The sequence below is a fragment of the Thamnophis elegans genome, chromosome 4, assembly GCF_009769535.1.
Source record: "Thamnophis elegans isolate rThaEle1 chromosome 4, rThaEle1.pri, whole genome shotgun sequence".
NCBI lineage: Eukaryota > Metazoa > Chordata > Lepidosauria > Squamata > Colubridae > Thamnophis > Thamnophis elegans.
In genome coordinates this window covers 4,523,821-4,584,768 of record NC_045544.1, presented here as the reverse complement: position 1 = coordinate 4,584,768, position 60,948 = coordinate 4,523,821, and the positions used below count along the sequence as shown (strand labels likewise).

Genomic DNA, 60,948 nt, shown 5'->3' with positions numbered 1-60,948 from the left:
TAATAATATAATATAATATAATATAATATAATATAATAATATAATATAATATAATATAATATAATATAATAATATAATATAATATAATATAATATAATATAATATAATATAATATAATATAATAATATAATATAATATAATATAATATAATATAATATAATATAATATAATATAATATAATATAATATAATATAATATAATATAATATAATATAATAAATATAATATAATATAATATAATATAATATAATATAATATAATATAATATAATATAATATAATAATATAATATAATATAATAATATAATATAATATAATATAATATAATATAATATAATATAATATAATATAATATAATATAATAATATAATATAATATAATATAATATAATATAATTAATATATATAAATAATAAAATATATAATAATATATAATAATAAAATAAAATGAAATAAAGCAATCCTGTATGTAGTTCCGGGCTTTTTAGCTAGGAGCAACTGCTCTTAATTTATATAATGCTGTATAATGTAACAGCGGGGAAATGGTAGCTGTGAAAGCTGCAAAAAAAGAATGGCAAACTGCCACGTGCAGCGCCTCACTTGGATGTGTCTGGAGTCTTGGAAGCTTGACTACCCTACGTTCTCCTACAAATGGACCTTGAGCTTGTTTGGAGGTTCTAGCAGGGGAGCGCAGCTATCGTATACCCTTGACCGAAGATCGGTACACTCCTTCTATCTGGGATGGTCGTCACTTCCACCGAGCGCGCAGCTTCGGGAGGGACGCACATGGAGCGGTGAGGGAGGAAGGGGACACCCGCCTAGCCAGCCAGATCAGCCGAATCAACCCTGGCGATCAATGGGGTGACAGATGTCGCAGCCAGATCGCCCTCACATCCGAAGGAGAAAGGAGACCTCATAAGTATATGAAGAAGAAAACAAGGTTACCTTCGAGGTTACGGTGGCACTAATTTTGCGCATTTAAAAAGAAAATATGTAGTTATCCTTGCATTGGTAGATAGAGACGGAACGGACGGCGATGTCTGTACCCTGCAGAATCCGTCTCCGCCGTCCTTAAACGCGTCCCCATGAAGCTTTGAGAAAAATGCAAAATAGCCGTCTTAAGCAACTCCTCCTGGCGGCTCGTCCCCGCCCTCCTCCCAATCTGCTGGGGCGGGGGAGGGAGCCGCGCTCGGGATAAATCGGAGCTGCGGCGGCGACTCCCGAACGTTGCGCAGAAGCGAGCAGGGGACGCGGATCGCGCTTCTCCCGTTCTACGCTCGGTCGGGAGCAGAAGGCTTGCGAAGGGGACCGCGAGGGGCTCGCCTGCTCGGAGAGGTACCTGATCCTGCACCGAGCACTAGGAGTAGAAGGGTGGGTGGACGGTGGCTTGCTTGCTTGCTTACAGAGTTGCTTGATTTGACCGTGGGAAAAGTTTTGTTTGAGTGAAGGTAATTCTTTTTTTGGGGGGGGGGGGCGGTGAGATGGAGCCGCAAATACGGAGGTTAAGCCGGGGGGGGGGGCTTCATCCCCTTTGGGCGTCCCAACACGCCGGAGGGTTTCTGAATTTAGGCTTTGCAACCTGAAGTGGTCATGGGACAGATTGCAGGGTGGGTTAAAAGAGAAGGGGGTACAGACACTAGAACAAGGGGGTCTCCAACCTTGGCAGCTTTAAGCCTGGCTGACTTCAACTCCCAGCTGGTTGGGGGATTCTGGGAGTTGAGGTCCTCCAGGATTAAAGTTGCCAAGGTTGGAGACCCCCTGTACTATAGAGTGCCTTCACAAACAGGAGTTTTTAAAAACTTTTTTCTTAAGAGTCCTTCCTTCCATTTTCCTCCTGTCCTCCTTCCTTCCTCCTTTCCTGCCTTTTCCTTCCTTTCCTTCCTCCCTCCCTTTTCTTCCTTCCTTCCTTCCTTCCTCCTGTCCTTCTTCCTTCCTCCTTTCCTGCCTTTTCCTTCCTTTCCTTCCTCCCTCCCTTTCCTTCCTTCCTTCCTTCCATTTTCCTCCTGTCCTCCTTCCTTCCTCCTTTCCTGCCTTTTCCTTCCTTTCCTTCCTCCCTTCCTTCCTCCCTTCCATTTTCCTCCTGTCCACCTTCCTTCCTCCTTTCCTGCCTTTTCCTTCCTTTCCTTCCTCCCTCCCTTTCCTTCCTTCCTTCCTTCCTTCCTTCCTTCCTTCCATTTTCCTCCTGTCCTCCTTCCTTCCTCCTTTCCTGCCTTTTCCTTCCTTTCCTTCCTCCCTCCCTTTCCTTCCTTCCTTCCTTCCATTTTCCTCCTGTCCTCCTTCCTTCCTCCTTTCCTGCCTTTTCCTTCCTTTCCTTCCTCCCTTCCTTCCTCCCTTCCATTTTCCTCCTGTCCACCTTCCTTCCTCCTTTCCTGCCTTTTCCTTCCTTTCCTTCCTCCCTCCCTTTCCTTCCTTCCTTCCTTCCTTCCTTCCTTCCTTCCTTCCTTCCATTTTCCTCCTGTCCTCCTTCCTTCCTCCTTTCCTGCCTTTTCCTTCCTTTCATTCCTCCCTCCCTTTCCTTCCTTCCTTCCTTCCATTTTCCTCCTGTCCTCCTTCCTTCCTCCTTTCCTGCCTTTTCCTTCCTTTCCTTCCTCCCTCCCTTTCCTTCCTTCCTTCCTTCCTTCCTTCCATTTTCCTGCTGATTTCTCCCCATCCTTCCCACGTCTCTCTTAAGAAATTCCCTGGGCACCGAATCGAGTCAAACTTGGAAGTGACATTTCGTTTCTGAAAGAGAAGAGCGCTAACCAGGCTGGGTTTTTTTAAAAATGAAAACCCAGCACTGTGCAATGGTTTTATCAAGCCAGCACTGCCTGTGCATCGGTTTTATCAAGCAGACACCGCCTATGTTTTATCTATTTTTTTTAAAAAAATGAAGTGAGCGATGTCCTTTCTTTGCAAGGCTCCGCTTAAGCATTCCATTTAGAATGGAATTTGCCCTTTTTCTCTCTCTCTGGCTGCCCTCATCGTTTCAGATGAAGTTCGTAAAAGCCTCTGAGATGCGTCAAGACTTTTTGTGCGCACATTTTTTGCTCCTGGCTCCTCTCTTCCCGTAAAGAATACAGTATTTAAGATCTTATCTGGAGCGTGGTAGATATCGCACTGGCTATGCTCAGCCCCTGCAGTCAAATGACTGGTAGATGCCACACACCCAAAGTCATCTTCGGTTATTCCCCACGAAACAGTTAATAGAGTTTCAAACAGGGCAATACGTTGGCTTTTCTACCTATCTGCATATTTCTACAGCAGGACAGCCAATCCTAAAAATAAATGCTACATCGTGAGTTCGTTCTCTCCGTTGCCATCCATGAAGATGACAGAGAAAATCAAATATTAGCAGGCCAAGGGAGTGACTTCCAGATCTCCTTTTCAAATCTTCCTTTCTGCTTATGAATCGTCGGGCATCTGATCTTTATCTATTTTTTAAAAACAGCTTCAGTAGCCACCCCTTCCACTCATATGGGAATGGAAGTAGTTTCTCACAGAGCCCTGGCACTAACGCTAACCTTAAAATAACCACCTCCCTCTCAAGAGAAAATAGTACTTTCAAAAACAAGACATTTTTTAAGTGACCAGATCTTAAGAGGCTCCCCAGATCTTCTGTGGCTCCTCTGGAGCTTAAGTGGTGCCAGACCAGTGATTACTATCCTAAAGCTTCTGCTGCTTTGCCACCTCGTTGGCATAAGTATCACAATTGTAATACTCGGTCACTGTTCTACCACTCTTACTATATTGCTCGATCGATTCAAAGCCTCTCATCTTACATAGGAAACTCTGGGCAGCTGATACAATTGAAAACCAAAAAGGAATAAAGAGTTATAACTCAATAATTTAAAAAAAACATTGGGGGGAGGGGGGGAGTTAAAGCAATTCAAAATGTAATTTGCCAGAGGGGATAATCTGTACAATATCTAACAATACAACTAGCTAACAGGTGCCATAAAAACACTGGACTCCCCTTCCCCCCCACCAGGTCTGAAGACGAAACCATGCCTTAAGGGTCTTTCAAAAGGCCAATAAGGTGGAGGCCCGCAGCAGAACAGGTTCTCCTCCTGGATCCGATCAGATGACATTCCTTAGTAAATGGGAGCTGTACTATGCCTTTCCTTCGGACCCCGATAGGAAAGATAGATGTAATTGAGAAGAGATGGTTTCTCAGATAACCTGGCCCTTATGCTAGGGGAATTACCGGCTTCTTGAATTGAGTCTGGAGGGAAACTGGAAACCAGTGCAACTCGTAGGTCAAAGGTGTTATCTGGCACCGATCAAGGAGTACACACAACTATTCCCTTCTACTGCATTTTGCACCAGATTGTCGGGGAGAAATTGGGCGAGCCAGGGGCAAGAGTCAAGCGGATAATGAGTCTGAGAAGATGAATGTTAGATGTGGACAACAAGATCCTCACGTGAAGAGCTCGATTAGCTATTTTATTGCTCATGCCTTTTAACACAGGAATATTCCCAGATTAGTCATTTGCGTCTGGGCCAGACTAGATATGGTGCATTCAAGAGAGGGGAAGAGGGGGGGGGTCAGACTTTGCCCTCTTGTACTTACATAAAGGATTCCAGGCTAATTCCCTGCTTGACTCCTCCCCTGGCTTGCTAGTCTCTCTCTGACACAGTTGTAGCTTGCAAATGTTCTTCCAGACCAGCCCTGTTAACGGCATGTTACAGTAATCCATTATGGAGAGGACCAAGGCATGAGTGACCGAGAATAGAATAGCAATAGCAGTTGGACTTATATACCGCTTCATAGGGCTTTCAGCCCTCTCTAAGCGGTTTACAGAGTCAGCATATCGCCCCCAACAACAATCCGGGTCCTCATTTCACCCACCTCGGAAGGATGGAAAGCTGAGTCAACCGTGAGCCGGTGAGATTAGAACCGCTGAACTGCAGATAACAGTCAGCTGAAGTGGCCTGCAGTACTGCACTCTAACCACTGCGCCACCTCGGCTCCTAAAGAGGAATGGAGAGAGTACAGAGCTCTGCAGGACCCCACAGAGTAGGGAGCGAGGGTCCTCTCATTCTGATCGACACTGGCTGAGAAGAGAACCTCCCTGGTGGAGGAGGAGACCATCATTTCAGTGATACTGAAGGCCACCAAGAAGTCAAGAAGACCCAGGGTGAATGCAGCATTTCCGTTCTGCTCTCCATAGAGGTTTTCCAAAAGTACAACTAATGTCTTTTCAGTCTCTGAACAGGAAAGGTTGGATACAGGATGAAAATTGTCCAGTATGGAGGAGGAAGGAAGGAAGTAGAGAAGGAAGGGAGGGAGAAAAGAAAAGAGAGAGAAAACAAGGTGGTGTCATAGCAGGTGCGAAGGATGGTAAACAAAGCATTTCAAACCATACCTTATAACCTTTCAAATGGAATAATAACATTGTGGGAATTAGTGCCGATCACCTCCCATAGACCAATTCTATCACACAGGTTAGGTCTCCTCCGGATTCCATCTGCCAGCCAATGTCGGCTGGCGACTCCCCGGGGGAGAGCCTTCTCTGTTGCAGCTCCAGCCCTCTGGAACGAGCTCCCCGTGGAGATCCGGACCCTTACTACCCTCCCGGCCTTCCGCAAAGCCACCAAGTCCTGGCTGCTCCAGCAGGCCGGGGGGCCCTCGATATATCCAGCCCCCCGGAGATTGTGATTGTTGTATATTTTAATATTGTTAGTGTATTATTCCCCCCTCCCTTGTTTTATTGTAAGCCGCCCGGAGTCCTTCGGGAGTGGGCGGCATACAAATCAATAAAACTATGAACTATGAACTAACTAGTTGTTTAGCAGAGTGATGCCATTTGGGGAAAAAACTATCCTTGTGTTTAGTTGTTCTGGTGTGCAGTGCCCTATAGCATTTTTTAAAGGGTAGAAGTTGAAAAAAATTATCTGAACTGCCCTGTATGGTGTCAAGTCACCGATTTTCCTGTACTGGGAGCCATTGCTGGGAGCATAAACAACAACAAAAAGATTATATTAAATAGTATCAGTATATCTGTTAATAAAACTGTATTTAACTGTGTCTTCTGAAATATCTTGATCTGCTCAATTAGTTTTACTCTGCCATGCCTTTCCTGTGTTCATGCAACAGAATCCCCTGAGTCCCCTCAGGGAAAAGGGCGGCCTATAAATCCTAATAAAATACTGAAAATAGAATGATCCCATCATTAATTTTTGTTCTTTGTTTTGTTCCCCCCTCAGGCCCCCACCCCAGGAGATTCGGAAACGATGGCTGATAAACCTAAATTGTATTATTTTAATGGACGAGGCCGAATGGAACAGATCCGCTGGTTGTTAGCAGCTGCTGGCGTAGAGGTCTGTGCTTCCTTATTTATAGACCCAGAAGGCTGTCGGAATATTTTTTTCCATTTTTTCTCTCTCCAAAAGGATCATCTTTTGGAATTTGAAAAATCAAACTATTTTCAAGGAAGGATCTACAGGTAGTTCTCAACTTAACAAGCATAATTTTGGTTGCTAAGTGATACACAGTTCACATGATGAAGTGAGTCATCATGTGACCGGACCTAATTTTGTGACCATTTATGACCATTTTTACCACGGTCATCCTTAAGTGAACCCTGCTTAATGATATATTGTTAAGTGAGTCTGGCTTCTCCAATTGATGTGGTTTGGCAGAAACTGCCTGGAAAGGTCACGAATTCCAAGCACACAACTCCAAGACACTGCAACGTTTGTCAATGTGGGGTAGTTGCCAAGGGCCTGAATTGTGATAGCAATAGCAGTTCGACTTATATGCCGCTTCATAGGGCTTTCAGCCCTCTCTAAGCGGTTTACAGAGTCAGCATATTGCCCCCAACAACAATCCGGGTCCTCATTTTACCCACCTCGGAAGGATGGAAGGCTGAGTCAACCTTGAGCCGGTGAGATTTGAACAGCCGAACTGCAGAACTGCAGTCAGCTGAAGTAGCCTGCAGTGCTGCATTTAACCACTGCGCCACCTTGGAACATGTGACAACGAGAGTAGCACAACAGGCATAATTTTGAGGATGGCCCCTTTTTCTGAGGCCATCATAATTTTAAATTATCATTAAATTAGCAGTGGTAGAGCCAAGGGCTGCCTGTATATTATGCATTGTGAATGTTTTTTCTGGCCCTATAATATCCTGTTCTTTTCTTCAGGAAGCTTAAACACAATAGAACTGACTCCTAATAACCCTGCAAGTATTTTTTTCCCCCCTCTTTGCAGTGGGAATGGCTTGGATTTTGGAAAATATAACGCTTGTTAAGAATCCAAACAGTCATGTTGTAGATTTCCGACATAACCAGCTCTTGCTTCCTCAGAATCCTCAATTCCAAGTTAGAGATGGGTGATTTACAGAATACCCTGAAGTGAGGACAGGCAACATTGAGAAGCAAAGTGCAATGCTTAAAGCAGGGGTCCACAACCTCCGGGCTGCGGCCCACTCCTGGGTCTTGAGCTGTTCAGAATTGGGCCACAGAAGTGACAGGCGAGCACACACACATCCTCACTTGCAGGAGCAGCATACTTGTACGTACCCCCTTTGTGCGCAAATGAAACTGCGCGCACACACGCATTTTCCTGCTGCTTGCAGGGAATCATCCCCTCTTTCCCTCCTTCCCGCCGGTTCCACCACAAAACCGCAGTAGACAGCGCGTGTGACTAAAGCGCGGTGACAAAACCGCACCATCAAAACCGCGCGACAACAGCGCGCCGACAGAAGCGCGCTGTAACATAACCCTAAACCTAACCCTAAACCTAACCCTAAACCTAACCCTAAACCTTACCTTAAGTTAAATCGCGCTTCTGTCAGCGCGCTGTTATCGGCGCGCTTTTGACATAGCGGTTTTAGCGCCGCGGTGTTGTCGGCGCACTTTTGACGTTCGCGGTTATGTCGTGCCACGCTTCCCACCTACCCACCTAGTCATTTCAAGAGTGAATTGTTTCCTGCAAAAGCCCCCTCCCCATTCGCTCCTCTTTTGTTTCCTATGAGAGGGGCCGATCACCTCCAAGGTGTGGCTTTGCCCCCAAGTTGACCCTGCTTTCTTAGTTGTTCTTGTCCTCTGGAAGTTCTGCGCATGCGCACACTGGGAACAGGCTCCAGCTGTTCCTCTGCCTCACTGCTGTCTAACTCCTTCTCTGCCTCCGATGCAGGGCACTTGTCTGAGCTTTCCTCAGCCCCCAGGAGTGGCCCGTGTTCCTCCCCAACCTTCTCACTGTCCGACTCTGCTGCCAGTTCTGCTGGCCGTTGGCGGGCCACTACAAGTAGAGATCAATGTAGGACACAACTGAGCCCAAAATTTATGTAGTTAAGCAAGACAGTTGTTCAGTGAGTTTTGCCCCATTTTATGACCTTTCTTAACACAGTTGTTAAGGGAACCACTGGAGTGATTAAGTTAGGTTCACCGACAAATGCACGCTCGACAAAAGCACGCCGACAAAATCGCGGCGAGAAAACCGCGAGGTCAAAATCGCGCCCACAGAAGCGCGCCGACAAATGTGCACCGACGAAAGCGCACCATCAAAAAACAACATAATAACCCTAACCCTAAACCTAACCCTAACCCTTACCTTAACCCTAATCGCATTTTTGTGGGCGCGGTTTTGTCGCCGCTCTTTTGTGGGAGCGCTTTCGACGTCGCGGGTTTCTCGCTGCGGTTTTGTCGGCGCGCTTTTGTCGGGCGCGCATTTGACGGGTCACGATTAAGTTAGTAGCATGATTGTTAAGTGAGTCTGGGTTCTTCAATAAATATATTGCTTGTCAGAAGGTTGCAAAAGATGATCACATGACTCAATACCCTGCAAATATCATAAACATTAGTCAGTTGCCAGGCGTCTGAATTTTAATCACATGACCATGGGAATGCTGCAATGGTCGGTAAGTGTAAAAAAACAGTCATAGGTCACTTTTTAAAATGCTGTTGTAACTTCAAATGGTCACTGAGTGAATTGTTGTAAGTCGAGGCCTGCCTGTACATCAGGATTTTCCTTTATGAGCTCTGCAAAAGACTTGAGGGCGGAGTGAAATGCGCCATGATGTGTGCAGTCTTTTTTCTATTGTTCAGTAATGCGTTTAATAGGGGCAATTTTGAGGATCATGTAAGAGGCTGAAAAGTAGGATAAGCATTTTGAACCCCACAGTACGTGATTTACAAGATTAATAACGCACAATTGCATCGTTTTGTCTTGTAATGCGCGCACTTTACTACTGTAGCTTTTTTTCTAGCTATTTGTGTGGATCTGACTTGCATAACCCAAAAAACTGCATATCAAAACTCTTGGTTGTATTGCAGAGGAAAGAGCCAAATTTCAAGGCACTTGAATGACTCTGAAGTTTTGCCTTTTTAAAATTCTATCAGCTGGCAAGTATAATTCAGATAACAGTTGGCTTGCAAAAACCTGGCTTACTAAAAGTTACTTTTTTCAAATGCACAATATTCAGTATAAATATACAAGCCTCCCTAAAAGATAATTCAGTTCTGTTCTGAGGTACTCGATGTTCAGTTGTGGTTATTTACAGGCAAAAGTTCGGCAATTCTTCTCAGTGGATTGCGCTCAATCGTGAACAGAGTTCTAGAATTCTGAAAACAATTCCCTCTGCATCTTTTCTTTCTGTCTTTCAGTTTGAAGAGGAATTTTTAGAGACCCGAGAACAATATGAGAAGCTCCTTCAAGGTTATTTGTGATGAAACTGCAAATATTTGGGTGTACCGATAGCACTGAATCTCTGCTTGGATGGAAACAAACAGACGTTGTAATTCTTGAGTGATGGAGAAGAGCTTGTTCCTGAAGAACAATGCATAATAAAAATGGTTACATTTTTACTCAAACATAATCCATCATGACCCAATGCAAAGTTGGGAAGCCGAAGCCTTCTAAGCCAGGAATTGTCCAACTTTTTTAGACCACAAAACCTGTTAGTTAAAAATCCCCACCAATGTCCCCTATTAAGGGGACCTTCCAGATGTTAAATTACAGCTCCCAGCCAGACCAGTGGTGAAGAGTGCTGGGAGCTGTAACTCAACATCTGGAAGGGCATAGGATCTCTGCCCTTGAACATGTAAATTATCCTTCATTTGTTGGATCAGTTTCACCGTGGCACGACAAAACTGCGAAGCCCTTATCCACGGAGACATAAGCGCGTTGCTAAAGCTGCGACGTCATCATCGCACGTCATCACCGCCGCGACAACAGCGCGGCAACAGAAGGGCGCTTTAAAACGGCGCCGTGGCAGAAAGCCGATTTCAATTAAGGTAAGGGTTAGGATTAGGTTTAGGGGTTTGTTTTAGGTTTAGGGTTAGGTTTAGGGTTAGGTTTAGGGTTAGGTTTGGGAATGCACGGATTTGCCCTCTGCGATTATGTCATCGTGGTATGGTCGCGTTTTTCCTTAGCGCTTCGAATGGCGCGAATTAGTTTTTGCGCTTATGTCTCCGCGGATAAGGGCTTCGCAGATTTGTGGTGGAACCCAGTTTCACAATATCAAATCTATGTTTCTTAGATTTATGAAGGTACCATCTGAAGCCCCCATCAACAGATGTTAAGAACCTGCAAGATTTTATATTTAGAATAACTACAACTCTTATTTGCTGATCTATGTTCTTGCAGGAACTGAATGTGCTGTTGGCCTGGCTTTGGAATACAATTCTGGCTCAATGGCTTGGCTTGACTTATTCATTTTTTAAAAAAAATACACCATTTATAATAGAATTAAGTCTTCGTTTTAATTGTCTTTCGTGCCTGTGTGTCTATATATTGTGTATTTCTTTGTCTCTTAAATATCTCTGGTTTTAATTCTGGTTTTATGTTTTATTGAATTGAATTGAATAATAAAATTCAATTCAATTCAATAATTCAATATTGTAATCCAGGGAGACAGTTGTAATACAGATGGAACATTATGCTGTATTCTTCCTAGCCTTGAATGCTACACTCACGGCCTTATTTGGGCAGCTGTAACTGAATATGACTATGTGTTTATTTTTCAAAACAACTGTTCGTACTTCTGGTTGGATGACCAGTACGGCACAGAACACATCTGTTTGTATTATTGAGCTAAGGTTATTCTAATAACAAATTGAATGAGGCTCTAAGAGAACATTTCCACATTTTTACATTGCAAACAGAATATAGAGGTGCATTTTTGTCCTGTAACTTTTTAAATAGGGCTCTTGTTTCTCTTGGCACATTCCTTAAATCAGCTGTGTTAAAATCCCTAATATAACCAGCTGTAAGGTAGCAATAGCACTTAGACTTATATACCATTTCACAGTGCTTTTACAGTCCTCTCTAAGTGGTTTACAGAGTCAGCATATTGCTGACACTCTGATGATTTTGTCTAAATAGAAATCTGGGAAGTGGAGGGAGGGATTCATGCAGTGCGTTGAATAATGATATTATTAGTTGTATGAAATCTGTTGTGGTCTTGTAAATCATGTTTTATGTCTTAGCATATTGGGATGAAACTATCCTTATTGCTTCATTGAGCATCACGAGGTCTTGATATATTGTGCAGATCTAATAACAGAATAGCAAAACCCAGATCAGTTGAATGAACAATTTCTTTATATCAGTGTTCTAGCAATAATCCGGAACAAACCCCAAATGACCTTGGCTTCTCCTGGCTTCTGTTGTAAAGTAAACATGTGCTTTGCAGGCAGAGTATTTGACATTTGCTGTGTTTTCCTTCTTTCCAAAGATGGCTTCTTCATGTTTCAGCAAACACCCATGGTGGAAATTGACGGGATGAAGCTGGTACAGACACGGGCCATCCTCCGTTACATTGCTACGAAATACAACCTGTATGGGACGAACCTGAAGGACAGAGCATTGTAATGTCCCCACTGTATTTTTAGCTAACTGGAAATCCCAGTCGGAGCCCTGTCTATTGTCCTTGCCTTTGATTCAGTCACATAAGAGGATCCCTCTCACTGCAATAAATTGTGGCCCACTCCTCAAAATACTACATGGGCTAGTCTACCATATTAAACCATAAGGCTTGTTTAGCAGCACATGCTAGTTTTGCTTGCAAGCCCATCAGTGGTGGGTTTCAAAAATTGTTCGAACCTACTCTGTGGGTGTGGCCTCCTTTGTGGGAGTGGCTTGCCGCCCATGTGAACGGATGGGAGTGGCTTGCCGCCCATGTGACCGGATATGAAGATGCCGGCGACACTTGTCAGAACCACCTTAAATTACCTCACACCTAGCACTGGCATGCATAAGAATAGGATGTAAACTTCTTTTTTAAAAGGCATCTTTGGGTTGCGTTAAAACAACTTCAACACGCACAATGTTTTCTGATTGCACCACAAACGCAGTAGTCATCCTTACCTTTCACAGAGGCACTGAGTTTTATAAATATGAGCATGACAGTGTAGAATAATCATATCCCAGGGACCAACGGTGGGTTCAAAAAAGTTTGGAAGCTCTTCTGTAGGTGTGGCCTGCTTTCCGGGTCCACTGGTGGAACCTCTTCTAACTGGTTCGGTAGATTTGATGAACTGGTTCTACCGAATAGGTGCGAACTGGTAGGAACCCACCTCTGAAGCCCATGCAGCTAACAGAACACCTGTGGTTTTGCCAGATAGGCTCCATTATGTTTGTTTATGTGGTCCCCCCCCCCCTCCCGCAATTTCTTCTGGGAAGCTGAAGTGGAAGCACAGCTTGTAGGACAGTTGTTGGTGGATCCATTGGGCAGAGCCATGCATGCAGAGCTATTGCTGTTACTAAACAAACTTTGTGGCTTAACGCAACATACAGGTGCAGCTTCTCATGTTGGCCTGCAAGCTGGGAGTAACTCAACCACTGGGCTAGGATTATGCTTCAGAATTCTTCTTTGCTTACGCCAAAGGAAAATTTACCAAGGCTGGTCCTTGAAAGGCAACTTTCCTTGTGTGTGTCTTTAGTTATTTGAATTACAGAAACTGAAGTGGTATGAACTTCTTCCAGGGCTATGCATAGCTACTATAGCCATCTATAGTATTACTATTGCCGGCTCACCGACAAAAGGGTGACCGACAAAAACGCGCCCGATGAAACCGCGGTGACAAAACCACGAGTTCTAAACCGCGCTGACGAATGAGCGCTGAAGCGCGCCGACAGAAGCGCGCTCTAAACATAACCCTAACCCTAAACCTAACCCTGACCCTAACCCTTACCTTAACTTAAATTGCGCTTCTGTCGGTGCGCTGTTGTCGGCGCGTTGATGACGTCACGGTTTTAGCGCTGTGGTTTTGTCGGCGCACTTTTGTCGTGCGCGCATTTGTCTGGTCACGCTCTTGCCACTGGTCACCTGGAATCCAAGGAAGGATAAACTTCTAGCAGCTGCAAACCAAGTTTTTAACTCTGGTTAAAATTACATTTCCTGGAAGATTTGCTCATGTGTAGCTAACATTTGGGGACATTCAAATTTTAGAATTTTTCTGCAGTTATTGCGTGTTCTTTTTTTTCAGCGTGATGCCCAATTGGTGGTCTTGCTTAGAGGGCATTCTGGAAAAAAAAAGGACTCAAGAATTGGAAGTCATCCACACTTGATAGAGTTGTAAGACAAGCGCTAAAACTGATGGAGGATATTCTGTCTTCCTAGGATTGACATGTACGTGGAAGGAACGACGGACCTGAGTCTCTTTATTTTGTCCTTCCCTTTCTTGACACCGCAGGATCAAGAGCGCCAACTGGTTACCATTAAAGATAAAGCAACAAAAAGATATTTTCCAGTTTATGAAAAGGTAAGTGTTACTAAAGAAATGTTTTTAGTTCAATGATCACCCACCATAGCTTCCAGGTGTTTTACAGTTGCACTGCAACTCCAACAGTCTCTTGCCTGGGTGGAAGTGTTGGAAGGAATGAAAACATCTGGAAAGCAATAGCAGTTAGACTTATATACCACTTCATAGGGCTTTCAGCCCTCTCTAAGCGGTTTTACAGAGTCAGCATATTGCCCCCACAATTTGGGTCCTCATTTTACCCACCTCGGAAGGATGGAAGGCTGAGTCAACCTTGAGCCGGTGAGATTTGAACCGCCGAACTTCAGCTAGCAGTCAGCTGAAGTGGCCTGCAGTACTGCACTCTAACCACTGCACCACCTCGGCTCCACCTCGGTCAGGTCCCTCACCTCTGTTTTACAGCAGGGATGTGTAGTGGTGGATATTTTTTTTCTGTCTGAAGCCTAGATGTCTTGAGAGATGTGCTGAGTCCTACACTCAGAAAATATGTATATCCCAGAATAGAATAGAATAGAATAGAATAGAATAGAATAGAATAGTTGGAAGAGACCTTGGAGGTCTTTTAGTCCAACCCCCTACTTAGGCAAGAAACTCTATACAATTTCAGAAAAAAGGTTATCCAATCTCTTCTTAAAAACTTCCAGTGTTGGAGCATTCAAAACTTCTGTAGGCAAGTTGTTCCGCCGATTAATTGTTCTGTCATGAAATTTCTCCTTAGTTCTAGGTTGCTTCTATCCTTGATTAGTTTCCACCCATTGCTTCTTGTCCTATCCTCAGGTACTTGGGGGAATTAGCTTGACTCCCTCTTCTTTGTGGCAGCCCCTGAGATATTAGAATACTGCTATCATGTCACTCCTAGTCCTTCTTTTCATTAAACTAGACATTCCAGCAACTGTTCTTTATATGTTTTTGTCTCCAATCCCATAATCATTTTGTTGCTCTTTTCTGCACTCTTTCTAGAGTCTCAACATCTTTTTTATGCTGTGGTGACCAAAACTGGTTGTGGTATTTCAAGTGTGGCCTTACCAAGGCAGTATAAAGTGTCATTAACCCTTCACGTGATCTTGATTCTATCCCTCTGTTTATGTAGCCTAGAACTGTGTTGGCTTTTTTGGCAGCTGCTGCACACGGCTGGCTCCTATTTAAATGGTTGTCCACTAGGACTCCAAGATCCCTCTCACAGTTACTACTGTTGAGCAAGGTACCACCTATATTGTACCTGTGCATTTCGTTTTTGTTGCCTAAATGTAGAATCTTACTCTTTTCACCTTTGAATTTCATTTTGTTAGATAGGGCCCAGTGTTCAAGTCTGTCAATATCCTTCTGTATCTTAAGCCCGTCCTCTGGAATGTTGGCTATTTCTGCTAGCTTGGTATTGTCTGCAAATTTGATGAGTTCCCCATCTATCCCCTTGCCCAAATCATTGATGAAGATGTTGAAGAGTACTGGGCCTAAAACAGAGCCTTGGGGTCCCCCACTGCATACTTCCCTCCATGTAGATGCAGTTCCATTGAGGACTACAGTTACAACTCCATCTGTCTAAGCCACATTCTTATCAGGTAGTAGGTTATGGTCTACTTTATCAAATGCCTTACTGAAGTCCAAGTAAATTATATCCACAGCATTCCTCTGGTCCACTAATTTTATCACTTTGTCAAAGAATGCAATAAGATTAGTCTGGAATTATCTGTTTTTGACAAACCCATGTTGGCTTTTGGCTATTACTTTGTTTGCTTCTAGGTGTTCGCTGCTTCATTAAACTGTGGAAGGATATATACTGTAATTCTTAAGTGCTGTTGCTATAATGGCAAGGGAAGCCCGAGGTGGCGCAGTGGTTAGAGTGCAGTACTGCAGGCCACTTCAGCTGACTGCAGTTCTGCAGTTTGGCTGTTCAAATCTCACTGGCTCAAGGTTGACTCAGCCTTCCACCCTCATCTCATTTCTGGGTGAAATGAGGACCCAGACTGTGGGGGCAATATGCTGACTCTGTAAACCGCTTAGAGAGGGCTGAAAGCCCTATGAAGTGGTATATAAGTCTAACTCCTATTGCTACAAGAGCCGAGGTGGCGCAGTGGATAAATGCAGCACTGCAGGCTACTTCAGCTGACTGCAGTTCTGCAGTTTGGCTGTTCAAATCTCACCGGCTCAAGGGTGACTCAGCCTTCCATCCTTCCGAGGTGGGTGAAATGAGGACCCAGACTGTGGGGGCAATATGCTGATTCTGTAAACCGCTTCGAGAGGGCTGAAAGCCCTATGAAGCGGTATATAAGTCTAACTCCTATTGCTATTGCTATAAATATGGCTATAGTGCTCCTTCTGAGTAATATATGGCAGTGAAACCATCATTTCAACATTTGTTTTGCACACTAAACAAGGGTCATTCATTTCTTAATTAACTCATAGAAGATCTCTCCACCAGGACCTTGGAGACCACTGAATGGCTGCTGTTAGATTTGGTCTAATCCTCTTGTCCTTACAGGTGCTGAAGGATCATGGACAAGATTTCCTTGTTGGCAATCGGTTTAGCTTGGCAGACATTCACCTCTTTGAAACTATTTTAATGGTAGAGGAAAAAGTCCCCACTATCCTGAATGAATTTCCTCAATTGCAGGTATGGGAAAATAACTGAAGTATTTATTTACTACTATATCTTAGTATTCCTTTAAATTTAAAGCCTATGTCATGAGCTTGGAGAAGGATTTTACCGAATGGATTAAACGTGGTCAGTTTTACGTGTGTCTATTGTGACTTGTGTCATAATTGTAGCATTTTGATTGTTTAATGCCCAGTTGATGAAAGTGTTTTCAATCTCTCCACTAGGCTTTTAAAACAAGGATTAGTCACATTCCCACAATTAAGAAGTTCCTGGAACCAGGAAGCCAGAGGAAACCTATCCCTGATGGTAAATACGTGGAGACAGTGAGAAATGTCCTCCAGATGTATCACCAGCTGAAGCCCAATCCTTGATATTCCATCAAGTTGTTCTGATGTTTTCAGTTACAGAATTTTGTAATACGCCCAAGACCAAAGCCATGCTTTCACATTGGAGACACAAAGTTTGCAAGAGTATCGCACAACCCTTGCAAGATGGATTATAGACTGTGAAAATAGCTTCTTTTGTAGATGATAGTTGTAGTAAAGAAAGACGATCAAGATTGTAAAGGGGTTTGATATAAGCATTTTGACTGATCAAGATCAACGTTCACTAAGAGAATCATATTTTTAAGAAGGGGTGTTTTAATTCTAGATTATATGTAATCTCTGTTTGGGGTGTGTGTGTGTGTAACTCAATAGCCTTCCTGAAATTATACGATTGAGATTTAGTGAACAATCTCCAAAATAGGAACTCAGAAGTTTTGTTAGAAAACGAAATGTGGGTGCGTCATTTTCCTATCAAGTAAACCAAGGATGAAAGCCTTTTGAAGAAACTCCGTCCCACCATTCAGCATAATGTTAAAACATAGTTACCCAGGCAACTGCAGCCTTCATCACCACCACCAAGATTTTTATGTTTTTTGTTAAAATGTGATCTATCAAAAGTTGCCTGCTTTTAAAGGGTATTGTGAATCATTGCATTGTATGAAGAACCATAATATTCTTACTAGTCCGATAAAATAAAGCTTAACAAGAAACAGGGAAAATAAACCATTTTCTATCTAACATTGTATTTTATTATCAAAGGTTTCGATAATGGTCGTTCCAACTTTCTTCTTTTCCCTTTCTCCTGCCTTTTTGTTGTCCCAAACTATAGCGTGTTCCTTGATTCTGATTCAAAGTGGTTTGCAAATTTAGCCATTGTGGCATATGCAACGAACCGTGATTTAGCGCAGTGTTAAATACACCATGGCATAAAAAGTGCTTGAATACATTTAGGATTGAAACATATATATCCAGATTTCCATAGTATTTTATCAATGTCTTAAAAGGTATACATGTCAATATTTTAACACATTTACATTTAAATTGTGGTATTCATTATCATGATAATAGTCATGGTGACTATTATCATATTGGCTTGTTGCGGCCGTGCTTTGGAATTTTATTCTATTCCTAAACAGCTGTTTTTCTTGTACAGAAAAATATTTTTTGCCTGATTGCTCGTTTCTGATTTTATCATAGTCTCTTGATCTTGTAATCTTTTTATGAGTGACAATTATAGATAAAACATAGTGTAGTTTTTAGGACCATTTATTCATTAAACTCCCTGAATGCAATTTACAGTTTTATAATTCAAGAATACCTACATCAGGCGAGTATTTTAGAATCTTAAGCATAATGCATAGGATTTCCAAGAGTATCATGATTCGTAGGTTAAAATGTAGGATTCCTTTCACACAATTAACTAATGTAACAAATGAAGAAAATAGCTTTCAGTTAAAAAAAAAAGGAAGGGTAAATTTAAGGAAGCAGTATAACCCTTCATCTAAAGCAAAAAAGGGCCTCTTAAGAGAGCCAGCATATCCCGTCTTCTAAGGCCTTTAGCATTTTTCTTCTGGACTCTGCCAGCTCTCTTACTGATTAATATTCGGGTTAAAAAATATGTCTATCATAACTAGTGACACATCTAACATAACTCTCATGCACATCTGTGTCAGTGGTGGGTTTCAAAAATTGTTGGAACCTACTCTGTGGGTGTGGCCTCCTTTGTGGGAATGGCTTGCCACCCATGTGACTGAATGGGAGTGGCTTGCCGCCCATGTGACCAGATATGAAATTATGAATTAGTACTTAGGTCGGTCAAAGTAGCTATTCAGAAACTCTGGCATTGAAGTATGCAAGTCTTAAAGCTGTCAAGTTAACAAGATCCTTGCCAATGGTGGGTTTCAAAAAAATTTGGAACCCGTTCTGTAGGTGTCGCCTGCTTTCCGGGTCCAGGTTCCCGGTGGAACCTCTTCTAACCGGTTTGGTAGATTTGACGAACCGGTTCTACCGAATAGGTGCGAACTGGTAGGAACCCACCTCTGATCTGTGTGCATACACTCCCACTACATTTCTTTAAAAAATCTTGTCTTTTTTTTAAAAAAATAAAGTCATGTCTTGTGAAGTTACATGCCAATAATACACTTCGGCACTTAGGAAAGGAATAAAATGCTTAATAAAACTTAAGGTCTCTCTTTGGGGGGGGTGCGGTGGGGGTGTGTGCCTTTTGGCGAGTGTCAACGCCTGCTGACTGAATTAATCCCTGCAGTTTTCGTGCCAAAATTATGGAAGTTAGCCTTCAGAGGGCTAAGAGTAAGAGGGAGTGGCTGGCCCAAGGTCACCCAGTTGGCTTCATACCTAAGGCAGCACTAGAACTCTTCTGATTTCTAGACTGGCGCCTTAAAACACCGCACTATAATATTCTGTTGCCATCTAATGGTTAAAAGATGGCATTTCATGATTGAATTAGCCATAGCAATAGCAGTTAAGACTTGTATACCGCTTCATAGGTCTTTCAGCCCTCTCTAAGCGGTTTACAGAGTCAGCATATCGCCCCCAACAACAATCCGGGTCCTCATTTCACCCACCTCGGAAGGATGGAAGGCTGAGTCAACCCTGAGCCGGTGAGATTTGAACAGCCAAACTGCAGAACTGCAGTCAGCTGAAGTAGCCTGCAGTGCTGCATTTAACCACTGCGCCACCTCGGCTCTATTAAGAACACTAACATCGAATATTTTCAGCAAAAGTATTTCATGCAGTGCAGTCATGTGATGTGGTGCTTTATAACCATGTTAACTTAAGTCGCGGTAGTTCTAGTCCCAGCTGCTGTTAACCAAGGATTACCTGTTAAAAAAAAGCCAAGCAAATAAATTTATTTATTTATTTATTTATTTATTAGACTTATATACTGCTTCATAGGGCATTCAGCCCTCTCTAAGCGGTTTACAGATTTTTAGCAAATTGAGTCAGCAAATTGCCCCCACAGTCTGGGTCCTCATTTCACCCACCTCGGAAGGATGGAAGGCTGAGTCAACCTTGAGCCGGTGAGATTAGAACCGCTGAACTGCAGATAACAGTCAGCTGAAGTGGCCTGCAGTACTGCACCCTAACCACTGCGCCACCTCGGCTCCAAATACACTGGAATAGCCTTGCTTATAATACCTTCAATACTGACTGGCTCCCATTTCCATTCAGGAACATTACAGCCAATTGTCCAGAGAATTTGCAGTAGAAAAACGATCCGAGCCACAAACAAGGTCATTTATCCTATAGTCCATAGAAGCGTATTAAACCACTCCCTTAAAACATTTCTCAGAATGTTGAGTTTTTCTGGTGCATCAAAATATATGATTTCCTAATGTCTAATTAGTTCTTCTATTGACTACCTGTGGCCAGGATGAAAATCAACAAACTCAGTTCCTGCTCTCTGTCTCCATTCCCCACCCCCTCTAGTTTATATAGAGGAAATATAGAGACATCCTTTTCAGACATTTGTAATTAATAATTCGTAATTTAATGGGTTTATATGCCGGGGGACTCAGGGTGGCTTACAAATACGAATGCAAATAAAATAACATACAGGGGGCGAATACAAACAATAACAAACAGTTTAAAAACCCAACATACATCCGGTTTAATTGGGGGGTTGAACCTGATTTGAATCAGCAACCCCAGGCCTGCCGGAACAGCCAGATTTTGGTGGCTTTTTGGAAGGCCGCAAGGGTGGGAAGGGTCCGGATCTCTGCTGGTAACTCGTTCCACAGAGCCGGAGCAGCTACAAAAAAGGCTCTCCCCCGAGTGGTCGCCAGTCGGCATTGTCCGGCCGACGGCACCCGGAGGAGCCTAACCTGTAAGTTCTTATTGGACGTTGGGAGGTGTGTAGCAGGAGATGGTCTCTCAGATATCCTGGTCCAGTGCCATGTAGGGCTTTAAAGGTAATCACCAGCACTTTATAACATGTCCGGAGACTAATAGGGAGCCAGTGCAGCTTGCGGAGGATAGGTGTAACACGGGTGTACCGAGGTACACCTGATATCGCTCGCGCGGCTGCATTCTGGACTAACTGCAGTCTCCGAACACTCTTCAAGGGCAGCCCCATGTAGAGTGCATTTCTCAGAACTTAGCCAAGATACCTATACTGTGTTACAATCGCTTTAACTTTGTGATTTCATGATTGCAGACTTGGGAAAATGTGACAAAATATTCACCCTATTTTAGGCCTTAGAGCAAGAATTTGTGAAATTCCTTCCATTAAGAAGATTTTGCAGCCAGCAATCCAAAGGAAGATCCAGATGGAAAGTTTATAGCAAAAATGAAACACTGAAGTTTCCCCCCCAAACATTGAATGTGTACAAAAAGAAAATTAAACCCAATGCTGGTTTGAGAGTATGTGCTAAGAAATGTATCATTTCATAACAAACTAACAGCCATAAAGAAATACATATTGGTTTACTTATTTATTTAAACAATACTATCTTATTCCACCATCAAGACAACAAACAATAGTCATTTAATTTCCATTTTTGCTTTAATGTGAACATGTACTGATTTTAAAAAATAGAAAAACCAAGATGCACCTAAAGTATAAAAAAGTATCATGCAAGTAAATAGAAATAATTATACAAATATCAGTTATAGTTTCAAAACAAGATGTTAACAGAGTGCTGATAGAAAAGGAATTCATACTATTTAGATGTCACTCAAAAGCATAAAATATTGCATAGTTTTGTATAAAAGCCCATTGTAATTTATATGCAGAAACTGTTATATTGGTTTTTTTATTTTAAGGAAAAGTTATTACATGTTATTTGCTTTAAAAAAATTGGGATGTAGAAAGTAACCATATTATCACAAAATTGTAAACCACGATTTTTGTCTTAGTATAATAATCAATGGTGCTCTTGACTCATAAATGTGAAGAACTTAAGTGTAGATTTTTTGCTATAGGGAACATTTAAGGCATATTTCTAAAATATTTTCTCAATATTCTCACTTAAGCTCCCTTGTAAGGTTTCTGCTTTGTTAACATGGTATTTAGCATGATCAATATGATTTATGAATAATACTCTTATTTGTGAATACATTTTGCAAATTTGGAACTTGCTAGGAGTTATAATTTTACTCGGCATGGGATCATCCAAAATCCAACGCTTTGATGCTGGAAAGGCGGTATGAACCCAGATTTACAAATGGATCACCACTATCTATTTGCTCTGTTTCTGATTTGACTATTGATGTCATGGAAAGGCTGTCAATATTACTGGATATGGGGCTGAGAACAACCTGTAATTTATAACGTTGATTCGATGCAAGTCTGTGGAATCACAGACACAAATGCACTAGCAGTTTGGAGGTGGCTACCTATTCTGATCCTCTGGTGCAACACACCTCCCTGTGCTACGTGTCAACATTTAAACCAACAGATGTCTGATTGTACTTAAGCTGCCTGTCAGTCACAGTTTTTATTTTGCTGTGTGGCTCATCTTGATGCATATAAAACAGAATTTAGTCCTAGCGATTGAGAGATGGCATTGTTGGATAGCACTGCTGATCCATTGCAGGGAGTCAGTAGGAGCATTTTGCCAAGACTTCTAGACGCAGGTTTGAATAAAGTGATACCTTATTTATTCCAGCTCTCCTAAAGGCATTATGTGCCCAACACGTGTTTGCTCCTTGTGACAATTACTGAAGATAGCAATGCAAAGTATTAAGGAAAAACCCTCCAGGTACCACGGTGCATCTCTAATGTTGCTCTCCATTCTGACACGGGTTTAATTAAGGTGGAGTTGAGTATCTGGCTAATCATCTTCATGTGTTGACTGACATTTATTTTTATCCATAGGACTAAGCTTCTTATTACTAGCAGATAAGATATCTCCTAGATACATGGTACATGTATGCCTTTTTCCAAGAGACTCTCCTGCCCCTGTATTATGAACAAGCCAAGGGAATTCTCACACAATATACATTTCTGGGCATGGAAAGCAACCAGTCTTTGCGGCCCAGGATGTTTTCCTTATATTCTCAGACCAAGATATTTAAATTACATCACGGTATCCAAGCTGAAATAAACTTCGATTCTCTCTCTCCTGATTTAATGCGCTAAGAAGCTACTCTGGAAGGCAGATATATTATACTGTATTATATTGATGTTTCTAATAGGAATATTAAGACTAATCAGGCATAAAAAATCCAACTCATTCTGACACCTTCTATATTCAGAGTCTTCTTTCTGATCAAATGGATTTCTACCTTCCTGGAGTTTGCCAAATTTGGTTATGGTGACAGGAAGATAAAAATCAATTCTTTTAAAGTCTCACATACCTTAATATAGCAAAACTGGTTAACTCTCAAATAACTGAATAAGTACATACTTCTAGAGAGTTCTTACTTTTTGCCCATTTCTCTTACGATCCTAGTTTTACGTTACAAGTACTAAATTCAAATGACAGCCTGCTTCCTAATTTATAGAGAGTTTACATTGGTAACAATGATGTAATATTATTATTTTATTCTTTCAGCCTGTATTTTCATATCTGGTCTTCCTCTTTTACTTTTAAACAGTTTGTTGATTGTTCTGTTCTTTACAGGTAGTCCTCAGGTTGTGACAGCAATTGGGACTGGAATTTTCATCACCAAGTAACGCAATTGTAAAGGGTTCCACCACAAAACCGCGTTCGACTAAAGCGCGCTCGACGAAACCGCGTACCTGACGTCATCACAGCGCGACGAAAAAAGCACGCTGTGAACGCTAAAGCTAAAATTAACCCCTAAACTTATCCCCCCTAAACCTAACCCTAAACCTAACCCTCAACCTAACCCTCAACCTAACCCTTAACCTAACCCTAACCCTCAACCTAACCCTAAACCTAACCCTTACCTTAACTTGAATTGGCTTGCTTTCAAAGCGCTTTTTAAAGCGCCCTTTTTTCTCCGCGGTCGCTGTTGTCGCGCTGCTGATGACGTCAGCGACGCGGTTTAATCGGGCGCGCTTTAGTGGACCGCCACGATTGTAAAGTGCTATGTCATGTGCCCACATTGTTTAGCAACAGCAATTTCGGCAGTCCCCTCTTGCTAATGTCATGTGAGAACGGCTAAGGTTGTTAAGTCAGAGGATCTGATGTGACCACGATGTGGAAAGAGGCCCAGGCAGGCTAGTAAATGAGAGTTAGGAATGGGCAGGAGGGTGTGGGGGCGAGTGCCATGAGTGGGCGCTACAGAATATGGGCAAGTGGGTGCTGCGGCTGGGCATTAACCAGGTGTGTGGGGGGGGCATAGGCGGGTTCTAGAGACTGGTAACAGAAGGACAGTTTGGAGTGCCAGTGGGCAGATGGTGGGATGGGGGCTATAGAACAGGAGTCTCCAACCTTGGCAACTTTTAAGATGTGTGGACTTCAACGGAGTTTCTCCGCCAGCCAACAGAGAGAAGTCCATAAGTTTAAAAGTTGCCAAGGTTGGAGACCCCCTGCTACAGAATATGGACATAGAATAGCAGTTATTTATGAATATTTATTCCAGATCCACAAAACGTTATTTGTAATTATGGGTTCCACCACAAAACCGCGCTCGACTAAACCGCGCCCGACTAAACCGCGGCGCTGACGTCATCAACAGGGCGACAACAGTGCGGAGACAGAAGCACGCTGTGAACCCTAAACCTAAAATTAAGCCCTAAACCTAAACCTAACCCCCCTAAACCTAATCCTAAACCTAACCCTTAACCTAACCCTAAACCTAACTCTTAACCTAGCCCTAAACCTAACCCTAAAGCTAACCCTAAACCTAACCCTTACCTTAAGTTGAATCGGCTTGCTTTCAAAGCGCTATTTAAAGCGCCCTTCTTTCTCCGCGGTCGCTGTTCTCGCCCTGTTGATGACATCAGCGACGTGGTTTAATCGGGTGCGGCTTAGTCGAGCGCGGTTTTGACGGGTCACGGTAATTATGCATGTTTAGAAACAAAAAAAGTAATCTTTTGAAAGAAGTTTCCATGGTGATGTGTATTTTAATTTAATCCTGCCATAAATGCCTCACTTTTTCCATAACGTAAGCTTTTCAAAACTGATACGAAAACCTGACAAATTTCTGAAGAGGATTCCAACCTAACAAAAAACAAAACAACCAACAGCTCCTTTGGTATTCCTTTGCAACACAATGTCGCGGTCTGAATTGCACCAACACCACACAATTATTTCCTAAACCTCTGTAAGCATGCCCCCCCCCCCCCGTTTTCTTCATCTGAAATAAAAACTAGCAAGAGGAATATAAGAGACAGAAATAATAAAATTAAATAAGACTACTTTCACTCCATTTATAACTGACTTTTTAAATACGTCTTTGTTTCAGTCAAAGGAATTGAAGAAATTCTGGGCAGATCATTACAAGGGGCTCAAGTGAACTGGCTCCTGAGACTTTTTGACCTTAAACCAAAAGAACTGAAGAGAGGAATATTAGTCTAAATCAGTGGTAGTCAACCTGGTCCCTACCGCCCACTAGTGGGCGTTCCAGCTTTCATGGTGGGCGGTACAGGTTTTGTCCGCTACTGAAGCACTTTCCTTTTTCAAATTTAATTGACTTCCCTACTTTATAAATCGGTTCCACCACAAATCCGCGCTCGACTAAACTGCGTCCGACTAAACCGCGTAGCTGACGTCATCAACAGGGCAACAACAGCGCGGAGAGAGAAGCACGCTGTAAACCCTAAACCTAAAATTAACACCTAAACCTAAACCTAACCCCCCTAAACCTAATCCTAAACCTAACCCTAAACCTAACCCTAACCCTTAACCTAACCCTAAACCTAATCCTAACCCTTAACGTAACCCTAAACCTAACCCTTAACCTAACCCTAAACCTAACCCTTAACCTAACCCTAAACCTAACCCTTACCTTAAGTTGAATCGGCTTGCTTTCAAAGCGCTATTTAAAGTGCCCCTCTTTCTCCGTGCTGGCTGTTGTTGCCCTGTTGATGACGTCAGCGATGCGGTTTAATCGGGCGCGGCTTAGTCGAGCGGGGTTTTGACGGGTCACGTATAAATCACCATCACTGTGGAACCGGTGGGCGGTTAGAAAATTTTACTACTAACAGAGATACAAAAGTGGGCGGTAGGTATAAAAAGGTTGACTACCCCTGGTCTAAACACAAGTATGTAGCCATCTGAAGCCACATCAAAGCAATCCATGTGCTTGCTTTGATGTGGCACAATACAACAGTCTAAATATCCAAAACTTTCCTCCCTTAAAATTTGTTACTAGATTTTTCCATTAACCTGAGAACAAAAAGTCAAAACAGTGAAGCAGATGAAAACGATCATCTACAGAATAATAAATACATTGTATAATTTTTAGGGCAAATATAAAGAACAATTCGTTTTTCATTACATACAGGAATAAAATATGTTTGATATTATAAAAAAAACCTCAAACCTGATCATTTTAGATCCTTTTGTATGAAACTTTTTGAGCTTTCGCAAAGTCAGCAAAAACTGGATATGAGAAGTTGAGAAAGATTTTTTAAAAGCCTTTCATGTTTTTTATTCTAATATTGGAATCGTGAGAGTTTTCCTTTGTTGTAGAAAACAACAAGTATAAAATAGCATCCCTTTTCCTACTAGATACAGGATAGACAGATGCTAAATTTTATGAAATTTTATGAAATGTGCAAAAATAAAATATTAATAGAATATTTTTCCACATTTCAAACCAGAGCTCAAAAACCCAAATCACAATCTCCTGTTCATCAGAAGCACACATCAAGTGCAAAAACTTTCAAACTATCCAAAAGTGAGATTGAATTGTAATAATTAATCTGCAATTCAGGATCATGTCGAACAAAGGCACATATTTTATATTTTGGCAAGAGCATACAATTATTCCTCATTTCCATAAAATGTACTTCTCATCGCACAGCAGCATTGCTTACTTCATACTCATTCCACCACAACATTTTCCATCTCTAATTGTTGCTTCACAGCTGGATATATATTCCCAAGCTGGACTGCACGTTTTTCTCCTGAACATGAAGAAACCTGTATAAGCAAGCCATTGTACATGAAGAAGATCTGGCTAAACAGGAACTTGGAATATCCATGAACTTTTCTGGCGTTTCTTATCTGGCAGTTTAGCTGAAATGTTTTATAAATTTGGCAAGCTTATAACTGAGTGAGCCTCAGTTAGTGCATTATCTATTTTGAATATATAATTTACTCATGTACAAATTTAAATAAAAACTACGCTTTGCAGATTAAAAAAATTATAAAGCTGAAGTTAACTAGCCACATAACAGGATCAAAATTTCATTCACTTATTAAACTCATAGAGTATTTCATCTGCTTTTTTTTTTACACCCTGTGCTTGAGCAACTTCTTTTCAAAACCGACAAAACATATTTAGATTCAAATAGAGAAGCAGGCATCAGTAGAAACCAGTTTGGTTTTTAGTTATAAGAGCTTTTTTAATAAACTAAAAAATCAGAAAACCTTTTCAGAAATAAAGACATTCATCTAAAATAATGCTAGAAAAACATTCACTGCTCAATTTGAACCAGTATAAACACATAGAGTGTATGTTGTTTGTTGGTAGAGACATATTTACGGAAGAAAAATATGCTAAGCCTTTGTTATCTCCTCTGTTCTTCTCCAAAATCAGAAACATAATTTACCTTTTTGTCATAACCACCACAACAAAATTAGATTAACAGAGTGTGTTGATACAATAGTCAATTGATAGGACTTTATTTAAAATAGTAATATAAATTTAGGAAAGAATTTGATGCGATGTGCAAAGCAAGAGAGAGAAAAGCCACTGAAGGAAGTGCAGTTTTTATGCTTTAATGCTGACCCAGAGATAACCTAATAAGGTCCCATATATCCATGTTTTTATGTAAAGGTTCCTTCCACACTCTGTCAATAGCAGGCTGGCAGTCAAGCCGCTTAAAAATAATAAGGATGGCAACGTTTTCTGGAGACTTAATTTGGAGTGGACGCTTTTCCCAGGAAACCTATTTCTTCTTTTAGAATCTTTTGCATCATAAAATTCTATTAGCAATCTAGGAGCAAGGAGAAAGTTTAAAAATCAGATTTATTTATCATATGCTTTTATACAATTCTCTGATTATCTCTGATAATTTGTCACAAATACTTTCCTCCAAGAACCATAACTTTTGGCCTGAAATTCTTTCTCCCATACATCAGGGACTGAGCTTTTTAATCTTCATCTGCAATAGCAATAGCAGTTAGACTTATATACCGCTTCATAGGGCTTTCAGCCCTCTCTAAGCGGTTTACAGAGTCAGCATATTGCCCCCAACAACAATCCGGGTCCTCATTTTACCCACCTCGGAAGGATGGAAGGCTGAGTCAACCCTGAGCCGGTGAGATTTGAACAGCCGAACTGCAGTCGGCTGAAGTAGCCTGCAGTGCTGCCTTTAACCACTGCGCCACCTCGGCTCATTTGTGCAAATAGCACAAATTTCACTACGGTGTGTAATTAGACTACACTTATTTTTAGGGCTGTACAAAGCATTCAAAGAGGTGTTATACAAAGAAATTTAGCACATATGCAACATTTCTTTCTCTGAAATGTTCAAGCAGTTACAACTCCCGGAAGGAATATTGCCAGCTGTCTTATATTATCTCTGTGTAGATTTTGGTAGCGATTCCAATGGAAGCGTTCATGTCCTTTTGAAGCAGCTGCATAAGTCTTATAAAGGACGTGGCTGTTTTACCCTTCAAAGAGAGCCCTCTGTTCACACTGATCTGCTTTGTGAAGGATCAATTCTAAATGCTCTGCACAACTCTATTTTCCTTAAGTAGGTTAATTTTAAAAATTTAGTGCTGCTAAATGGACTCTTAACGAAAATGACTAGAGTTCTAGCTAAGCTATGTGGGTGCATTTATTTAGCCAAGTTTATTTGTGCCAAGTCACAACTAGGTAAATATACACAGCATTCAAGACAACAACAATTAACTTACAGCTTATAGAGAAGGCTAGCCTGCTAATGAATCCGTATGGGTGTGAATATCCTTTACTCTCAGGCAAAAACAAACCTAGCCAAATTTGAATCAGTATATCCACATCTACCGTGTTTCCCCGAAAATATGACTTGTCCTGATAATAAGGCCATGCCACATTTTTCTGGTGGGCAAAAATATAAGCCCTCCCCCACAAATAAGCCCCCTGGACAACCCCCCCATCTCTGGTCAGGAAGAGCACCGCTCACCAACCTAGCGGTATCCCAAAGGTGCCAAGCCACGGGAACCGGGGGGGGGGGGAAGGCAAAGGTGATCGCATTGCGTGGCGCCTTCGGGATACAGCTAGGTTGGTGAGCAGTGCTGTGCCCAGCGGAAGAAGGGAGTGGCTGGGTGGCTGCTCTCGCGAGCGGGCTCCCAAAATGCCAGGCACAGCATCATGGGCGAATGTCTGTGTTGTGCTGTCGCAGAAGCGCAACACAGCAGCCATGAAGTGACTACACTCATGAGCAACCATCCGGCAAACCCCCTTTCCAACTGGACACAGCGTCATTCACTGACCTAGGGGTATCACCAAACTGCGTGCCTGTTCGCTGCTGCCTGGCTCCCGTGGCTTGGCGCCTTCGAAATGTCAGTGAATGGCGCTCTGCACGGCTGGAGAGGGGGGTTGTGCGAGCAGCTGTTCTACTCTTGCTCGTACGCCTCAAAGTCTCACGATGCCCTGGCCCAGCTCTCCCCACAGAACCAGGGCATCTCCGCCACCGCCGCATGGCTTTTTCAGCAGCTTCCATACCGAGTCTTCCGGCAGTGGCAGTGGAGGATTTTATGAATCCTCAACACCCAGGCTATGCTGCGCCTCAGCCAATCAGGGCGCAGCCTAGACTGTTGCTGGCCTCCCGGTCGTAAGTGGAGGATTTTATGAATCCTCAACAGTGGCCGCTCTGGGCGTACGCTCTATGGTTGTGGGCCAGCTGCTGGCAGAGCGTACAACCATAGAGCGTATGCCCAGAGCGGCCATTCTGGAAGACTCAGTTTGAAAGCCACAGAAAAAGCCACACACCACAATTCTATAAAACTTTATACTGGCAACATTTATTATTAACACAAATAATAAATATAGTTCCTCTTTATTTGTTTTAAAAAAAATCAAATGCTATAGATACAGAGCCAGGCCTTTTACCACTTACTTGTCCTTCAATGCAAAACGATCATGAAGCCATCGTCTCATTAACGTTTGATCTTCTGGAATGTCCTTTAGTTCAATTCGTTCAATATAGATATGAATTCTTGGACACTCCTTACAAAGAAACTCTAAAATCCAGAAGAACATTATAAATGCTTTTGTTATAACATGATTTAATTTCAGTTATTTGTAAAATTAGAGACTAGCGTATTTATTTAACAATCTCTAAAACTGATCCAAGTTTCGCATCTGGATTTTTAGACTCACGATTTTAAGTTGCTTTATAAAGCACATCTTTTATTCTAAGAGGCTGCATGTATTTCTTTCAAAATAAATTTAAAAAAAATTGCATAACAAGATCTATGAATTTTTAGAATATGTTTAAACATATCAATTTGTTCTGACCCTCCTCGTCCCACACCAAAGCACACCGAGCCAAAGATACTTTACAAAATTTATTAACAGACAAACAGGTCCTTGGCAGCAATCCAGCGTGCCAAGCTAACACCACAGTTCTCCAAATTTCGTAAATGCTTTGACTCCTGCAAAAGGGGCGTGTGCACAAGCAGTCCTTTTATAGTCTTGAGAGGAGCCTCATTACCACCAGCTGAGTGCAATTACCGGCTGTAACTGCGCAACTGTTCTTTACGCCTATTAGCTCTCCAGTGCCGGGCATCTAGGAACAACTCCCTTGTCTCCTCCCCACTGCTGATATCCAGATCACACTCCCTTGTCTCCTCCCCACTGGACCAAGGCTCAGGCACTTCCTGGTGGCCAACCTGCCTCTCTGCGCCCTGCTCGGAGTCGGAACCCTGTCCAGGGTCCTCCACATCCTCCAGAGCCGACTCATACGGCCCCTCGCTGTCGGAGTCTGGTGGCAGCTCCAACGGCTCCTGCCGGACCACGTCAATTGCTAACATTTTATATTAAACATTGAAAGTATACAGGAAAAATAATTTCTCACATTCCCATCAGTGGTGGAATTCACTTACCTTCCCTACCGGTTCGCAAATGTGTGTGAGAGAGAGTGCTTCGCTAGCACATGTCGCATCTGTGCATGCGCAGTGCTCACATATGACATTGCCTCCCACATCTGCCGCTACCAGTTCACCCGAACCGGAGAGAACCATCTGAATACCACACCTTTGATTCCTACGTGACTCTTTACAATATTGCAAATGCTCACAGGCCTCATTAAATTGGAAATGACAAAACATATTGTTGGTTTAATTTAGTTTAGATCAGTGGTAGTCAACCTTTTTCTACCTACCGCCCACTAATGGATCTTTCTTGATGGAAAAATTTCCTTACCGCCCACCAGTTTTTGCGCAAGTGCGGAACATGAGCATATTTCTTTTTTTCAGACATAGCTTCTAAATTTGTTTCACAATTTAACAACTCCTTTTACTCTTATGCTTTGATCTGCACTCCACACAGTGCCTTTTTCCCCTCCTCTTTTCCCTTTTATTACAAACACCAAAAAGAATGCTGTATTAGGTGCCAATTTTTATTAAGTGTCACCATCCAAACAAAATTCCTTTTCCTGCCTTCTTCTTCTTTACCTTTCTTATAGTATTTCACTATAACCTTTTCCCTTTTTTATTTTCTCCTTCTTCTTCCTTTACTTATTTCTTTCTTTTATTTTATAAGATAACAACTGGCTCTTCGGCTTTGAAATGGAGATGAGCACCGCCCCCTAGAGTCGGGAACGACTAGCACATATGCGCAAGGGGAACCTTTATCTTTACCTTTATAAACACTCAAAAGTAAACTGCCGTTCTTAATGTAACTATATGCTAACAAAATATAACCACAACTATCTATAAAAAAGAAAGAGAAAAGAACTCTCCTCCCCAGTTTAAAATCTAGTGCAGCAACAAATCAAGTTAAATGCTAGCTTATGTAAACAGATGCATTTGCTGGCCAGTAGAAAGAGAGCCTAAAATGGAAATAACCCATTAATTGGAAATTTAGAAGTCAAACAAAAACAGGAGCCCAACTATCTATCATTTGGTGCACAGAAAAAGTTCACGTTGAATGTTCTAGAAATTCCATGAAGGATGTGGATTCTCCCAGTTTGAATCAGGTAAGAGAAGACTTTTAAAAGTAATTCAATAACACCTACTCACCGATCATGGTTGGTGCCACTTTCCTTTGTCCTTTAGGGTCTATAATATCTTCGAAGGCTACTGTGATATCATAAACGGCATCTAAGTAGCTCCTCATTGTATCAATAGCAATGTGAGTGGCCTTCACCCGTGGAGTTATGACATGCTTCAGTACTGCAAGACCTAACCAAGAGGAAAGGCAGAGTGAAAAAAGATTTGCCCAAGAAAATGGTAACATCTCAAGATCCTGCAGGTGATTGATTCAATGACCATTCAAGGACCAGCCATTGATTCTGATCTTCTCTAGACCCAAGCGAGTGTTTTTTTATTTTTCGTTCTTTATCTTTGAGGAGAACGATCACATGTCTACCCAGCATCACGGATCAATTCAGCGACTCATAGGGCTTATTCTAAAATGCATGTAAGTCAAGTGGTGCTATTCAGCCGGTTCTATCCGGTTCAGGCCAACCAGCAGTGGTGGTGGCAGGAGGTTCTGCCCACCCACCCAGATATCATCATGTAGATTTGTGGAACCTACAAATCAAGGTGCTAGTTGTCACTTATAAAGCCCTTCTTGGTATTGGACCTGGGTACTTGAGAGACCGCCTACTGCCAATTACCTCCAATTACCTCCATTAGACCAATTAGATCCCACAGACTAGGCCTCCTCCGAATTCCATCCACCGGCCAGTGTCGACTGGCGACTACTCGGAGGAGAGCCTTCTCTGTGGCTGCTCCGACCCTCTGGAACGAACTCCCCGTGGAGATTCGTACCCTCACCACCCTCCAGGCCTTCCGCATAGCCCTTAAAACCTGGCTGTTCCGACAGGCCTGGGGCTAAAGATTCGCTGCCCCTATTTCGAATGGTATGACTGTTGTGCTTTTAATTATGTATTGTTTTGTGTTGTTACTAAGCTGTCTGTATCCCCCTTTCCCTTTTTGAGCTGTGAGCCGCCCTGAGTCCCCTTAGGGAAAAGGGCGGCATACAAATGAAATAAACTCAAACTCAAACCTCTTCTATAGCAGAGGTTAGAACTGGCAGGAACCCACCCCTGGTGGATTTCCAGTAAAGCATTTGTGCTCTGTTCGTTTCACTTTATCTTCGGATGCTGCTTTATAGTAGAAAAGTGGGAGAAAACTAGTTTAAACAAATGGAAGTCTGTCATGCTTGTCTTTTCATCTCAAATCCACTTTGCTTCTCTTACCTTCCTTAGCAGCATATGACTGACTATTTGCAATGACTTTTTGCTGCCCTGGATCGTAACGTGTTCCTTCTGGATAAATCACAAGGTACATCTGTGGAATTAAATATAGATAAATGCCTGTTTGTGGGCGTCCGTACAAGCAGTTTTATTAAGTTAAACAGTTCGGCCTCAAGACTGAGAAATGAATTATACAAGCAAGTTGTAAGACTGAGCCTCAGCGAGGTTGCTCCAGTCGAAAGTCTCATTTTTCTTCCAACCTCGCAACACAATTGTTTTGTGTTTTTATCGGTTCACACCAATGTGATTTCTGAAAGAATGCAGAACTTACTCAGACTTGCTGCGCTAAAGCAAAACTCGATTCATTTAACATTAGCATCCCACAATGAATTATTTGGATAATGTCTAAATTGAATCTGTTTTCTTTTTGTTTCTTTAATGTCTTTCTTATTCTCTTTGCTGTTTAATAACAAAGATACACTAATACAACTATGCATTAGTTGTAATTTTTTATGAATATAAACTTACATTAATACTTTGCCACTATAGATAGCCCTTGACTTACAACTGTTTGTTTAGTGATGGTTCAAAGTTACAACTCCTCAGGAAAAATAACTTACAGACCAGAGGTGGGTTCCTACCAGTTCGCACCTATTCGGTAGAACCGGTTCGTCAAATCTACCGAACCGGTTAGAAGAGGTTCCACCAGTGGACCCGGAAAGCAGGCCACACACCTACAGAAGAGGTTCCAAAACTTTTTGAAACCCACCACTGGTCCTTGGATATGATTATTCTACACTATCATGCTCCTATTTATAAAACTCAGGGCCTCTGTGAAAGGTAAGGATGACTACTGCGTTTGTGGTGCAATCAGAACATTGCGTGTGTTGAAGTTGTTTTAACGCAAACCAAAGATGCCTTTAAAAAAAACAAGTTTACATCCTATTCTTATGCAGGCCAGTGCTGTGTGAGAGGTAATTTAAGGTGGTTCTGACAAGTGTCGTCGGCATCTTCATATCCGGCCACATGGGTGGCAAGCCACTCCCATCCGGTCACATGCGTGGAAAGCCACTCCCACAAAGGAGGCCACACCCACAGAGTAGGTTCGAACAATTTTTGAAACCCACCACTGTTACAGACCATCCTTAAAGTCAGCATACCGTCCTCACAGTCACATGATCACAATCTGGGCACCTGGCAACTGACTGGCAACATCTTGTGATGTGTGACAACTGGGGAAGTGGGTTTTGCTTAACAAACCATCTGATTGATGTAAAGGCCAGGGGATTCACTTAATGGCAGTAAAATGGTCATAAAATTGGGTCTAATCTCGTGACGACTTCCTTGAAGACTGCAACATTTAGCAGCCAAAACTTTGGTCTCAACTGTGGTTTTTATAAGTCAAGGACTACCTATCCTGTTGCTTAAGGTTGTTTAAAACAGATACTGTACAAATGACCCCTCAACAGAATTAACAGGCTGTTTTAAAAAATACGTTTCTTCAGGAAGAAGAGTGGAGGAGAGCTAGGGGAAGAAGAAAGAGGCAAGGAGAGGTGGGTGGAAGGGAGAGAAAAAGAAGGAGAAGAGGGAGGAAGAGAGAGAAAGAGAAGGAGAGAGGATAGGAAAAAGAAGAAAGAGGGTAGGAGTAAGGGAGAGGTAAGGGAAGGAAGAAGGGGAAGGAAGGAAGGAAGTAGAGGAGGAAGGGAGGGAGAAAAGAAAAGAAAGAGAAAACAAAGTGGTGTCATAGCAGGTATGAAGGATGGTAAACAAAGCATTCCAAACTATACCTTATAACCTTTTAAATGGAATAATAATATAAGAATGGCAAAGAAAAAGAATAATTATGTGAATGTATACCTAGAGTCTGAATGTAAGAGAATAAATGACAGTAAAAATATAAAGCATAATATAGGTAAATAATATTTGGTCATAAGTAGCTAAGTATAAATAAATAAAGAATTGTACATAAAAATGGATAACGAATAAGGAGATTATGAATGAAAGATAGAAATGTATAGAAGGGAAAACACTAACTGCAAAGAAACCGATTCGGAACTGCGGTATGAGATACGATGGAACTTATTGTTCCTATGTTGTTTTTAAGTCATGTGTTTGTTTTTGTTGATGTGCTTATGTGTTTAAAATAAAAATTTATATATCAGAAAAAAAAAAATGTTTCTTCAGCCTAATTTTTCTATGTAAACAGTTTTACATCCTAATGCCAGGAGTTTTCCAGGACTTTTCCTGGAAGGTTCCAGTAACCAAAAGAAGAGAATTGCTTAACACAGCTCCCTCGATTCTTAGAAGTAAAGTATGAACCAGCATTTGATTGCAGAAAAATGAATTTACTCCTGAAATTTACTTTTGTGTCACCTCATATCACAAACATATGCATGCACCAGGGGTGGGTTTCAACCGGTTCGCGGCAGTCCCTGCGAACCGGTTGGTCGGCGAACCCGGAAGTAAGTATCTTCCGGGAACGGCAAAGGGCGCGCCCTTACCCGGTTTTGACGAGTTCTGCGCTTCTACGCATGCGCAGGACGCATACAGCGCCTGCGCGATCCTCCAGGAGCAGCTGGAGCATCACGCAGACGCTAGTACGCATGCGTGCACCGCGCGCGTGCACGAGGATGCCGCCTGCCCCGTTCCAACCGAACCGGTTGGAACGGGGCGAGAAACCCACCCCTGGCATGCACACACAAACATGGAAGGGGGGAGGGAGGGAGAGCACTAGCTTGTATACTGTACAAAGTGGAAATAGAGAAACTTACTGGAGTATTTGTTTCCATCTGGCCATACAACTTGTTCCTCATCTCCTTTTCATTAAACACGGCATTCCGTTTCACATACACTCCACCATGCTAGTATATAAACAAATTGAATATGTTTGTAACTCTTAATAATTCATGAAACAGTAGTTTAATACTCTGGAATAAAAATAATAATAATGCAGTAGCATTTTCCTTGCTGAAGGGTAAGCAGCTTTCTATGGGCACGAATTTACTTTTGCTATGATAGGAACATGCAAGTATTTTGCTGTTCTTTTATAATATTTTTCTACTCAAAAAATAGGAAACAGAAAAAATACAGGGTGTTTTTTCTATAAGAGTTGATTCTATGTGGATGCTGGATAAAAGAAGGTTTTTTTTTAAAGCGTAGGAATCTGAGCTATGATTATTATTATGCTCCAAAGCTCCAAAGTATTAGGGCTATTATATTAAGCAGTGAAAAATTCATAGAGGCCCTATTTCTTTTGCCTCAATAGTGAGACTCCAGCCAAATTTTAAATACCTATCTAGATAATACAATAGAGGGTAGTGACAAGGCATTACCTGTGTAATTTTAATGGATTTTAATGACATAAATGCTAACATTTAGATAGATTTCTTAAATGGGAATCCTAATTGTGTTTGATTCAGTGCCTACTTAGGCTGTAAATGGTGCCAACTTGCCTTACTATAATCAATGTAATGTGGTTTACTTCTAAATCAAAGTAAATCTAATTAGGATTGAAATATTTAGCACTTTTCAGGGCATTAGCCAAGACATTCTCTTGCAGCACAATGAAAGTACTGTAACAACTTTAGCCATTTATTATGGCAAAAATATTCAGAGTTTCAAATAACAGGGGAAGATGGATTAGTAGGGGAGCAAATTCTGCTTGACTGGGAATAGCCTGAATCAGATTGAAATACATTCCTTTTGAAGCATAGAAACAAAATCAATTAACTCTGTAAGTGAAATGGTCTTCTATTGCTTTTCCTTCAAAATATGCAACGGTAATTCATTGTTAAGATAGAATTACTATGTGATTTATTTATAGTTCTCCCCGTTGAGATCCGGACCCTTACTACCCTTCCGGCCTTCCGTAAAGCGACGAAGACCTGGCTGTTCCGGCAGGCCTGGGGCTGTTGAATTGTCCAGCCCCATTCCAAGTTGTGGATGTTGTTGCAATTTTAAACTGTTTGTTTATTGTATTTATATCCCCCCTCCCTTTTTATTGTAAGCCGCCCGGAGTCTTCCGAGAGTGGGTGGCATACAAAACTAATTAATAATAATAATAATAATAATAATAATAATAATAATAATAATAATTATTATTTGGCATGATGCCAAATGCAGACTTTGCAAAGAAGCTGATGAAACTGTTGATCACATACTCAGCTGCTGTAAAAAAATCGCGCAGACTGATTATAAGTTGCGGCACAATTCAGTAGCACAAATGATCCATTGGAATTTGTGCAAAAATTATAATATTAAAACAGCAACAAACTGGTGGGAACATCAGCCTGAAAAAGTCACCGAAAATCAGATGGTCAAGATCTTGTGGGATTTCCGTATACAAACGGACAAAATACTGGCGCATAATACACCAGACATCACACTGGTTGAGAAAAACAAGGTTACAATCATAGACATTGCAATACCAGGTGATAGCAGGGTCGCCGAGAAGGAACATGAAAAAATCGCAAAATACCAGGACTTAAAAATCGAAATTCAACGACTATGGCACAAACCAGCAGTGGTAATTCCAGTGGTAATTGGCACACTGGGTGCTATTCCAAAAGCACTGGAATTACATTTAAAACAGTTAAAAATTGACAAAATCACCATCAGTCAAATGCAAAAAGCCGCACTGCTTGGATCTGCACGCATGTTACGAAAATACGTTACGACGTCCTAGGCCCCTGGGTGGGGCCCGACTAGTAACCAATGCCAAATCCGGCGAAACAACTGGCCGCTGTGATACTATTGTATAATAATAATAATAATAATAATAATAATAATAATAATAATAACAACAACAACAACAACAACAACAACAACAACAGCTCTTATGCTCTATGCTTCAATAAGAAAGAATGTGAGAAATCCTTTACTGGGGATGATCTTTTACTGAAACCAATGGAATTTACTTCCAAATATTTGCAGAATTAATTGTATCAAAAAATAAGCAGTAACTTCTAGCTACTTTAAATTACTACAAGCTTTTCTGGGAGATGGGTGGCTATATGATAAAGAACTGCATTGTTTTTAATATTTTTTCTCACCTAGCTTGCTATTAATAACTGTAATTGCTTTTGTTGTAAGCCACCTTTAGTCACTTTTCTGGGAGATGGGTAGCTATATAAATATGATAAACGAACAAATGAAAATACAGGAACAAAAATAGGGTTTACCTGAGAAAAATACCATCCGTACAAAGGAAGCCATTTTAATCCATCTTTCAAAACATATCGAATATGTCCAAGAGCATTTTGCCTGATGGCCAACATATCTGCTACAATCCAATCAACTGCAAAGACAGAACACAAATATTTATAAATATAATAAATCCTTGGCATACCCGATGCCAATTCTCCTTCTGCTAATGATTATGAACAGAGATCTTTCCACAACTGTATACACCTTTTCTTTTTAGATTTTAGCAATAGCAATAGCAGTAGACTTATATACCGCTTCATAGGCCTTTCAGGCCTCTCTAAGCGGTTTACAGAGAGTCAGCATATTGTCCCCAACAATCTGGGTCCTCATTTTACCCACCTCGGAAGGATGGAAGGCTGAGTCAACCCTGAGCCGGTGAGATTTGAACCGCTGACCTGCTGATCTAGCAGTAGCCTGCAGTGCTGCATTTAACCACTGCGCCACCTTGGCTCCTAAAGCTTTAAACTTTCTATTCTCCATTTATTTCTTCATTTTCAATAGAAAAGTTTTAAATGAATATGATGCTATTTAATTCACTTCACTAGGACTCCCAACTCATTTTAGTATAATAACAAGGTCGATATAGACCAGGGGTAGTCAACCCTTTTATACCCACCGTCCACTTTTGTATCTCTGTTAGTAGTAAAATTTTCTAAGCGCCCACCGGTTCCACAGTAATGGTGGTTTATAAAGTAGGGAAATTACTTTACTTTATAAAATTTATAAAGCAGAGTTACAGCAAACCCCTACCGCCTACCATGAAAGGTGGAACGCCCACTAGTAGGCGGTAGGGACCAGGTTGACTACCACTGATGTAGACTGTCATTTTACAAGATGTACTCTTAAAAGCTGAATTAGAAAAAAAGAAAACTTGTGAGGTATAAAGTGGTTTATCAATGAAGCTAATAACAAATAGTAAACTTTTGTGGAAAAAAAATCTAGCAGTAGTTTTACAGTGGTAGAAAGTGATTCTATTCCCGGATGATGGCAACCAAACTCATGCCTCTTATCTGACTCCGGCATCTGTTTGAACCATTTTACATGCTACCCTACCAAGTCCCCATCTTTTAAAGTGATTTCTCAATATAGGCAGGGAATCGTAAAGAGCAGAGAGGAACGGGAGAAAATTAGATATCTCATCTTGCAGGAGGCACCAAAGGAAAGGTATGAGCCTGAATTTGCCAAGAAGAATTTGAAAAGCTTCTCTGCATGTAGACATCTTTTAAATCAAGCTCCTACCATATCGTACAAAAAAATCAAGCTTCTACCAACTCTTACACATGGAGTGTTAGTCAGTAACCCAAATATTCAATTATAGACATTTTAATCTAAATGTTAGTTTTACATACAGATAGTCCTCGCTTAATGACTGTTTGAAATTACAAACGCCTCAGAAAAGTTGGTCGTGTGATCACAATCTGGTTTCTTGGCAACCTGTTCGCCCTTATGACTGATTGTCAAGAACCCTGCGATCATGTGAAAAGTAGTTGCCTTGCAATCTTTCCTGTTGGCCTCCACAGTGAGTCAATGGGGAAGCTGGCAAGAATGTTGCATCTGGCAGCTTCTCATCTCTGAGGGCTGATTGTGTTGTTTTATGCCTCCTTGGCTCTGCAGAGGCAGGAAAGGAGAATGGCCACCTTCATATCGTTACTTTTAAAGCCCTACATGGTTTAGGACCTGGCTACCTGAGAGACCGCCTCCTGCCACATACCTCCCAACGACCAACAAGATCTCACAGGTTGGGCCTCCTCCGGGTGCCGTTGACCGGACAATGCCGGCTGGCGGTCCCCCAGGGGAGGGCCTTCTCTGTAGCTGCGCCGGCCCTGTGGAACGATCTACCCGTAGAGATCTGGACCCTTCCCACTCTCCTGGCCTTCCGTAAAGCCATCAAGACCTGGCTGTTCCGGCAGGCCTGGGGCTGTTGATCAATGTCCAGCCCCACTCAGACAGAATGGATGGTGTGTAATTTTAACAATTGTATTTTTACCTTTAAATTTTTAAATGCTTTTTATCTTGTCTGTAAGCCGCCCAGAGTCCCAAGGGAGTGGGCGGCATACAAATTTTATTAAATTGAAATTGAAATATCTGCTTGAACCTCAGCAGCTGAAATCTGAGAATACATGAATCTAAAACCCCTCCGCAAGCATAGAGAGGGACTTCAATCCCTTAACAACCTGCGAGATTGTTTAATGCCTCCAACAGGGAATGGTGGGGTTGTGGTGAAGCAGTCACAGGGGCATCTCATCTCAACAGGCAAAACTCAAGTCAAAAAAAATTACAATTTTTAAGGGAAGACTTCTGTACTTCTACTTCATTCATTGTTAATTGTTAACATTACAAAGAAAATGCCTTATAGAGAAACCAGCAATATACAAACCTGTACTTTGATGATTTGATATACATACCACATTCTCTTTATTTTTTGGCAAATCACCATACAGAATTATCTAGGAAAGGAGAAAAAGTACTTAGTTTAGCCTCAGTATATCAAAATAAATTTAAAATCAAATCTCAAATTTGAGAGACCGCCTGCTGCCAATTACCTCCCAAAGACCCGTTAGATCTCACAGGGTCGGCCTCCTCTGGGTTCCGTCTACCAGCCAATGCCATCTGGCTACTACCCGGGGGAGGGCCTTCTCTGTAGCAGCTCCGGCCCTTTGGAACGAACTCCCCGCGGAGATCCGGACCCTCACCTCTCTCCAGGCCTTCCGGAAAGCCGTCAAAACCTGGCTGTGCCGGCAGGCCTGGGGTTGATGAGTTCCACTCCCCTCTCGACTTGTATGGCTGTGTGATTTTCGTGTATTTTAATTATGTGTACTGTGTTTATGTTCTCTTTCCCCCCTGAGTTGTTCGCCGCCCTGAGTCCCTCCTGGAGAAGGGCGGCATACAAATAAACCAAATACAAATACAATACAAATAAATCTCAAATTTTGTTTCTTTTTTAAAAGATGAATAACATTAATTATTCTTAAGATTCCTTTTTCCACCTCAATGCAGCATTGGTTTACTGTAAGAGTCTTCTCCAAACCTGGAAACTTTAAGACTTGTGAACTTCAACTCCCGCTATTCCCCAGTAAGCATGGCCTGCTAAAATATTCTGGGAGCTGAAGTCCACAAGTCTTAAAGCTGCCAAGTTTGGAGACCTCTGGTGTACTGTTTCAATTTTATGGCATTTCACTTATTCCACTTCTATATTTAAACACAAGACTCTAACTAGACCAAAGTAACTGGCTTTTTGACTATCATATATTCCAAATCCTTCCCACCCACCCCCCAAAAAACACCTTAAGGATAGGTTCTTTTTTTTGGTTTCCAGTGAAATTGTTCTCACAGTAGCATATGTGAGCATGTTCATATAATATGCTGTAGTTTGCATCTCAGTATATTATGCAAATCCAGGAAGATTCTAACATATGTAGCAACTGAGGTACAATTTCATTACCATGATAGTTAATTAAATTCATTTAAATAAGTACCACTTGCACCAACAGAGCATGCAAGCTGTTTTTAGAGATAAGCAATTCATACTACAGAAGAACCTCTCTGGTCAAGACCATAATTCGTTCCACAACTTTGGTTGCAACTGAATTTGTTCCTGACCCGAACCTAACAAAAATCAATGCAAAATTAATGCAACTCTTAATTTAAATGTGGCTACATCATAATCAAGAAACAAGGCTTCTAAATGTATGGGGAAAAATATAAAAAAAACAGAAACACTTTCCTATAGTTCTTACTGACGTGCAAGTGTGCCCAAAGGATTACTATATTTTGCTTTTGGATAAACAAGAGTAATTTCAGTCATATAATTCCCCACTTGAAATTTGAAATCATATGCAATCGAAACACATTCACAAACTATCACGAATCAGCGTCGCTTGGGTGTGTAGCTTTAAGCCGCTTACACTACATCTCTGCAATGTAAATAATCGAAATTCGTTGACAACTGAGAATTGTAATTTGATGAAATTAATATTATTCATTAAAACTGTGGAGTCTGTGGGAATGGAAGAATGGAAAGTATATTGTAATCAAAAGTTGTAGCTCTTCTTCAGCAGCTGCTTGCAACAGTTATGCAGACAAGAAACTTGGGCAATTAAAAGCAAGTTAAACCTGTTGCTGATATTGTGTAATATATATATATGTGTGTGTGTGTGTGTGTGTGTGTGTTATTTTTATTTGTGCTGATAAACAAATAAAGGGAGACTAGTATAGATCTATTTCAAGCTATTTAGCTCTCATCAGCTAGCCATACCCTTACTGGGATTTGAACCTGGGCTATGTCACAAGAGTCCGTCACGACAGAAACCCAATATTTTTACTGTTGCCTTTGTTATATTTGTGTTTTTTTTTATTTTTATTTGTGCTGATAAATAAATAAAGGGAGACTAGTATAGATCTATTTCAAGCTAGACTCTTGTGACGAGCCGATAGACAGATGATGGAAGCAGTTAGCTTCCTCCCATAATTGGGGCTTACCAGGGGTTGTAAAAAATCTAATATATATATGTGTGTGTGTGTGTGTGTGTGTGTGTGTGTTATATTTGTGCTGATAAATAAATAAAGTAACAATAAAACAATAAAAATAAATATAACAAATGTAACAAAAAGGCAACAGTAAAAAATATTGGGTTTCTGTCTGGATGGTCTCTTGTGACAAGCCGAAGGACAGAGAATGGAAGTAGTGATCTTCCTCCCATATTTGGGCATACAAGGGGTTGTGACTTTAAATATATCTATCTATCTATATATATCTATATCTATATATATCTATCTATATATCTATATCATCTATATCTATATCTATCTATCTATCTATCTATCTATCTATCTATCTATCTATCTATCTATCTATCTATCTATCTATCTATCTATCTTATTAATATATTATGTAATATAATTATATGTAATTAATACATACACACACACACACACACAAAAAAAAAATATCACAACCCCTGGTATGCCCAAATATGGGAGGGAGCATACTGCTTCCCTTTTCTGTCTATCGGCTCACTCTGGGAGCCATCCAGGCAAAAGGCCATTTTTTTTAAATGTTGCCTTGTTACATTTGTGTTACATTTGTGTTGCATTTGTGCTGATAAACAAATAAAGGGAGACTAGTATAGATCTATTTCAAGCTATTTAGCTCTCATCAGCTAGCCATACCCTTACTGGGTTCAATTCCCAATAAGGGTATGGCTAGCTGATGAGAGCTAAACGGCTTGAAATAGATCTATACTAGTCTCCCTTTATTTATCAGCACAAATGCAACACACACACACACACATATATATATACACACACATACACACACACACACATATTTAATGCAGTTTAATTCAGGTGATTAAGCACATATATTAACTCTGAAAAAATGGGGAGAAACTTTTAAAATCATTTTTAAGGGGAAAAAATCCCTTGTTCATTAAAGAAAGTCCCAGTCCCCAAAAAACTATTTTGGGGGGCAGTTCTACTACAGTTATATCAAAATGCAAGCAGAAAGAATAGTAATTTGAGTGAAGTAGCATTCTTCAGAATGAACCTCTGGTAATTCAGGCATCAGCTCAATCGGATTTTTGTCAGAAAAGCTGGGTGAACAAGTGTTGAGTTTACTATATGAAATGTGACATATACATCTAACAAATATAGATAGATTCTAACGTTCAACCTCCAAATATACAGGCACACCACCTACTGGGCAGCTGTAACTTGATCATTCAGAGAAATCAAAGGAGACCGTGGTGGTATAGTGGGAATAAAGCTTGACTCCATGCAGGAGAGGCTCCATAAGAGCCAAGGTGGCGCAGTGGTTAAATGCAGCACTGCAGGCTACTGCTAGATCAGCAGGTCAGCGGTTCAAATCTCACCGGCTCAGGGTTGACTCAGCCTTCCATCCTTCCGAGGTGGGTAAAATGAGGACCCAGATTGTTGGGGGCAATATGCTGACTCTCTGTAAACCGCTTAGAGAGGCCTGAAAGGCCTATGAAGCGGTATATAAGTCTACTGCTATTGCAGGTTTTATAGCTGGATCTGCCCCTTGGTAAAATACTGATTTTCAACAGAAAAACAAGAGTTCCCATTCTGGGCAGAAATAAGGAACTTGGATACTTAGCACCGTGTCTCTGCATTTGCTCACTTATCTTTTTGCCAGTCAGCCAGCCAGCTCAGTCGTGGTCAGCCAGAATCAAGATTATTTATTATTTGATTTCTCTAGCCACCCATCTCGACAAGTGATTCTGGGCAGCAAACATGGCAACTTATGTATATCAACATTCTTGCAGTCCCCCACTTCTGATCTGTTGTCTCTTTCCTGGGCAATGACAATAGTGACAACATTGAGACTGAAAGGCAAGTCAGTCCTATCTCTGTGGCGCATCGATGATATTTGGACCTTAGTTTTACGCTACACAGGAAGAAATGGGCAGGAAGTAGCCGCTACTGTATTTGCTTATCTTCCTCCCTCTCTTATCTTTTGGGAACTGAGAGAGGGAGAAATGTGTCCGTTGCAGCAGCCCAGAGGGGCAAACCACATGGGTTTTGTAATTTGCTAACTAACATGGTTACCTTGTATTTTAAATCTCATTTATATTCTTCCTTTTAAAGTGACGTTCAAGATTTGTTAGCTTTTAACATTCCTAAACGGATGATGAACAAGTTGGAGGCTAGCTCCTGGAAAGTTTGTTAGTACAAATTGTGGGGGGTCTGGCTTAATCTCTTTTGTGAACCCTAAACCACCTTTCTCCTTCGCTGCCGAGGTGGCGCAGTGGTTAGGGTGCAGTACTGCAGACCACTTCAGCTGACTGTTATCTGCAGTTCGGCTGTTCAAATCCCACTGGCTCAAGGTTGACTCAGCCTTCCATCCTTCCGAGGTGGGTGAAATGAGGACCCAGACTGTGGGGGCGATATGCTGACTCTGTAAACCGCTTAGAGAGGGCTGAAAGCCCTATGAAGCGGTATATAAGTCTAACCGCTATTGCTATTGTGCGCACACTAGCGGGTCCGTGTGCTAGCGATAAAAAAAATTGTGAAAACCCACCACTGCTTCAGGCCTCATTTTAATGAACATGTATGCTACTCTGTCTGATCAAACTTCCCTCTTCCAGATGCCTTTGGTTAGGTTAACGATAAAAGGGGAGGCAAGCTAAAGGTAGAATGAATGAGGAATCCCTTTTGTCTGAACCTTCTGATAAATTGTAATAAAAATGATCTTCCTGTCTCATTTGGCACCAGTCTGAAAAAAAAAAATCATTTGGTCACCAAGTCACCATTTAAAAATAGTTCACTGCCCGCTGGGGCCAGAGGACCCTGGACCAGGGAGGCCAATGCTGGCTCTCTTCCTCCTGTCAATATTTGCAAGGCTACCTTGTATTTTAAATCTCATTTATATTCTTCCTTTTAAAGTGACGTTCAAGATTTGTTAGCTTTTAACATTCCTAAACTGATGATGAACAAGTTGGAGGCTAGTTCCTGAAAAGTTTGTTAGTACAAATTGGGGGGGTCTGGCTTAATCTCTTTTGTGAACCCTAAACCACCTTTCTCCTTCGCTGTGCGCACACTAGCGGGTCCGTGTTACTAGCGATAAAAAAAAAATGTGAAAACCCACCACTGCTTCAGGCCTCATTTTAATAAACATGAATGCTACTTCTCCTGTTTGATCAAACTTCCCTCTTCCAGATTGTAGAAGTTTATTTATATGCCGCCCTTTTCCCTGGGGAGACTCAGGGCGGCTCACAACCCAAAGGGGAGGGGGAGACAAACTTTTAACATATAAGACAATACATAATTAAAAAAAAACACAACATTCATACCATTCGGGCGGGTTACAGTCTTAGCCCCAGGCCTGACGGGATAGCCAGATTCTGAGGGCTGTGCGGAAGGTCTGGAGGGTGGTGAGGGCACGAATCTCCACGGGGAGATCGTTCCATAGGGTCGGAGCTGCCACTGAGAAGGCTCTCCTCCGGGTAGTTGCCAGTCGGCATTGACCGGCAGATGGAACTCGGAGGAGGCCTAATCGATGAGATCTAATAGGTCGCGTGCAGATGCCTTTGGTTAGGTTAACGATAAAAGGGGAGGCAAGCTAAAGGTAGAATGAATGAGGAATCCCTTTCGTCTGAACCGTCTGATAAATTGTAATAAAAATGATCTTCCTGTCTCATTTGGCACCAGTCTGAACAAAAAAATATATCATTTGGTCACCAAGTCACCATTTAAAAATAGTTCACTCCCCACTGGGGCCAGAGGACCCTGACCAGGGAGGCCAATGCTGGCTTTCTTCCTAGTGGTCAATATTTGCAAGGCTGCTGACTTTGAACTGAGTAAGGTAGGGGGACTCTGCCTCTCCCTACAGACCTTCAACTAGACCCCCACTCAAAGCCTTCTCCTGGGGGGCTCCATTGCTGGAGGGGGGGCTGGGAAGCCTGCAGGGGCGTCTATCCCCCATTTGCCCCCTTTGAGTCTCCCAGCCCCAGCGCAGCCCGTGCAAGCCGCCCTCCCTGCTCACCTGCACCCCGGTGTAGTTCTCGAAGAAGAAGAGCACCATGCTCTGGTAGAGGGTGTAGAGCCGGTCGTCCACCCGGGGGTAGAAGCGGGCGGGCAGCAGGGCCGAGAGCAGCCGCCAGGCCCCCCAGGCCAGGATGTAGGTGGGCGCGGTGCCCAGCATGACGGCGGCGGGCAGCACGTAGCGCAGCGAGTAAACGTGGAGCAGCGCCGACAGCAGCATCTTCTCCTCCTCCTGCTGCTGCTCCGCGGGGCGCGCTGCGGCTTCTGCGGCTCCCTTAAGGGTCCTTCGCACCACCGGCGGCTCCGGCTGCTGCCCAGGGAGAGGAGGAGGCGGAGGGAAAGGAAGAGGACGGGCTGAGCTCCCGGCCGCATGGCCCTCCGCAGACCCAGGCGGAAGCAGCATGGGCGGGCACGGGGAGAGTCAGCCGGGCGGAGCTCCCGCAAAGCCCTCGCCCTCAATCAGCTCAACCGGGAGGGCGATTGGGGGGGGGGGGGAAGCGGCGCCAGCCACCAGCCAACTCCCGCCTAGGTCGTCGGGAACGAGGGAAGTCTCTCCCGGGCCTTTCTCCTGCCTTGGCTCAGCGCGAATAACCGGCGGGGAAGGGAAGAAGCGGCGGCCGGTTGAGCCGCAAGGAGGGATGGAAGGCGATCCGGAGTGAGCCGCACTAGCTCATTGAGTAGCGACGGCTCCTTAAGGCAAAGGGAAGGGGTGAAAGTGAAAGTGAAAGCAGAAGCTGGAGGACGAGGGGTGGGAGACTGAAGGGTCGCAGGGCTTCATCTAGCCCTCAGCTCTGCTCGCTTTTCCAAACTTGCTCTCCTCGTTTGGAGAAATGGAAATGAAACAGCAGATCTAGCAAACTTGGTTCCACCACAAAACCGCAGACGACAAAATCGCGGTCGACGAAAACGCGCATTTGACGTCATCACAGCGCGACGAAAACATCACGCTGTGATCGAAAAATGTAAAAATAAAGTGAAAACCTTACCCTAACCCCCCCCAAACCTAACCCTAAACCTAACCCTTAACCTAACCCTAAATCTAACCCTAAACGTAACCCTTAACCTAACGCTAACCCTTAACCTAACGCTAAACGTAACCCTAACGCTCTAAACCTAACCCTAACCCTTAACCCTAAACCTAACCCTTACCTTTATGTGAATCGGCTTGGTTTAATTTTATTTTTATTTCAATTTTTAATTTTTTTCGTCGCGCTGTGATGACGTCAAATGCGCGCTTTCGTCGATCGCGCTTTTGTGGACCGCAGTTTTGACGGGTCACGGCCAACTTTTGAGGGCTGGCAAAGAGAAGGAAGAGAATTGGTTTGGGGTGGTAGTTAAGGCACCAGGATAGAATCTGGGGTATTTTTTTTTTAGTTCTAGGCCCTTCTGAGCCAGCTGGGTGATTTATTGTATTGATTTGATTTGTCAATCGTTTACAAGATAATAGGTGTAAGAAGAAACATGAGTATGAATGAAACGGGTACCAATCAGTGGTGGGATTCAAATAATTTAACAACTGGTTCTCTGCCCTAATGACCATCTGGGTAGGCGGGGCTCGGTGGTCATGTGACTGGGTGGGCGTGGCCAACTCAAGGTCACTCAGGTCAATGGGCACTTCGCCTTAGTTGCTACAATGGTAATAAGGGTTAACTGGGTTCACCGACAAAAGGGCGAACGACTTTATCTTTATTTTCCATTCAAGACTGATTGCTGTGCTTGTGGCAATTAATTTGGTCTTATTTATATTTAATCTTAAGTCTCTTTTTTCAGTTTACTCCTTGGCTTTTATTACCAGAGCTTGCAGAGTATTTGCATTTTCAGCCCTCAGAGTAGTGTCATCAGCACAGTGCATGTTGATTCTTCCTCCAGTTTTAAAACCCGACTCATCTTTTTCCAACCTGCTTCCCTCAACATATATTCAGTGTATGGTCTGAATAAATAAGGAGAGAGTATACAATCAGCCTTGTCTTGTGTGAGTTGAGTTTATTGGTCTTGTATGCCGCCCACTCCCGAAGGACTCCGGGCGGCTTACAATAAACAAGGGAAACCATGGCAACATCTAATGTTTGTGTACGATTATTTTCAGCAGACTGTGTTTTTCTATTGTTGTGACTTAGATGAAGTTCAGAGCACATTTTATGACCAATTCATTCAAAACTCCACATAATCCCAAGGGGTTCACATACTTTTTTCTTGCAACTGTATGCATTGTTGCAAACTGAGTACACAGATATTCAAGTTTTACATCTAGTCCCGCTACTTATAATTCATAGGTATGCATCTATTCTAAGCAGTGATTTTATAACTTTAATACTAAGGCAGCCTCCTTTTTGCTCATTGAGAGCAACTGTAACCCAAGATAAACGTAGGCAAAACGTTGTAAGCACAACATTTCCCCATGCTTAAAACCTGGAACGCTTGTATCCAAGGAGTTTTGCTTCAGGCTCAAGACTTGTGGTTTTGAGCCTCGTGAGTGAGTTGCTTTTTTTAATCGCCTAATAAATACAGCGACATCCCTGCGCTATTGGCTGTTCAGGGTGACAGAGGAGGCGCAAAGGAGGCCTCCAACTGGCTGAGGGCACAGAGAGCCACTTCAAATTATTGAAGTAGTGAAGTAAAGTTTAAATAGTGATAATAGGGCGAAGAAATAAAAGAGTAAAAAAGGCATATTCCCCCCCCCCCCCGACCCTTAAAAGAGGCTGAAAATTTGGGTGCGTCTTATACTCCGAATGTAGCTTTTTCTAATTTTTTTTTCCAGCCCTAATGCGGCGCTAACGAGTGAAGCGCTTTGCCTTCTCTGAAGATCAGCTGTGCTTTAGAAGCTGTTTTGAAGTGATCTTATTTATTTATTTGTCAAAAAGTACAAGGAAACAAGTTTAAAAACACATGACAAAAATGGCACAAATAAATGGATATAAATGAGGAAAACTTAGCCATAAACACATAAAATGAGTACATATAAATGGGACAGTAGGATAGGGATGGTAGGCACGCTGGTGCGCTTATGTACGCCCCCTTAGGGACCTCTTATGAAACGTGTAAGTTCCACGGTAGACAGCTTAAGGTAAAAGATTTGTGGGTTAGAGGAACTAACAACAGGTAGAGTGTTCCAAACATTCACTACTCTACTGCTGGAATCGTTTTTCCTGCAATCAAGATCAGAACGGATTACATTTAGTTTGTATGTATTGATAGCCCTTGTGTTATTGCAGTTGAAGCAAAAGTAGTCATTAGCAGGTAGGATGTTTATCTTGTGCACTGATCTCAGGTCGGAATGTAGACGGCGTAGTTCAAGGTTCTCCAGGCCTAAAATTTCAATCCTGGTGGTGTACGGAATTTCATTACGAGCAGAGGAGTTGGGTACTCTTCTTGTAAAACACCTCTGGACCTTCTCTAATGTTTTAATGTCCGAAATACAGTGTGGGTTCCAGGCAGGTGAGCAGTATTCAAGTATAGGTCTGGCAAAGGTTTTGTATGCCCCAGATAGCAGCATAACATTACTAGAGAGAAAACTACTGTATTTTTGGAGTATAAGACACACCAAGATTTTGAAGAGGCAAATTTAAAAAAAAAAAAGTTTTGCACTCTGCAAACCTCCCCCAAACGACCCATTTTTCACCAAAACTGGCTTTTGTTTGTCAAAAAAAGGAGCATGCATAGCCTTTAGGAGGCTTATAGAGTGCTTCTGGGGGCTGGGGGGAGCAAAAACGAGCAAAATGGACCGTTTTTGCTCGTTTTTGCCCTCCCCAGCCCCCAAGAGCTGAGGGACTCTGGAAGCCTCCTAAAGGCTATGCACAGCCATTTTTGCAAAGGGGTGGGGTTTTGCGGGGCCAAAAATGCTGCATTCAGTGTATAAGACGCACCCAGATTTTCAGCCTCTTTTTTGAGGGGAAAAGGTGCATCTTATACTCCAAAAAATAGGGTACCTAAAATAAGGTTGACAACTCTGAATGCCTTTTTGGCTATGTTGTTACAGTGAGCTCTGGGGCTTAGATCTTTCAAAATGAGTACTCCTAGGTCTTCGACAAAGTGTGGCTCATATTTTAGATTGTTTCCACCCAGCTTGTATTTGATGTTCTGGTTTTTATTGCCAATGTGTAGGACTGAGTGTTAGCAGAGATATGGAGTTGCCAATTGTTTGACCATTCAGATACATGGGGCAGCCCTTGAAGAGTATTCGGAGACTTCAACTCGTCTAGAATGCAGCCGCGCGAGCGATTGTGGGTGCACCTCGGTACACCCACGTTACACCTATCCTCCGCGAGCTGCACTGGCTACCGATCGGTCTCCGGATACGCTTCAAAGTGCTAGTCGTAACTTATAAAGCCATTCATGGTATTGGAACTGGGTACTTGAGAGACCGCCTGCTGCCAATTACCTCCCAAAGACCCGTTAGATCTCACAGGGTCGGCCTCCTCCGGGTTCCGTCCACCAGCCAATGGCATCTGGCTACTACCCGGGGGAGGGCCTTCTCTGTAGCAGCTCCGGCCCTTTGGAATGAACTCCCCATGGAGATTCGGACCCTCACCTCTCTCCAGGCCTTCCGGAAAGCCGTCAAAACCTGGCTGTGCCGGCAGGCCTGGGGTTGATGAGTTCCCCTCCCCTCTCGACTGGTATGGCTGTGTGATTTTCGTCTATTTTAATTATATGTACTGTGTTTATGTTCCCTTTCCCCTCTGATTTGTTCCCTGCCCTGAGTCCCTCCTGGAGAAGGGCGGCATACAAATAAACCAAATACAAATACAAATACAAAATCTAAGTCGTTTTGTAGAGTAGTAGAATTTTCAGTGGTGTTAAAATAGTTTTGCATTATCGGCAAAGAGGACACAGCTGCTTATAATACGATCACAAATGTCGTTTATGTAAAGTAAGTAAAGTAGTCCCTAGAACGCTTCCTTGGGGAACCCCACTGTTAACTGATGCAGAGTTAGATGTAGCGTTTCCAATTTTGACTACTTGTTGCCTATTTGATAGGGACGCAGCTATCCACTTGTGCAAAGATCCAGAAATGCCGTAAGATCTTAGTTTTAACAGAAGTTTGTCATGTACCACTGAATCAAAGACTTTGCAAAAGTCTATGTAGATTGCATCTATTGCTTTGCCCTGGTCGAGTTGAGAGATCCAAATGTTTTTGCAGTATATGAGTTGCAGATTACAGGACATTTTTTTTTCCTGAAACCAAATTGCTTATTAGAGAGTAGGTCATTTGTCTCTAAGTATCTAAGCATCTTCTATGCGCTGCCTGCTTTTCTCATTGCTGCTCACCCCCTACAATTAGCTTGGCTTTAGAAGCTGTTTTTTTACCCCCAAACGGGATAAAAAACACACACACACTCAAAACCAGCAAGCTTATCTGCTGAAGCTGACCAGACTAACAACGCCAGATGAATACAGAATTCCCCCCCCCCTATTTTCCTCCCTCAAAACTAAGGTGCATCTTATACTCCGGTGCATCTTATACTCCCAAAAATACGGTAGTGCTTATATGAACTAAATTTACACCCCTCCCCAAGCCCCAATTAATAAAAAAAGAAAAGATCCTATAGCACATATAAATATCTATATGGAATTAATTCATATAGATATGGATTAATTGTTGAGTTTATAATCTGAACCCATACAGAATGTCTGGATTTAAACTGATTTTTCATAATTGGATATTCAATATTTGTATTTGTATTTTATTATTTGTATGCCGCCCTTCTCCGGGAGGACTCAGGGCAGCGAACAATTCAAGGGGGAAAAAGGGGGAACATAAAAAGACAAAATACAAATAATAAAAGTAGACAACAGTCGCACAACCATACATGTCGAGAGGGGAGGGAACTCATCACCCCCAGGCCTGCCGGCAAAGCCAGGTTTTGACGGCTTTTCGGAAGGCCTGGAGGGAGGTGAGGGTCCGAATCCCTTCCTTCTACAGATCAAATGTTAATTTTCATTCTTTAATCCCTTACAAAATTGAATTGTTGGTGTTTGTTCAAGTGCAAAATCCTCTAAAGAAGCTAAAACTACTGGTACCTTTGAAACTGCTCAAGCATCTGAATGATAATAATTGTACAGGTAAATCAACTTTCAAGAAAAATGTTGAAGATAAGCAAAGGTTGATGCATTTGAAGCCATGACTGCAGCTCATATGCTCTAACAATACTGTGCAAAGTAATCCAATTTCTTTTAGGTGAAACGATTTGGAAACATGACTTAGCAAAGAGTATAGCTGTAGGAGGCTGGAACATGTTGCATTTTCTTGGTCCCGTTTCAAATCCTGGTAATTATTTTGAAACACCAAAATGATTTGGCACCAATTTATTTGGAGGACTGCTTGCATCTGCTTGTACTGCTACTTGCCAGATCCTCGCACTTGGTCTTAAGACACCCTCAATAATCCTAAAACTGGCATCAAGATTTATTAAACTGACATATACGAAACTAGAGTCTCCTTCAATAGTTGATTTATCATGTAGAGGGCCCTTTCTGGGAAGATAATTAATTACTTTTAATCAGTCCGTAAGAAATACGTTTATGTCAAGATCCTCTTTAAAATGTGGTGTTCTGCTTACTGCTGTCTTAATGCAGTCGTACAAAGTCATATAAATTAGTTAGTTTGCAGATTTGGGACTGGTTTATTTGCTGAATGGCCAGCATCTGTGACAGTTCTGAATTCAGTCTTGGAAGGTCTTGATTATGACCTCTGAGACTGAGTTTCTGAAGAGTCATGTTATATATTTGACTCTGTTAGCTTTTAAATACATTCATTTTCATGTATTGCTCAATATCAGATCCTTGTTGTTGCCTTAATGTTGCAATGATTGGATAATGCATTGGATTTTATCGATGCATTGATTGCATCTGAAGCAGATAACACAACTTTGAAGATTAGACACCAGAGGGCAACAAGTGGCTACCTTTTAAAAATGTTTGATCTATGACCAAAAGAGGTTTTTGAACTGTTTAACTCTTTACTAGCATTTGTGGGTGTAATTGCAGAGAATAAACCTAAATCTGATTTACAGGTTGGAATTAAAAATTACAGCTTACAAGAAGACAACGGGAATAATGGATTTACAAACAAAAGATGATAACTTAAACATTGAAAAATGTAACAAATCATATGGGAAATTTGGATAATTTATGCTAGATTTAGGAGAGGGATTTGCCGAAGTTGCTATGCTGGAAGTATAAATGGGGCTTGACAAAGATGAAGAAAATAATTTTGAGAGAAAAGACTAGGAGAAGGCAGATGCCGGAACCTTGAGGATTTTCAAGAAGTACAGGAAGAAGAAAGAATACAGCATTGATTTATTCCATCGAGGTTAAAATAATGGGTTATTATTTGAGAGGTGGCTAACAGCTTCTCAATTAGAAGTGGATGATGTTGATTATTACTGGTAATGTTTAATTGTTTTTTGAGTGGGACCAGGTTTTAATTGTGTGAAGTGGGGAAATGGAGAGATTTGTTGAAAGGGAAAAGAAGGATTTGGTGTAATAGATATAATTTGTGATGCTTATTATTATTTTGTGTATCACTGGACTTCTGTTTCTTTAATAGGGAGAGATGAGGTTCTAATAGTGACGGTTATAAAGAAATTGGGATGATATAAGGAATGGAGAGATATTTGCTTATATTTTAAGAAATAGTGATAAGTTGTTAATGTAGGTTATACTCAGTGGGGCTGAAAGAGGGAGTCTGTTTTTCTATCTCTTTTTCTTTTTCCGCTCCCTTTTTTTAATTTTAAGTTTTTAAAATGTGTTTTTTCTACTTTTGTAGTTGTATAGGTTTTACTTGTGTAACTTTTAATTTTAAAAAAAGTATTGGAAAACAATGTTGAAATATCTTATTTGTTTACAGTAATATCTAAAGTATTATCTAAAGGAGAATAAAAATATCTAAAGGAGGAGAGCCTTTTCAGTAGCAGCTCCGACCCTTTGGAACGATCTCCCCGTGGAGATTCGTACCCTCACCACCTTCCAGACCTTCCGCACAGCCCTCAAGACCTGGCTAGCCCATCAGGCCTGGGGATAAAGATCGTAATCCGTCCCCACCCGAATGATGAATGTTGCTCTATTCTTTTAATTATGTATTGTCCTATATGTCATTGTATGTTTCCCCTTCCTACATAAGTTGTAAGCCCTGAGTCCCCTCAGGGAAAAGGGCGGCCTATAAATAAACTTATACAAATATACAAATAAACTTATACAAATTATACAATAAAGTGGCATAAGCCTTGGGGACAAGCTAGGAGGTAGTAATGTCATGAAGAAAAGTAATGCCTTTGGCAAGGGAGGGCTAGTTCTGTCATGGGTAAGTGAGCACATCACGACTTGTGTGTTTAGGGGAGATTAAAGACTTAGGCATTATGGTTTCGTGTAGGCTGCCTCTGAAGCCTTTGGGGCTTACCAGAGATAAGGGAAGGGAACTGCGCACAAGATGTCCATGCTCAGAAGGCATAAACAGATGAAGAGAAACCTCAATGCCTTATGCCTGCATTGTTAATAATTAGATTAACTTTTTGAATTAGAAATTTATAAGTTACCATCAACACAAAAGGGAGTTTGCTCAGAAGCTGAAATACACCAAGTGAATTGGAGGAAGAGTGGGAAGCAGACGAGAGAAGAAAGATAGGAAGAGAGGGACAGGAGAGAGGGTGAGGGGGGAAGATGAGGTGCATAAGGAGGAGTGGTAAGGGGAGAGAGGAGAAGGAGAAAGGAAGGGGAAGTAGAGTAGAAAATGATGGAGGGAAGAAAGGATGTAGACAGGGGGAGGAGAGAGGGGGAAGAAAGATAGGAAGAGAGGGTTAGGAGAGAGGGTGAAGTGGAAGATGAGGTGTATAAGGAGGAGTGGTAAGGGGAGAGAGGAGAAGGAGAAAGGAAGGGGAAGTAGAGTAGAAAATGATGGAGGGAAGAAAGGATGTAGAAAGGAATCATGCGTGCACATGCCCGCGGGAAACTGGCACACTGAAAACCGGAAGTGCATGCACTGAAAACCGGAAGTTCATTTCTCAGCATGCACATGCCCCCTGGGCAGCTCCTCTTCCGGGTTGCGTCCTGATGAGTGTGCACGCTCCCTTTTCGGCACTTTGTCATCACTGACCTAGTCCATCTTCCATTATCTGAAAAATAAGAGGAACAAATCTAGATCAAACTTGGCAATTGTAAGATGTGTGAACTTCTTAGAATTCCCCAGCCAGCACCCTGGGAGGGAATTTTAGGAGTAGAAGTCCACATATTTTATGGTCATGTGCTTCCGATCCAGGTGTTTATCCCTGGGCTTGCAGTTATGATGTTGCAATGTCTTGCAGTTACATGATCATAATTTGTAATCTCCTTTGCCAGTTTCTGACAAGCAGAGTTAATGGGAAAACCAGCAGGAGATTGCAAATTATGCAATGCAAACTGTTAATAAATATCCCCCAGGTCGACCAGCGAGCATTCCCACTGTTAAAAGAGTTCAATTAAGATTGAAGAGCCGAGGTGGCGCAGTGGTTAGGGTGCAGTACTGCAGGCCACTTCAGCTGACTGCAATCTGCAGCTCAGCGGTTCCAATCTCACCGGCTCAAGGTCGACTCAGCCTTCCATCCTTCCGAGGTGGGTGAAATGAGGACCCGGACTGTGGGGGCAAGTTGCTGACTCAATTTGCTAAAAAAATTGTAAACCGCTTAGAGAGGGCTGAAAGCCCTATGAAGCAGTATATAAGCCTAATAAATAAATAAATAAATAAAGATGCAGTTGAAGATCTGGCTAATCTTCGCAAATTGGCTGAAGATTATTTTTTTCTCCATAGGACTAAGCTCCCTATTACTAGCAGATTATTGTAGTGTTAGATGGAAGAGATACTTCCTAGATAAATGGTACCTTCATGGCTTTTTTCAAGAGACTCTCCTGCCCTTGTGGTATGGAGAAGCCAAGGTAAATTCTGACAAGACACGTTCTGGAGATGGAAGGCAACAGGACCAGTTCGTCCTGCGCAGACTAGCAACGTGTAGGTATAGCAATGTGATAGATAAATCGGAGGTAGTCAAGCTTTTTATACCTACCGCCCACTTTTGTATCTCTGTTAGTAGTAAAATTTTCTAACCGCCCAGCGGTTCCACAGTAATGGTGGTTTATAAAGTAGGGAAGTAACTTTAAAATTTATAAAGCAGAGTTACAGCAAACCCCTACCGCCCACCATGAAAGCTGGAACGCCCACTAGCGGGCGGTAGGGACCAGGTTGACTACCACTGAAATAAACAAATAAGTACAAACATGGATAATTTTTACTTTTTGCCTACTTCTGAGAACCTTAAGTCTTATGTCACTAATATTAAGTACTAAGACAGTAGGAAAAGTCACAAATGGTGATAGTGTGTTCTCAACTCTAGGGGGCGGTGCTCATCTCCATTTCAAAAGCCGAAGAGCCAGCGCTGTCCGGAGATGTCTCCGTAGTCATGTAGGCAGCATGATTAAACGCTGAAGACGCATGGAACACTGTTACCTTCCCACCAAAGGGGGCACCCTGTTTTTCTACTTGCATTTTTACATGCTTTCATACTGCTAGGTTGGCAGAAGCTGGGACGAGTAACGGGAGTTCACTCCGTTACGTGGCGCTAGGGATTCGAACCGCCGAACTGTCAACCTTTCTGATCGACAAACTCAATGCCACTGAGCCACTATAACTTGAGTTTAAAAAAAGAATGAGCCTTTGTGTAATTCTAAGACCTGTAATCCTTCAAAGGGCAGGACAGTAATCAAATGACATTTTTTCCGTCTGTCTTGGTATTCTAGTAACTTAGTAACACAGTAAGATTATATTTGCTTGTTAAGAGGAGAGCACAAGAAATGAAGTTTGGGAAAAAAGTTGCAAATTGATGTAGCTGAGGTTTTTTCCTTTTTTTCCCCCCAAAAGATGATCTTGTGCGAAATATGACCAAGAAAACACTGCAAATAGGGAAAGTCTTGAGAGACCGCCTTCTGCCGATTACCTCCCTCCGACCGATAAGATCGCACAGACTGGGCCTCCTCCGAATCCCATCCGCCAGTCAATGTCGACTGGCGACTACACGGAGGAGAGCCTTTTCTGTTGCAGCTCCGACCCTGTGGAACGATCTCCCCGTCGAGATACGCACCCTCACCACCGTCCAGGCCTTCCGCGCAGCCCTTAAGACCTGGCTATCCCAACAGGCCTGGGGATAAGTCTCTAATTTGCCCCACCCGAGTGTTGAATGTTGAATGCAAGTTGTGTTTTTATTACTTTATTTATTTTGTTCACATATTGTTTGTTTTGAATTGCACCCCCTCCCTAATGATTGTAAGCCGCCCTGAGTCCCCTCAGGGAAAAGGGCGGCCTATAAATCCAAATAAAATACTAAAAAAATACTAAAAGTCAAATGAACAGATAAAAACGTTTCTACATTATTAGTGCTCGTTGGGATCTATTTTATAATTAAATCTTTGCACACACAGAGTGTTAATTGTTTAGGGATTCCACCAGATCATAATACGTAACACCGAAAGTGTAATTCGCTGGTTTCTAAAAGCATAAAGAGCACACAAAAACCACCCTTTGCACATAAATTGTATCAGCTCAGTCACTGTTAAATTAGTTCAAGGTCAGCTCCCAAAGATAAAATAGCTTTGAAGACTATTGACCAGGGTAGAAAGCTCTGGTGCCATTAATGTTTCACTTCTTCTCAAAACAGAGATCCTGCTAGCTTTGTGCAATATAATTAAACTGTCTTTGTTTATTTTGTTGCAATTCTGCAATATACACTTGTTGCTTTTCCTGTGTTGAAAGAAATGTCCTTCTGGGTTCAGCTCCAAGTGGGGGAAAAGACACAGGAGACATGGAGGCTGCTTGGAAAGATGGTTTATTGGTGGACAGGGCCACATGGCTTGAGTCCTGAACAGAAAAAGTGATCGCATGCTTCAATGTTGGTGGAGAAGAAGAGAAGGGCTGAGGGAGGGGCTTGCTAGGCTTTTTATACCCTGTTTAGTCCCACCTCTCTGTTTCCTGTTCCTGTGTAAGAAATGTATTCTGATTGGTTGTCAGACTCCCATGGTGCCATGCAGGGGGCAACTCTCTAGGCTGTGTTTTGAATCCAGGTATGAGTTCTCAGATGCCATGTGGAGACCTGAGTAAAAGACCAATATTATCATGTCTTTCTGTAGCTGCTGCTGAAGTCTTTATTATGTAAAGTGGGCTAGCCTGGCTAGTCTTAATGGGCCTATTGACAAAGTGGGGGGTAGGCAGGAAGCTACAGGCAACTATTTTGTCTTTTAAAACATGCTTCTTTTCACATCCAGAGAAACATTCTGCCTTTTCAATATTTCCTAGGATATTTCATTTTTTCTGGGAGAGGGCTGGATGATAACGTCCCACACCTGGATTTTAATATCTTCCCCTTTTGTCAAATTAATTTCTTTTTATAGATATATGAACTACTATTTAAAATGAAAAATTTCATTAAAGCCTTCCTCTTATTACATAGTAAGTAGCATGATATTTGTGGGGCACATGCTGCAAAAATGTAGATGATAGCAGGAAAAATTCAGATTTCTGCAGCGCTTAGCTGCCATTTTGTCCTCTGGATTTTTTGTAGCTCAGATACTGCAACCCTGTGTTGAGAACTGGAAAATCTAAACAGGTAGCTTTAAGTTGGATACAGACAAAGCAGCCATTGCATGCGTTTGGATTTTGCTCTTTCCCTAAAACAAAATTCTTAAAACATTTTTCTGAGTCAGTATCATTGTTTTATGCAAATGAGAAAAGATGGCTGCCTGCTACGGAAGTTAACAGTTTGTGGATGAAAGTTCCCAATTTTACAGGTAATCCTCAACCTGTAACCACAATTCAGCTCTAAACCTTTGTTGCTAAGTGACGCATTTCGTACGTGAATTGTGTCCCATTTTATGACCTTTCTTGCCACTGTTGCTAAGTGATTCATTGCAGTTGTTAAATTAGTAACAGGGTTGTTAAGATAATCTGGCTTCTCCGCTGACATTGCTAGTCGGAAGGTTGCAAAAGGGGATCCTATCAATGGTGGGATTCAGCCAGTATGCACAGATTCAGGTGAACAGGTAGCTAACTTTCTGAGCAGTTCAGCGAACTGGCTGTTGGAAGAAATTTCCTTCCAACACCCTTTTGTTTTTCCTACTGTGGGAAGTTATCATCCAGCCCTCTCCCAGAAAAATGAAATACCCTAGGAAATATTGAAAAGGCAGAATATTTCTCTGGATGTGAAAAGAAAGAAACATGTTTTAAAAGACAGAATAGTTGCCTGTAGCTTCCTGCCCATCCCCAGTTAATGGGCCATTGAGATGGCCAGGCTAGCCCACTTTACATAATAAAGACTTCACCAGCAGCTACAGAAAGGCATGATAATATGCACAACTGACCACAAGGCATCTGAGAACTCATCATAGCCTAGAGAGTAGCCCCCTGCATGCCACCATGGGAGTCTGACCACCAATCAGAATACATTTCTTACGCAGGAACGGGAAACAGAGAGGTGGGACTAAACAGGTTATAAAAAGCCTAGCAAGCCCCTCCCTCGGCCCTTCTCTTCTCCTCCACCAACACTGAAGCATGTGATCACCTTTTCTGTTCAGGGCTCAAGCCATGTGGCCCTGTCCAACAATAAACCATCTTTCCAATTGTATTCTAATTGGTTGTCAGACTCCCATGATGCCATGCAGGGGGCTACTTCTCTAGGCTGTGATGAGTCCTCAGATGCCTTGTGGTCAGTTGTGTATATTATCATGCCTTTCTGTAGCTGCTGGTGAAGTCTTTATTATGTAAAGTGGGCTAGCCTGGCCATCTCAATGGCCCATTAACTGGGGATGGGCAGGAAGCTACAGGCAACTATTCTGTCTTTTAAAACATGTTTCTTTCTTTTCACATCCAGAGAAATATTCTGCCTTTTCAATATTTCCTAGGATATTTCATTTTTCTGGGAGAGGGCTGGGTGATAACTTCCCACAACACTTTTATTGAAATTTTCATAGTAAAAACTAATGCAAACTAAACTAGAAGAAAAAAGGAAAAGCTCAGTAGGGGAAAAAAAACAGAAAAGGGAAAAAAAAGTAGAGAGAAAAAAGGAAATAACGGAGCCAGTAAGAAATAAGTGACTCCCTACCTTCATCGGGTTGAGCATAAAGCACTCTTTTTAAAAGTTACAAATAAAAATATTCTCCCCAGTCTAACT

The 60,948-nt window shown here is 42.0% G+C and overlaps 2 protein-coding genes across 2 annotated transcripts; one reads left to right on the top strand and one right to left on the bottom strand.

Annotated features, from left to right (window-relative positions):
- Positions 1–1,162: 1,162 nt before the first annotated feature.
- LOC116507918 (glutathione S-transferase 3-like) lies at positions 1,163–17,343 on the top strand. Its single transcript, XM_032216333.1, has 7 exons — positions 1,163–1,332; positions 6,184–6,297; positions 9,586–9,637; positions 11,658–11,790; positions 13,545–13,686; positions 16,163–16,294; positions 16,504–17,343. The coding sequence occupies exons 2-7, from the start codon at positions 6,211–6,213 to the stop codon at positions 16,648–16,650; spliced, it is 693 nt and encodes a 230-aa protein (XP_032072224.1). The 5' UTR covers positions 1,163–1,332; positions 6,184–6,210; the 3' UTR covers positions 16,651–17,343.
- Positions 17,344–26,945: 9,602 nt separating this feature from the next.
- LOC116507098 (1-acyl-sn-glycerol-3-phosphate acyltransferase epsilon-like) lies at positions 26,946–47,160 on the bottom strand. Its single transcript, XM_032215040.1, has 8 exons — positions 46,770–47,160; positions 40,644–40,713; positions 38,242–38,357; positions 35,833–35,922; positions 33,065–33,155; positions 31,881–32,042; positions 29,756–29,879; positions 26,946–27,646 (listed from the first exon to the last, which is right to left on the bottom strand). Exons 1-8 carry the CDS (start codon positions 46,986–46,988, stop codon positions 27,421–27,423), a joined length of 1,098 nt encoding a protein of 365 aa, XP_032070931.1. The 5' UTR covers positions 46,989–47,160; the 3' UTR covers positions 26,946–27,420.
- Between the last annotated feature and the right edge of the window lie 13,788 nt (positions 47,161–60,948).

What these genes read in the sequence shown, in the direction of transcription:
- LOC116507918 (XM_032216333.1), top strand. Translation starts at nt 6,211, where the DNA reads ATGGCTGATAAACCTAAATTGTATTATTTTAATGGACGAGGCCGAATG. An exon ending in TAGCAGCTGCTGGCGTAGAG is followed by an intron (nt 6,298 to 9,585) that starts GTCTGTGCTTCC and finishes TCTGTCTTTCAG; the next exon opens with TTTGAAGAGGAATTTTTAGA. An exon ending in ATTTTCCAGTTTATGAAAAG is followed by an intron (nt 13,687 to 16,162) that starts GTAAGTGTTACT and finishes TTGTCCTTACAG; the next exon opens with GTGCTGAAGGATCATGGACA.
- LOC116507098 (XM_032215040.1), bottom strand. Translation starts at nt 46,988, where the DNA reads ATGCTGCTGTCGGCGCTGCTCCACGTTTACTCGCTGCGCTACGTGCTG. An exon ending in ATCAAATCATCAAAGTACAG is followed by an intron (nt 38,358 to 40,643) that starts GTTTGTATATTG and finishes CTGTCTTTGCAG; the next exon opens with TTGATTGGATTGTAGCAGAT. An exon ending in ACGGATGGTATTTTTCTCAG is followed by an intron (nt 35,923 to 38,241) that starts GTAAACCCTATT and finishes TTTATATACTAG; the next exon opens with CATGGTGGAGTGTATGTGAA.